This window comes from Dipodomys merriami, unplaced genomic scaffold, assembly GCF_024711535.1.
Source record: "Dipodomys merriami isolate MVZ:Mamm:240054 unplaced genomic scaffold, mDipMer1.0.p SCAF_22, whole genome shotgun sequence".
NCBI classification, from domain to species: Eukaryota; Metazoa; Chordata; class Mammalia; order Rodentia; family Heteromyidae; genus Dipodomys; species Dipodomys merriami.
In genome coordinates this window covers 27,018,164-27,090,252 of record NW_027203604.1, presented here as the reverse complement: position 1 = coordinate 27,090,252, position 72,089 = coordinate 27,018,164, and positions in this window count along the sequence as shown.

Genomic DNA, 72,089 nt, shown 5'->3' with positions numbered 1-72,089 from the left:
CGCAATTGTGCAGCAAGGCAAACTGCATAACCTGGCCAAATTTCACGGGTGTACAAGAAACCACGGGGGATCTACAAGGTGATGTTCACCCGGAACAGCCGGAGGCCTGCCGGCAGCAAGATTCCGGAATTCTTCCTAAGAAGCCTTGAAAGCAGTGAAACGCTCCTATGTTGCAATAACTCTGAACCTCATTCTGAGTGTTTCCGGCAGAGGTCATACGGCTGAACACAACCGTGGACTAATTAGAGCCAGATGTAGGCAATGCCGTCCATAGTGCTGGATGGACAGTGGTGGCGTGCCAAACAACTGAGCTCTATTTCTCAACACTTTCACAAAGTGCCATAAGTTGAGGTGCAACTTACTGCTCCGGTTGAGTAGAGTGCAGCCGTCAAAGCTGGAATCAGTAGCACTCAGGTGAGAAGAACAGGAAGCAGATATACGCAGTCCGCTGGCAATGTCTTACGGGGACCAGCCTATCTGGCTGCCAAAGCTCAATGTTTGCAACCGAGTCAGAGCTAGGCAGGCGCAATTGTGCAGCAATGCAAACTGCATAACCTGGCCAAATTTCACGGGTGTACAAGAAACCACGGGGGTTTTACAGGGAGATGTTCACCCGGAACAGCCGGAGGCCTGCCGGCAGCAAGATTCCGGAATTCTTCCTGAGAAGCCTTGAAAGCAGTGAAACGTTCCTATGTTGCAATAAGTCAGAACCTCATTCTGAGTGTTCCCGGCAGAGGTCATTGGGCTGAACACAACCGTGGACTAATTAGAGCCAGATGTAGGCAATGCCGTCCATAGTGCTGGATGGACAGTGGTGGCGTGCCAAACAACTGAGCTCTAGTTCTCAACACTTTCACAAAGTGCCATAAGTTGAGGTTCAACTTACTGCTCCGATTGAGCAAAGTGTAGCCGTTAAAGCTGGAACCAGTAGCACTCTGGTGAGAAGAACCGGAAGCAGATGTACCCAGTCCGCTGGCAGTGTCCTTCGGGGACCTGCCTATCTGGCTGCCACGCCTGAATGTTTGCAACCGCGGCAGAGCTAGGCAGGCGCAATTGTGCAGCAATGCAAACTGCATAACCTAGCCAAATTTCACGGGTGTACAAGAAACCACTGGGGATTTACAAGGAGATGTTCATCCGGAACAGCGGGACGCCTGCCCGAAGCAAGATTCCGGAATTCTTCCTGAGAAGCATTGAAAGCAGTGAAACGCTCCTATGTTGCAATAACTCAGATCCTCATTCTGAGTGTTCCCGGCGGAGGTCATTGGGCTGAACACAACCATGGACTAATTAGAGCCAGATGTAGGCAATGCCGTCCATAGTGCTGGATGGACAGTGGTGGCGTGCCAAACAACTGAGCTCTAGTTCTCAACACTTTCACAAAGTGCCATCAGTTGAGGTTCAACTTCCTGCTCCGGTTGAGTAGAGTGTAGCCGTCAAAGCTGGAATCAGTAGCACTCACGTGAGAAGAACAGGAAGCAGATATACCTAGTCCGCAGGAAGTGTCCTACGGGGAACAGCCTATCTGGCTGTCAAGCCTCAATGTTTGCAACCGCGGCAGAGCTAGGCAGGCGCAATTGTGCAGCAATGCAAACTGCATAACCTGGCCAAATTTCACGGGTGTACAAGAAACCACTAGGGATTTACAAGGAGATGTTCACCCGGAACAGCCGGAGGCCTGCCGGCAGCAAGATTCCGGAATTCTTCCTGAGAAGCCTTGAAAGCAGTGAAACGCTCCTATGTTTCAATAACTCAGATCCTCATTCTGAGTGTTCCCGGCAGAGATCATTGGGCTGAACACAACCGTGGACTAATTAGAGCCAGATGTAGGCAATGCCGTCCATAGTCCTGGATGGACAGTGGTGACGTGCCAAACAACTGAGCTCTAGTTCCCAACACTTTCACAAAGTGCCATAAGTTGAGGTTCAACTTACTGCGACGGTTGAGTAGAGTGTAGCCGTCAAAGCTGGAATCAGTAGCACTCAGGTGAGAAGAACGGGAAGCAGATATACCCAGTCGGCTGGCAGTGTAGCTTCGGGGACCAGCCTATCTGGCTGCCACGCCTCATGTTTGCAACCGAGTCAGAGCTAGGCAGGCGCAATTGTGCAGCAATGCAAACTGCATAACCTGGCCAAATTTCACGGGTGTACAAAAAATCAAGGGGGATGTACAGGGACATGTTCACCCGGAACAGCAGGAGGCATGCCGGCAGCAAGATTCCGGAATTCTTCCTGAATAGCCTTGAAAGCAGTGATACGCTCCTATGTTGCAATAAATCTGAACCTCATTCTGAGTGTTCCCGACAGTGGTCATTGGGCTGGACACAACCGTGGACAAATTAGAAGCAGATGTAGGCAGTGCTGTTCATAGTGCTGGATGGACAGTGGTGACGTGCCAAACAACTGAGCTCTAGTTCTCCACACTTTCACAAAGTGCCATACGTTGAGGTTCAACTTACTGCTCCGGTTGAGTAGAGTGTAGCCGTCAAAGCTGGAATCAGTAGCACTCAGGTGAGAAGAACAGGAAGAAGATATACCCAGTCCCCTTGCAGTGTCCTACGGGGACCAGCCTATCTGGATGCCACGCCTCAATGTTTGCAATCGAGTCAGAGCTAGGCAGGTGCAATTGTGCAGCAATGAACACTGCATAACTTGGCCAAATTTCACGGGTGTACAAGAAACCACGGGGGATGTACAAGGAGATGTTCAGCCAGAACAGCAGGAGGCCTGCCGGCAGCAAGATTCCGGAATTCTTCCTGACAAACCTTGAAAGCAGTGAAACGTTCCTATGTTAAAATAACTCAGAACCTCATTATGAGTGTTCCCGGCAGAGGTTATTCGGCTGAACACAACAGTGGACTAATTAGAGCCAGATGTAGGCAATGCCGTCCATAGTGCTGGATGGTCAGTGGTGGAGTGCCAAACAACTGAGCTCTAGTTCTCAACACTTTCACAAAGTGCCATAAGTTGAGGTTCAACTTACTGCTCCGGTTGAGTAGAGTGTAGCCGACAAAGCTGGAATCAGTAGCACTCAGGTGAGAAGAAGGGGAAGCAGATATACCCAGTCCGCTGGCAGTGTCCTACGGGGACCTGCCTATCTGGCAGCCACGCCTGAATGTTTGCAACCGCGGCAGAGCTAGGCAGGCGCAATTGTGCAGCAATGCAAACTGCATAACCTGGCCAAATTTCACGGGTGTACAAGAAACCACGGGGGATTTACAAGGAGATGTTCACCCGGAACAGCCGGAGGCCTGAGGGCAGCAAGTTTCCGGAATTATTCCTAAAAAGCCTTGAAAGCAGTGAAACGCTCCTATGTTGCAATAACTCAGAACCTCATTCTGAGTGTTCCCGGCAGAGGTCATTCGGCTGAACACAACCGTGGACTAATTAGAGCCAGATGTATGCAGTGCCATCCATAGTGCTGGATGGACTGTGGTGGCGTGTCAAACAACTGAGCTCTCGTTCTCAACACTTTCACAAAGTGCCATAAGTTGAGGTGCAACTTATTGCTCAGGTTGAGTAGAGTGTAGGCGTCAAAGCTGGAATCAGTAGCACTCAGGTGAGAAGAACGGGAAGCAGAAATACCCAGTCCGCTGGCAGTGTCCTACGGGAACCTGCCTATCTGGCTGCCACGCCTGAATGTTTGCCACCGCGGCAGAGCTAGGCAGGCGCAATTGTGCAGCAATGCAAACTGCATAACCTGGCCAAATTTCAGGGGTGTACAAGAAACCACGGGGGATTTACAAGGAGATGTTCACCTGGAACAGCCGGAGGCCTGGCGGCAGCAAGATTCCGGAATTCTTCCTAAGAAGGCTTGAAAGCAGTGAAACGCTCCTATGTTGCAATAACTCAGAACCTCATTCTGAGTGTTCCAGACAGTGGTCATTGGGCTGGACACAACCGTGGACTAATTAGAGCCAGATGTAGGCAGTGCCGTTCATAGTGCTGGATGGACAGTGGTGGCGTGCCAAACAACTGAGCTCTCGTTCTCAACACTTTCACAGTGCCATAAGTTGAGGTGCACCTTACTGCTTCTGTTGAGTAGAGTGTAGCCGTCAAAGCTGAAATCAGTAGCACTCAGGTGAGAAGGACGGGAAGGAGATGTACCCAGTCCGCTGGCAGTGTCCTACGGGGACCTGCCTATCTGGCTGCCAAGCCTGAATATTTGCAACCGCGACAGAGCTAGTCAGGCGCAATTGTGCAGCATTGCAAACTGCATAACCTGGCCAAATTTCAGGGGTGTACACGAAACCACGGGGGATTTACAAGGAGATGATCACACGGAACAGCCGGAGATATGCGGGCAGCAAGATTCCGTAATTCTTCCTGACAAACCTTGAAAACAGTGAAACGCTCCTATGTTGCAATAACTCAGAAGCTCATTCTGAGTGTTCTCGGCAGAGGTCATTGGGCTGGACACAACCGTGGACTAATTAGAGCCAGATGTAGGCAGTGCACTAATAGAGCTGGATGGAGAGTGGTGGCGTGCAAACAACTGAGCTCTAGTTCTCAACACTTTCACAAAGTGCCATAAGTTGAGATGCAACTTATTGCTCAGGTTGAGTAGAGTGTAACCGACAAAGCTGGAATCAGTAGCACTCAGGTGAGAAGAACGGGAAGCAGATATACCCAGTCCGCTGGCAGTGTCCTATGGGGACCTGTCTATCTGGCTGCCACGCCTGAATGTTTGCAACCGCGGCAGAGCTAGGCAGGCGTAACTGTGCAGCAATGCAAACTGCATAACCTGGCCAAATTTCACGGGTGTACAAGAAACCAAGGGGGATCTAGAAGGAGATGTTCACCCGGAACAGCCGGAGGCCTGCCGGCAGCAAGATTCCGGAATTCTTCCTGAGAAGCCTTGAAAGCAGTGAAACGCTCCTATGTTAAAATAACTCAGAACCTCATTCTGAGTGTTCCCGGCAGAGGTCATTGGGCTGAACACACCCGTGGACTAATTAGAGCCAGATGTAGGCAATGCCGTCCATCGTGCTGGATGGACAGTGGTGGCGTGCCAAACAACTGAGCTCTAGTTCTCGACACTTTCACAAAGTGCCATCAGTTATGGTTCAACTTACTGCTCCGGTTGAGTAGAGTGTAGCCGTCAAAGCTGGATTCAGTAGCACTCAGGTGAGAAGAACGGGAAGCAGATATACCCAGTCCCCTGGCAGTGTCCTACGGGGACCTGCCTATCTGGCTGCCATGCCTGAATGTTTGCAAGCGAGGTAGAGCTAGGCAGGTGCAATTGTGCAGCAATGAACACTGCATAACCTGGCCAAATTTCACGGGTGTACAGGAAACCACGGGGGATGTACAAGGAGATGTTCACCCGGAACAGCCGGAGGCCTGCCGGCAGCAAGATTCCGGAATTCTTCCTGACAAACCTTGAAAGCAGTGAAACGTTCTTATGTTGCAATAACTCAGAACCTCATTATGAGTGTTCCCGGCAGAGGTTATTCGGCTGAACACAACCGTGGACTAATTAGAGCCAGATGTAGGCAATGCCGTCCATAGTGCTGGATGGTCAGTGATGGAGTGCCAAACAACTGAGCTCTAGTTCTCAACACTTTCACAAAGTGCCATAAGTTGAGGTTCAACTTCCTGCTCCGGTTGAGTAGAGTGTAGCCGTCAAAGCTGGAATCAGTAGCACTCAGGTGAGAAGAAGGGGAAGCAGATATAACCAGTCCGCTGGCAGTGTCCTATGGGGACCTGCCTATCTGGCTGCCACGCCTGAATGTTTGCAACCGCGGCAGAGCTAGGCAGGCGCAATTGTGCAGCAATGCAAACTGCATAACCTGGCCAAATTTCACGGGTTTACAAGAAACCACGGGGGATTTACAAGGAGATGTTCACCCGGAACAGCCGGAGGCCTGCCGGCAGCAAGTTTCCGGAATTATTCCTAAAAAGCCTTGAAAGCAGTGAAACGCTCCTATGTTGCAATAACTCAGAACCTGATTCTGAGTGTTCCCGGCAGAGGTCATTGGGCTGAACACAACCGTGGACTAATTAGAGCCAGATGTAGGCAGTGCCGTCCATAGTGCTGGATGGACATGGTGGCGTGCCAAACAACTGAGCTCTAGTTCTCTACCCTTTCACAAAGTGCCATAAGTTGAGGTTCAACTTACTGCTCCGGTTGAGTAGAGTGTAGCCGTCAAAGCTGGAATCAGTAATACTCAGGTGAAAAGAACGGGAAGCAGAAATACCCAGTCCGCTGGCAGGGTCCTACGGGGACCTGCCTATCTTGCTGCCACGCCTGAATGTTTGCAACCGCGGCAGAGCTAGGCAGGCGCAATTGTGCAGCAATGCAAACTGCATAACACGGCCAAATTTCACGGGTGTACAAGAAACCACGGGGGATTTACAAGGAGATGTTCACCCGGAACAGCCGGAGGCCTGCCGGCAGCAAGATTCCGGAATTCTTCCTGAGAAGCATTGAAAGCAGTGAAACGGTCCTATGATGCAATAACTCAGAACCTCCTTCTGAGTGTTCCAGGCAGAGGTCATGGGCTGAACAAAACCGTGGGCTAATTAGAGCTAGATGTAGGCAATGCCGTCCATAGTGCCGGATGGACAGTGGTGGCGTGCCAAACAATTGTGTTCTAGTTCTCAACACTTTCACAAAGTGCCATAAGTTGAGGTGCAACTTACTGCTTCGGTTGAGTAGAGTGTAGCCGTCAAAGCTGAAATCAGTAGCACTCAGGTGAGAAGGACGGGAAGGAGATGTACCCAGTCCGCTGGCAGTGTCCTACGGGGACCTGCCTATCTGGCTGCCAAGCCTGAATATTTGCAACCGCGACAGAGCTAGTCAGGCGCAATTGTGCAGCATTGCAAACTGCATAACCTGGCCAAATTTCAGGGGTGTACAAGAAACCACGGGGGATTTACAAGGAGATGTTCACACGGAACAGCCGGAGATATGCGGGCAGCAAGATTCCGTAATTCTTCCTGACAAACCTTGAAAACAGTGAAACGCTCCTATGTTGCAATAACTCCGAACCTCATTCTGAGTGTTCTCGGCAGAGGTCATTGGGCTGGACACAACCGTGGACTAATTAGAGCCAGATGTAGGCAGTGCACTAATAGAGCTGGATGGAGAGTGGTGGCGTGCAAACAACTGAGCTCTAGTTCTCAACACTTTCACAAAGTGCCATAAGTTGAGATGCAACTTATTGCTCAGGTTGAGTAGAGTGTAACCGTCAAAGCTGGAATCAGTAGCACTCAGGTGAGAAGAACGGGAAGCAGATATACCCAGTCCGCTGGCAGTGTCCTACGGGGACCTGTCTATCTGGCTGCCACGCCTGAATGTTTGCAACCGCGGCAGAGCTAGGCAGGCGTAACTGTGCAGCAATGCAAACTGCATAACCTGGCCAAATTTCACGGGTGTACAAGAAACCAAGGGGGATCTAGAAGGAGATGTTCACCCGGAAGAGCCGGAGGCCTGCCGGCAGCAAGATTCCGGAATTCTTCCTGAGAAGCCTTGAAAGCAGTGAAACGCTCCTATGTTAAAATAACTCAGAACCTCATTCTGAGTCTTCCCGGCAGAGGTCATTGGGCTGAACACACCCGTGGACTAATTAGAGCCAGATGTAGGCAATGCCGTCCATAGTGCTGGATGGACAGTGGTGGCGTGCCAAACAACTGAGCTCTAGTTCTCAACACTTTCACAAAGTGCCATCAGTTATGGTTCAACTTACTGCTCCGGTTGAGTAGAGTGTAGCCGTCAAAGCTGGATTAAGTAGCACTCAGGTGAGAAGAACGGGAAGTAGATATACCCAGTCCCCTGGCAGTGTCCTACGGGGACCTGCCTATCTGGCTGCCATGCCTGAATGTTTGCAAGCGAGGCAGAGCTAAGCAGGCGCAATTGTGCAGCAATGAACACTGCATAACCTGGACAAATTTCACGGGTGTACAAGAAACCAAGGGGGATGTACAAGGAGATGTTCACCCGGAAGAGCCGGAGGCCTGCCGGCAGCAAGATTCCGGAATTCTTCCTGACAAACCTTGAAAGCAGTGAAACGTTCTTATGTTGCAATAACTCAGAACCTCATTCTGAGTGTTCCCGGCAGAGGTCATTGGGCTGAACACAACCGTGGACTAATTAGAGCCAGATGTAGGCAGTGCCGTCCATAGTGCTGGATGGACATGGTGGCGTGCCAAACAACTGAGCTCTAGTTCTCTACCCTTTCACAAAGTGCCATAAGTTGAGGTTCAACTTACTGCTCCGGTTGAGTAGAGTGTAGCCGTCAAAGCTGGAATCAGTAATACTCAGGTGAAAAGAACGGGAAGCAGAAATACCCAGTCCGCTGGCAGTGTCCTACGGGGACCTGCCTATCTGGCTGCCACGCCTGAATGTTTGCAACCGCGGCAGAGCTAGGCAGGCGCAATTGTGCAGCAATGCAAACTGCATAACCTGGCCAAATTTCACGGGTGTACAAAAAACCACGGGGGATTTACAAGGAGATGTTCACCCGGAACAGCCGGAGGCCTGCCGGCAGCAAGATTCCGGAATTCTTCCTGAGAAGCATTGAAAGCAGTGAAACGGTCCTATGATGCAATAACTCAGAACCTCCTTCTGAGTGTTCCAGGCAGAGGTCATTGGGCTGAACAAAACCGTGGGCTAATTAGAGCCAGATGTAGGCAATGCCGTCCATAGTGCCGGATGGACAGTGGTGGCGTGCCAAACAATTGTGTTCTAGTTCTCAACACTTTCACAAAGTGCCATAAGTTGAAGTTCAACTTACTGCTCCGGTTGAGTAGAGTGTAGCCGTCAAAGCTGGAATCAGTAGCACTCAGGTGAGAAGAACGGGAAGCAGAAATACCCAGTCCGCTGGCAGTGTCCTACGGGGACCTGCCTATCTGGCAGCCACTCCTGAATGTTTGCAACCGCGGCAGAGCTAGACAGGCGCAATTGTGCAGCAATGCAAACTGCATAACCTGGCCAAATTTCACGGGAGTACAAGAAACCACGGGGGATTTACAAGAAATGTTCACGCTGAACAGCCGGAGGCCTGCCGGCAGCAAGTTTCCGGAATTATTCCTAAGAAGCCTTGAAAGCAGTGAAACGCTCCTATGTTGCAATAACTCAGAACCTCATTCTGAGTGTTCTTGGCAGAGGTCCTTGGGCTGAACACACCCGTGGACTAATTAGAGACAGATGTAGGCAATGCCGTCCATAGTGCTGGATGGACAGTGGTGGCGTGCCAAACAACTGAGCTCTAGTTCTAAACACTTTCACAAAGTGCCATAAGTTATGGTTCAACTTACTGCTCCGCTTGAGTAGAGTGTAGCCGTCAAAGCTGGAATCAGTAGCACTCAGGTGAAAAGAACGGGAAGCAGATATACCCAGTCCGCTGGCAGTGTCCTTCGGGGACCTGCCTATCTGGCTGCCACGCCTGAATGTTTGCAACCGAGGCACAGCTAGGCAGGCGCAATTGTGCAGCAATGCAAACTGCATAACCTGGCCAAATTTCAGGGGTGTACAAGAAACCACAGGGGATTTACAAGGAATTGTTACCCCGGAACAGCCGGAGGCCTGCCGGCAGCAAGATTCCGGAATTCTTCCTAAGAAGCCTTGAAAGCAGTGATACGTTCCTATGTTGCAATAACTCAGAACTTCATTCTGAGTGTTCCCGGTAGAGGTCATTCGGCTGAACACAACCGTGGACTAATTAGAGCCAGATGTAGGCAGTGCCGTCCATAGTGCTGGAAGGACTGTGGTGGCGTGTCAAACAACTGAGCTCTCGTTCTCAACACTTTCACAAAGTGCCATAAGTTGAGGTTCAACTTACTGCTCCGGTTGAATAGAGTGTAGCCGTCAAAGCTGGAATCAGTAGCAATCAGGTGAGAAGAACTGGAAGAAGATGTACCCAGTCCGCTGGCAGTGTCCTACGGGGACCTGCCTATCTGGCTGCCACGCCTGAATGTTTGCAACCGCGGCAGAGCTAGGCAGGCGCAATTGTGCAGCAATGCAAACTGGATAACCTGGCCAAATTTCACGGGTGTACAAGAAACCACGTGGGATTTACGAGGAGATGTTCACCCGGAACAGCCGGAGACCTGCCGGCAGGAAGATTCCGGAATTTTTCCTAAGTAGCCTTGAAAGCAGTGAAACGTTCCTATGTTGCAATAACTCAGAACCTCATGCTGAGTGTTCCCGACAGTGGTCATTAGGCTGGACACAACCGTGGACTAATTAGAGCCAGGTGTAGGCAGTACCGTTCATAGTGCTGGATGGACAGTGGTGGCGAGCCAAATAACTGAGCTTTCGTTCTCAACACTTTCACAAAGTGCCATAAGTTGAGGTTCAACTTACTGCTCCGGTTGAGTAGAGTGTAGCCGTCAAAGCTGGAATCAGTAGCACTCAGGTGAGAAAAAAAGGAAGCAGATATACCCAGTCCGCAGGCAGTGTCCTACGGGGACCAGCCTATCTGGCTGCCACGCCTGAATGTTTGCAACCGCGGCAGATCTAAGCAGGCGCAATTGTGCAGCAAGGCAAACTGCATAACCTGGCCAAATTTCACGGGTGTACAAGAAACCACGGGGGATCTACAAGGTGATGTTCACCCGGAACAGCCGAAGGCCTGCCGGCAGCAAGATTCCGGAATTCTTCCTAAGAAGCCTTGAAAGCAGTGAAACGCTCCTATGTTGCAATAACTCTGAACCTCATTCTGAGTGTTTCCGGCAGAGGTCATACGGCTGAACACAACCGTGGACTAATTAGAGCCAGATGTAGGCAATGCCGTCCATAGTGCTGGATGGACAGTGGTGGCGTGCCAAACAACTGAGCTCTATTTCTCAACACTTTCACAAAGTGCCATAAGTTGAGGTTCAACTTACTGCTCCGGTTGAGTAGAGTGTAGCCGTCAAAGCTGGAATCAGTAGCACTCAGGTGAGAAGAACAGGAAGCAGATATACGCAGTCCGCTGGCAGTGTCTTACGGGGACTAGCCTATCTGGCTGCCAAACCTCAATGTTTGCAACCGAGTAAGAGCTAGGCAGGCGCAATTGTGCAGCAATGCAAACTGCATAACCTGGCCAAATTTCACGGGTGTACAAGAAACCACGGGGTTTTACAGGGAGATGTTCACCCGGAACAGCCGGAGGCCTGCTGGCAGCAAGATTCCGGAATTCTTCCTGAGAAGCCTTGAAAGCAGTGAAAAGCTCCTATGTTGCAATAAGTCAGAAGCTCATTCTGAGTGTTCCCGGCAGAGTTCATTGGGCTGAACACAACCGTGGACTAATTAGAGCCAGATGTAGGCAATGCCGTCCATAGTGCTGGATGGACAGTGGTGGCGTGCCAAACAACTGAGCTCTAGTTCTCAACACTTTCACAAAGTGCCATAAGTTGAGGTTCAACTTACTGCCCCGATTGAGCAAAGTGTAGCCGTTAAAGCTGGAACCAGTAGCACTCTGGTGAGAAGAACCGGAAGCAGATGTACCCAGTCCGCTGGCAGTGTCCTACGGGGACCTGCCTATCTGGCTGCCACGCCTGAATGTTTGCAACCGCGGCAGAGCTAGGCAGGCGCAATTGTGCAGCAATGCAAACTGCATAACCTAGCCAAATTTCACGGGTGTACAAGAAACTACGGGGGATTTACAAGGAGATGTCCACCCGGAAAAGCCGGAGGCCTGCCGGCAACAGGATACCGGAATTCTTCCAAGAAGCCTTGAAAGCAGTGAAACGCTCCTATGTTGCCATAACTCAGAACCTCATTCTGAGTGTTCCCGGCAGAGGTCATTTGGCTGAACACAACCGTGGACTAATTAGAGCCAGATGTAGGCAATGCCGTCCATAGTGCTGGATGGACAGTGGTGGCGTGCCAAACAACTGAGCTCTAGTTCTCAACACTTTAACAAAGTGCCATAAGTTGAGGTTCAACTTACTGCTCCGGTTGAGTAGAGTGTAGCCGTCAAAGCTGGAATCAGTAGCACTCACGTGAGAAGAACAGGAAGCAGATATACCTAGTCCGCAGGCAGTGTCCTACGGGGAACAGCCTATCTGGCTGTCAAGCCTCAATGTTTGCAACCGCGGCAGAGCTAGGCAGGCGCAATTGTGCAGCAATGCAAACTGCATAACCTGGCCAAATTTCACGGGTGTACAAGAAACCACTAGGGATTTACAAGGAGATGTTCACCCGGAACAGCCGGAGACACGGCCAGCAGACTGGGTATATCTGTTTCTCGTTCTTCTCACCTGAATGCTACTGATTCCAGCTTTGACAACTACACTCTACTCAATCGGAGCAGTAACTGAACCTCAACTTATGGCACTTTGTGAAAGTATTGAGAACTAGAGCTAAGTTGTTGGGCACGCCACCAGTGTCCATCCAGCACTATGGACGGCACTGCCTACATCTGGCTCTAATTAGTCCACGGTTGTTTTCAGCCGAATGACCTCTGTCGGGAACACCCAGAATGAGGTTCTGAGTTATTGCAACATAGGAGCGTTTCACTGCTTTCAAGGCTTCTTAGGAAGAATTCCGGAATCTTGCTGCCGGCAGGCCTCCGGCGGTTCCGGGTGAACATCTGCTTGTAAATCCCCCGTGGTTTCTTGTACACCCGTGAAATTTGGCCAGGTTATGCAGTTTGCATTGCTGCACAATTGCGCCTGCCTAGCTCTGCCGCGGTTGCAAACATTCAGTTGTGGCAGCCAGATAGGCTGATCCACGGAAGACACGGCCAGCGGACTGGGTATATCTGCTTCTCGTTCTTCTCACCTGAGTGCTACTGATTCCAGCTTTGACAGCTACACTCTACTCAACCGGAGCAGTAAGCTGAACCTCAACTTATGGCACTTTGTGAAAGTGTTGAGAACTAGAGCTCAGTTGTTGGGCACGCCACAACTGTCCATCCAGCCCTATGGACGGCACTGCCTACATCTGGCTCTTATTAGTCCACGGTTGTGTTCAGCTGAATGACCTCTGCTGGAAACACTCAGAATGAGGTTCTGAGTTATTGCTACATAGGAGCTTTTCACTTCTTTCAAGGCTTCTTAGGAAGAATTCCGGAATCTTGCTGCCGGCAAGGACTCCGGCGGTTCCGGGTGAACATCTGCTTGTAAATCCCCCGTGGTTTCTTGTACACCCGTGAAATTTGGCCAGGTTATGCAGTTTGCATTGCTGCACAATTGCGCCTGCCTAGCTCTGTCGCGGCTGCAAACATTCAGGCGTGGCAGCCAAATAGGCTGGTCCCTGGAAGACACGGCCAGCGGACTGGGTATATCTGCTTCTCGTTCTTCTCACCTCAGTGCTACTTATTCCAGTTTTGACAGCTACACTCTACTCAACCGGAGCAGTAAGCTGAACCTCAACTTATGACACTTTGTGAAAGTGTTGAGAACTAGAGGTCAGTTGTTGGGCACGCCACCACTGTCCATCCAGCATTATGGACGACACTGCATATATCTTGATCTAATTAGTCCACTGTTGTGTTCAGCTGAATGACCTCTGCCGGGAACACTCAGAAAGAGGTTCTGAGTTATTGCAACATGGGAGCGTTTCATTGCTTTCAAGGCTTCTTAGGAAGAATTCCGGAATCTTGCTGCCGACAGGCCTCCGGCGGTTCCGGGTGAACATCTCCTTGTAAATCCCCCGTGGTTTCTTGTACACCCGTGAAATTTGGCCAGGTTATGCAGTTTGCATTGCTGCACAATTGCGCCTGCCTAGCTCTGCCGCGGTTGCAAACATTCAGGCGTGGCAGCCAGATAGGCTGGTCCCCGGAAGACACGGCCCTCGGACTGGGTATATCTGCTTCTCGTTCTTCTCACCTGAGTGTTACTGATTCCAGCTTTGACAGCCACACTCTACTCAACCGGAGCAGTAAGCTGAACCTCAACTTGTGGCACTTTGTGAAAGTGTTGAGAACTAGAGCTCAGTTGTTGGGCACGCCACCACTGTCCATCCAGCACTATGGACGGCACTGCCTACATCTGGCTCTAATGAGTCCACGGTTGTGTTCAGCAGAATGACTTCTGCCGGGAACACTCAGAATGAGGTTCTGAGGTATTGCAGCATAGGAGCGATTCACTGCTTTCAAGCCATCTTAGGAAGAATTCCGGAATCTTGGTGCGGGCAGTCCTCCGGCTGTTCCGGGTGAACATCTCCTTGTAAATCCCCCGTGGTTTCTTGTACACCCGTGAAATTTGACCAGGTTATGCAGTTTGCATTGCTGCACAATTGCGCCTGCCTAGCTCTGCCGTGGTTGCAAACATTCAGGCATGGCAGCCAGATAGGCTGGTCCCCGTAGAACACGGCCAGTGGACTGTTTATATCTGCTTCTCGTTCTTCTCACCTGAGTGCTACTGATTCCAGCTTTGACAGCTACACTCTACTGAACCGGAGCAGTAAGCTGAACCTCAACTTATGGCACTTTTTGAAAGTGTTGAGAACTAGAGCTCAGTTGTTGGGCACGCCAGCACTGTCCATCCAGCCCTATGGACGGCACTGCCTACATCTGGCTCTAATTAGTCCACGGTTGTGTTCAGCTGAATGACCTCTGCTGGGAACACTCAGAATGAGGTTCTGAGTTATTGCAACATAGGAGCGTTTCACTGCTTTCAAGGCTTCTTAGGAAGAATTCCGGAATCTTGCTGCCGACAGGCCTCCGGCGGTTCCGGGTGAACATCTGCTTGTAAATCCCCCGTGGTTTCTTGTACACCCGTGAAATTTGGCCAGGTTATGCAGTTTGCATTGCTGCACAATTGCGCCTGCCTAGCTCTGCCGCGGTTGCAAACATTCAGGCGTGGAAGCCAGATAGGCTGGTCCACGGAAGACATGGCCAGCGGACTGGGTATATCTGCTTCTCGTTCTTCTCACCTGAGTGCTACTGATTCCAGCTTTGACAGCTACACTCTACTCAACCGGAGCAGTAAGCTGAACCTCAACTTATGGCACATTGTGAAAGTGTTGAGAACTAGAGCTCAGTTGTTGGGCACGCCACCACTGTCCATCCAGCCCTATGGACGGCACTGCCTACATCTGGCTCTAATTAGTCCACGGTTGTGTTCAGCTGAACGACCTCTGCTGGGAACACTCAGAATGAGGTTCTGAGTTATTGCTACATAGGAGCGTTTCACTTCTTTCAAGGCTTCTTAGGAAGAATTCCGGAATCTTGCTGGCGGCAAGGCCTCCCGCGGTTCCGTGTAAACATCTGCTTGTAAATCCCCCGTGGTTTCTTGTACACCCGTGAAATTTGGCCAGGTTATGCAGTTTGCATTGCTGCACAATTGCGCCTGCCTAGCCATGCCGCGGCTGCAACCATTCAGGCGTGGCAGCCAGATAGGCTGGTCCCCGGAAGACACGGCCAGCGGACTGGGTATATCTGCTTCTCGTTCTTCTCACCTGAGTGTTACTGATTCCAGCTTTGACAGCCACACTCTACTCAACCGGAGCAGTAAGCTGAACCTCAACTTGTGGCACTTTGTGAAAGTGTTGAGAACTAGAGCTCAGTTGTTGGGCACGCCACAACTGTCCATCCAGCACTATGGACGGCACTGCCTACATCTGGCTCTAATGAGTCCACGGTTGTGTTCAGCAGAATGACTTCTGCCGGGAACACTCAGAATGAGGTTCTGAGGTATTGCAGCATAGGAGCGATTCACTGCTTTCAAGGCATCTTAGGAAGAATTCCGGAATCTTGGTGCGGGCAGTCCTCCGGCTGTTCCGGGTGAACATCTCCTTGTAAATCCCCCGTGGTTTCCTGTACACCCGTGAAATTTGGCCAGGTTATGCAGTTTGCATTGCTGCACAATTGCGCCTGCCTAGCTCTGCCGTGGTTGCAAACATTCAGGCATGGCAGCCAGATAGGCTGGTCCCCGTAGAACACGGCCAGCGGACTGTTTATATCTGCTTCTCGTTCTTCTCACCTGAGTGCTACTGATTCCAGCTTTGATAGCTACACTCTACTCTACCGGAAGAGTAAGCTGAACCTCAACTTATGGCACTTTGTGAAAGTGTTGAGAACTAGAGCTCAGTTGTTGGGCACGCCACCACTGTCCATCCAGCACTATGGACGGCACTGCCTACATCTGGCACTAATTAGTCCACGGTTGTTTTCAGCCGAATGACCTCTGCCGGGAACACTCAGAATGAGGTTCTGAGGTATTGCAACATAGGAGCGTTTCAGTGCTTTTAAGGCTTCTTAGGAAGAATTCCGGAATCTTGCTGCCGGCAGTCCTCCGGCTTTTCCGGGTGAACATCTGCTTGTAAATCCCCCGTGGTTTCTTGTACACCCGTGAAATTTGGCCAGGTTATGCAGTTTGCATTGCTGCACAATTGCGCCTGCCTAGCTCTGCCGCGGTTGCAAACATTCAAGCATGTCAGCCAGATAGGCTGGTCCCCGTAGGACACGGCCAGCGGACTGGGTATATCTGCTTCTCGTTCTTCTCACCTGAGTGCTACTGATTCCAGCTTTGACAGCTACACTCTACTCAACCGGAGCAGTAAGCTGAACCTCAACTTATGGCACTTTGTGAAAGTGTTGAGAACTAGAGCTCAGTTGTTGGGCACGCCACCACTGTCCATCCAGCACTATGGACGGCACTGCCTACATCTGGCTCTAATTAGTCCACGGTTGTGTTCAGCCGAATGACCTTGTCGGGAACACTCAGAATGAGGTTCTGAGTTATTGCAACATAGGAGCGTTTCACTGCTTTCAAGGCTTCTTAGGAAGAATTCAGGAATCTTGCTGCCGGCAGGCCTCCGGCGGTTCCGGGTGAACATCTGCTTGTAAATCCCCCGTGGTTTCTTGTACACCCGTGAAATTTGGCCAGGTTATGCAGTTTGCATTGCTGCACAATTGCGCCTGCCTAGCTCTGCCGCGGCTGCAAACATTCAGGCGTGGCAGCCAAATAGGCTGGTCCCCGGAAGACACGGCCAGCGGAATGGGTATATCTGCTTCTCGTTCTTCTCACCTGAGTGCTACTGATTCCAGCTTTGACAGCTACACTCTATTCAACCGGAGCAGTAAGCTGTACCTCAACATATGGCACTTTGTGAAAGTGTTGAGAACTAGAGCTCAGTTGTTGGGCACGCCACCACTATCCATCCAGCCCTATGGACGGCACTGCCTACATCTGGCTCTAATTAGTCCACGGTTGTGTTCAGCTGAATGACCTCTGCTGGGAACACTCAGAATGAGGTTCTGAGTTATTGCTACATAGGGGCGTGTCACTTCTTTCAAGGCTACTTCGGAAGAATTCTGGAATCTTGCTGCCGGCAAGGCCTCTGGCGGTTCCGGGTAAAGATCTGCTTGTAAATCCCCCGTGATTTCTTGTACACCCGTGAAATTTGGCCAGGTTATGCAGTTTGCATTGATGCACAATTGCGCCTGCCTAGCTCTGCCGCGGCTGCAAACATTGAGGCGTGGCAGCCAAATAGGCTGGTCCACGGAAGACACGGCCAGCGGACTGGGTATATCTGCTTCTCGTTATTCTCATCTGAGTGCTACTGATTCCAGCTTTGACAGCTACACTCTATTCAACCGGAGCAGTAAGCTGAACCTCAACTTATGGCACATTGTGAAAGTGTTGAGAACTAGAGCTCAGTTGTTGGGCACGCCACCACTGTCCATCCAGCACTATGGACGGCACTGCCTACATCTGGCTCTAATTAGTCCACGGTTGTGTTCAGCTGAATGACCTCTGCTGGGAACACTCAGAATGAGGTTCTGAGTTATTGCTACTTAGGAGCGTTTCACTTCTTTCAAGGCTTCTTAGGAAGAATTCCAGAATCTTGCTGGCGGCAAGGCCTCCGGCGGTTCCGGGTAAACATCTGCTTGTAAATCCCCCGTGGTTTCTTGTACACCCGTGAAATTTGGCCAGGTTATGTAGTTTGCATTGATGCACAATTGCGCCTGCCTAGCTCTGCCGCGGCTGCAACCATTCAGGCGTGGCAGCCAAATAGGCTGGTTCCCGGAAGACACGGCCAGCTGACTGGGTATATCTGCTTCTCGTTCTCCTCACCTGAGTGCTACTGATTCCAGCTTTGACAGCTACACTCTACTCAACCGGAGCAGTAAGCTGAACCTCAACTTATGGCACTTTGTGAAAGTGTTGAGAACTAGAGCTCAGTTGTTGGGCACGCCACCACTGTCCATCCAGCACTATGGACGGCACTGCCTACATCTGGCTCTAATTAGTCCACGGTTGTGTTCAGCTGAATGACCTCTGCCGGGAACACTCAGAATAAGGTTCTGAGTTATTGCAACATAGGAGCTTTTCACTGCTTTCAAGGCTTCTTTGGAAGTATTCCGGAATCTTGCTGCCGGCAGGCCTCCGGCGATTCCGGGTGAACATCTGCTTGTCAATCCCCCGTTGTTTCTTGTACACTCGTGAAATTTGTTCAGGTTATGCAGTTTGCATTGCTGCACAATTGCGCCTGCCTAGCTCTGCCGCGGTTGCAAACATTCAGGCGTGGCAGCCAGATAGGCTGGTCCCCGGAAGATACAGCCAGCGGACTGGGTATATCTGCTTCTCGTTCTTTCACCTGAGTGCTACTGATTCCAGCTTTGACAGCTACACTCTACTCAACCGGAGAAGTAAGCTGAACCTCAACTTATGACACTTTGTGAAAGTGTTGAGAACTAGAGCTCAGTTGTTGGGCACGCCACCACTGTCGATCCAGCACTATGGACGGCACTGCCAATATCTTGATCTAATTAGTCCACGGTTGTGTTCAGCTGAATGACCTCTGCCGGGAACACTCAGAAAGAGGTTCTGAGTTATTGCAACATGGGAGCGTTTCATTGCTTTCAAGGCTTCTTAGGAAGAATTCCGGAATCTTGCTGTCGACAGGCCTCCGGCTGTTTCGGGTGAACATCTCCTTGTAAATCCCCCGTGGTTTCTTGTACACCCGTGAAATTTGGCCAGGTTATGCAGTTTGCATTGCTGCACAATTGCGCCTGCCTAGCTCTGCCGCGGTTGCAAACATTCAGGCGTGGCAGCCAGATAGGCTGGTCCCTGGAAGACACGGCCAGCGGACTGGGTATATCTGCTTCTCGTTCTTCTCACCTGAGTGCTACTGATTCCAGCTTTGACAGCCACACTCTACTCAACCGGAGCAGTAAGCTGAACCTCAACTTGTGGCACTTTGTGAAAGTGTTGAGAACTAGAGCTCAGTTGTTTGGCACGCCACCACTGTCCATCCAGCACTATGGACGGCACTGCTTACATCTGGCTCTAATTAGTCCACGGTTGTGTTCAGCTGAATGACCTCTGCCGGGAACACTCAGAATAAGGTTCTGAGTTATTGCAACATAGGAGCTTTTGACTGCTTTCAAGGCTTCTTTGCAAGTATTCCGGAATCTTGCTGCCGGCAGGCCTCCGGCGATTCCGGGTGAACATCTGCTTGTTGATCCCCCGTTGTTTCTTGTACACCCGTGAAATTTGGTCAGGTTATGCAGTTTGCATTGCTGCACAATTGCGACTGCCTAGCTCTTCCGCGGTTGCAAACATTCAGGCGTGGCAGCCAGATAGGCTGGTCTCCGGAAGATACGGCCAGCGGACTGGGTATATCTGCTTCTCGTTCTTCTCACCTGAGTGCTACTGATTCCAGCTTTGACAGCCACACTCTACTCAACCGGAGCAGTAAGCTGAACCTCAACTTGTGGCACTTTGTGAAAGTGTTGAGAACTAGAGCTCAGTTGTTGGGCACGCCACCACTGTCCATCCAGCACTATGGACGGCACTGCCTACATCTGGCTCTAATGAGTCCACGGTTGTGTTCAGCAGAATGACTTCTGCCGGGAACACTCAGAATGAGGTTCTGAGGTATTGCAGCATAGGAGCGATTCACTGCTTTCAAGGCATCTTAGGAAGAATTCCGGAATCTTGGTGCGGGCAGTCCTCCGGCTGTTTCGGGTGAACATCTGCTTGTAAATCCCCCGTGGTTTCTTGTACACCTGTGAAATTAGGCCAGGTTATGCAGTTTGCATTGCTGCACGATTGCGCCTGCCTAGCTCTGCCGCGGTTGCAAACATTCAGGCTTGGCAGCCAGATAGGCTGGTCCCCGTAGGACACGGCCAGAGGATTGGGTATATCTGCTTCTCGTTCTTCTCACCTGAGTGCTACTGATTCCAGCTTTGACAGCTACACTCTACTCAACCGGAGCAGTGAGCTGAACCTCAACTTATGGCACTTTGTGAAAGTGTTGAGAACTAGAGCTCAGTTGTTGGGCACGCCACCACTGTCCATCCAGCACTATGGACGGCACTGCCTACATCTGGCTCTAATTAGTCCACGGTTGTGTTCCCCCGAATGACCTCTGCCGGGAACACTCAGAATGAGGTTCTGAGGTATTGCAACATAGGAGCGTTTCACTGCTTTCAAGGCTTTTTAGGAAGAATTCCGGAATCTTGCTGCCGTAGGCCTCCGGCGGTTCCGGGTGAACATCTGCTTGTAAATCCCCCGTGGTTTCTTGTACACCCGTGAAATTTGGCCAGGTTATGCAGTTTGCATTGCTGCACAATTGCGCCTGCATAGCTCTGCCGCAGTTGCAAACATTCAGGCGTGGCAGCCAGATAGGCTGGTCCACGGAAGACACGGCCAGCGGACTGGGTATATCTGCTTCTCGTTCTTCTCACCTGAGTGCTACTGATTCCAGCTTTGACACCTACACTATACTCAACCGGAGCAGTAAGCTGAACCTCAACTTATGGCACTTTGTGAAAGTGTTGAGAACTAGAGCTCAGTTGTTGGGCACGCCACCACTGTCCATCCAGCACTATGGACGGCACTGCCTACATCTGGCTCTAATTAGTCCACGGTTGTGTTCAGCCGAATGACCTCTGCCGGGAACACTCAGAATGAGGTTCTGAGTTATTGCAACATAGGAGCGTTTCACTGCTTTCAAGGCTTCTTTGGAAGAATTCCGGAATCTTGCTGCCGGCAGGCCTCCGGCTGTTCCGGGTGAACATCTCCTTGTAAATCCCCCGTGGTTTCCTGTACACCCGTGAAATTTGGCCAGGTTATGCAGTTTGCATTGCTGCCCGATTGCGCCTGCCTAGCTCCGCCGCGGTTGCAAACATTCAGGCGTGGCAGCCAGATAGGCTGGTCCCGGAAGACACGACCAGCGGACTGGGTATATCTGCTTCTCGTTCTTCTCACCTGAGTGCTACTGATTCGAGCTTTGACAGCTACACTCTACTCAACTAGCTCTGCCGCGGTTGCAAACATTCAGGCGTGGCAGCCAGATAGGCTGGTCCTCGGAAGACACGGCCAGCGGACTGGGTATATCTGCTTCTCGTTCTTCTCACCTGAGTGCTACTGATTCCAGCTTTGACAGCTACACTCTACTCAACCGGAGCAGTAAGCTGAACCTCAACTTATGGCACTTTGTGAAAGTGTTGAGAACTAGAGCTCAGTTGTTGGGCACGCCACCACTGTCCATCCAGCCCTATGGACGGCACTGCCTACATCTGGCTCTAATTAGTCCACGGTTGTGTTCAGCTGAATGACCTCTGCTGGGAACACTCAGAATAAGGTTCTGAGTTATATGCAACATAGGAGCTTTTCACTGCTTTCAAGGCTTCTTTGGAAGTATTACGGAATCTTGCTGCCGGCAAGGCCTCTGGCGGTTCCGGGTGAACATCTGCTTGTAAATCCCCCGTTGTTTCTTGTACACCCGTGAAATTTGGTCAGGTTATGCAGTTTGCATTGCTGCACAATTGCACCTGCCTAGCTCTGTCGCGGTGGCAAACATTCAGGCGTGGCAGCCAGATAGGCTGGTCCACGGAACACACGGCCAGCGGACTGGGTATATATGCTTCTCGTTCTTCTCACCTGAGTGCTACTGATTCCAGCTTTGACAGCTACACTCTACTCAACTAGCTCTGCCGAGGTTGCAAACATTCAGGCGTGGCAGCCAGATAGGCTGGTCCACGGAAGACACGGCCAGCCGACTGGGTATATGTGCTTCTCGTTCTTCTCACCTGAGTGCTACTGATTACAGCTTTGACAGCTACACTCTACTGAACCGGAGCAGTAAGCTGAACCTCAACTTATGGCACTTTGTGAAAGTGTTGAGAACTAGAGCTCAGTTGTTGGGCACGCCACCACTGTCCATCCAGCAGTATTGACGGCACTGCCTACATCTGGCTCTACTTAGTCCACGGTCGTGTTCAGCCGAATGACCTCTGCCAGAACAGTCAGAATGAGGTTCTGAGTTATTGCAACATCGGAGCGTTTCACTGGTTTCAAGGTTTCTTAGGAAGAATTCCGGAATCTTGCTGCCGGCAGGCCTCCGGCTGTTCCGGGTGAACATCTCCTTGTAAATCCCCCGTGGTTTCTTGTACACCCGTGAAATTTGGCCAGGTTATGCAGTTTGCGTTGCTGCACAATTGCCCCTGCCTAGCTCTGCCGCGGTTGCAAACATTCAGGCGTGGCAGCCAGATAGGCTGGTCCCCTTAGGACACGGCCAGCGGACTGGGTATATCTCCTTCCCCTTCCTCTCACCTGAGTGCTACTGATTCCAGCTCTGACGGCTACACTCTACTCAACCGGAGCAGTAAACTGAACCTCAACTTATGGCACTTTGTGAAAGTGTTGAGAACTAGAGCTCAGTTGTTGGGCACGGCACCACTGTCCATCCAGCACTATGGACGGCACTGCCTACATCTGGCTCTAATTAGTCCACGGTTGTGTTCAGCTGAATGACCTCTGCCGGGAACACTCAGAAAGAGGTTCTGTGTTATTGCAACACAGGAGCTTTTCACTGCTTTCAAGGCTTCTTAGGAAGAATTCCGGAATCTTGCTGACGGCAGTCCTCCGGCTGTTCCGGGTGAACATCTCCTTGTAAATCCCCCGTGGTTTTTTGTACACAAGTGAAATTTGGCCAGGTTATGCAGTTTGCATTGCTGCACAATTGCGCCTGCCTAGCTCTGCCACGGTTGCAAACATTCAGGCGTGGCAGCCAGATAGGCTGGTCCCCGGAAGACACGGCCAGCAGACTGGATATATCTGCTTCTCGTTCTTCACACCTGAGTGCTACTGATTCCAGCTTTGAAAGCTACACTCTACTCAACCGGAGCAGTAAGCTGAACCTCAACTTATGGCACTTTGTGAACGTGTTGAGAACTAGAGCTCAGTTGTTGGGCACGCCACCACTGTCCATCCAGCACTATGGACGGCACTGCCTACATCTGGCTCTAATAAGTCCAGGATTGTGTTCAGCTGAATGACCTCTGACGGGAACACTCAGAATGAGGTTCTGAGTTATAGCAACATGGGAGGGTATCACTGCTTTCAAGGCTTCTTAGGAAGAATTCCGGAATCTTGCTGCCGGCAGTGCTCCGGATTTTCCGGGTGAACATCTGCTTGTAAATCCCCCGTGGTTTCTTGTACACCCGTGAAATTTGGCCAGGTTATGCAGTTTGCATTGCTGCACAATTGCGCCTGCCTAGCTCTGCCGCGGTTGCAAACATTCAGGCATGGCAGCCAGATAGGTTGGTCCCCGTAGGACACGGCCAGCGGACTGGGTATATCTGCTTCTCGTTCTTCTCACCTGAGTGCTACTGATTCCAGCTTTGACAGCTACACTCTACTCAACCGGAGCAGTAAGCTGAACCTCAACTTATTGCACTTTGTGAAAGTGTTGAGAACTAGAGCTCAGTTGTTGGGCACGCCACCACTGTCCATCCAGCACTATGGACGATACTGCCTATATCTTGATCTAATTAGTCCACGGTTGTGTTCAGCTGAATGACCTCTGCCGGGATGACTCAGAAAGAGGTTCTGAGTTATTGCAACATAGGAGCTTTTCACTGCTTTCAAGGCTTCTTAGATAGAATTCCGGAATCTTGTTGCCGACAGGCCTCCGGCGGTTCCGGGTTAACATCTGCTTGTAAATCCCCCGTGGTTTCTTGTACACCCGTGAAATTTGGCCAGGTTATGCAGTTTGCATTGCTGCACAATTGCGCCTGCCTAGCTCTGCCGCGGTTGCAAACATTGAGGCGTGGCAGCCAGATAGGCTGGTCCCCGTAGGACTCGGCCAGCGGACTGGGTATATCTGCTTCCACTTCTTCTCACCTGAGTGCTACTGATTCCAGGTTTCAGAGCTACACTCTTCTCAACCGGAGCAGTAAGCTGAACCTCAACTTATGGCACTTTGTGAAAGTGTTGAGAACTAGAGCTCAGTTGTTGGGAACGCCACCACTGTCCATCCATCACTATGGACGGAACTGCCTACATCTGGCTCTAATTAGTCCACGGTTGGGTTCAGCCGAATGACCTCTGCCGGGAACACTCAGAATGAGGTTCTGAGGTATTGCAACATAGGAGGGTTTCACTGCTTTCAAGGCTTTTTAGGAAGAATTCCGGAATCTTGCTGCCGGCAGGCCTCCGGCGGTTCCGGGGGAACATCTGCGTGTAAATCCCCCGTGCTTTCTTGTACACCCGTGAAATTAAGCCAGGTTATGCAGTTTGCATTGCTGCACAATTGCGCCTGCCTAGCTCTGCCGCAGTTGCAAACATTCAGGCGTGGCAGCCAGATAGGCTGGTCCACGGAAGACACGGCCAGCAGACTGGGTATATCTGCTTCTCGTTCTTCTCACCTGAATGCTACTGATTCCAGCTTTGACAACTACACTCTACTCAATCGGAGCAGTAACTGAACCTCAACTTATGGCACTTTGTGAAAGTGTTGAGAACTAGAGCTAAGTTGTTGGGCACGCCACCAGTGTCCATCCAGCACTATGGACGGCACTGCCTACATCTGGCTCTAATTAGTCCACGGTTGTGTTCAGCCGAATGACCTCTGTCGGGAACACCCAGAATGAGGTTCTGAGTTATTGCAACATAGGAGCGTTTCACTGCTTTCAAGGCTTCTTAGGAAGAATTCCGGAATCTTGCTGCCGGCAGGCCTCCGGCGGTTCCGGGTGAATATCTGCTTGTAAATCCCCCGAGCTTTCTTGTACACCCGGGAAATTTGGCCAGGTTATGCAGTTTGCATTGCTGCACAATTGCGCCTGCCTAGCTCTGCCGCGGTTGCAAACATTCAGGCGTGGCAGCCAGATAGGCTGATCCACGGAAGACACGGCCAGCGGACTGGCTATATCTGCTTCTCGTTCTTCTCACCTGAGTGCTACTGATTCCAGCTTTGACAGCTACACTCTACTCAACCGGAGCAGTAAGCTGAACCTCAACTTATGGCACTTTGTGAAAGTGTTGAGAACTAGAGCTCAGTTGTTGGGCACGCCACAACTGTCCATCCAGCCCTATGGACGGCACTGCCTACATCTGGCTCTAATTAGTCCACGGTTGTGTTCAGCTGAATGACCTCTGCTGGAAACACTCAGAATGAGGTTCTGAGTTATTGCTACATAGGAGCTTTTCACTTCTTTCAAGGCTTCTTAGGAAGAATTCCGGAATCTTGCTGCCGGCAAGGCCTCCGGCGGTTCCGGGTGAACATCTGCTTGTAAATCCCCCGTGGGTTCTTGTACACCCGTGAAATTTGGCCAGGTTATGCAGTTTGCATTGCTGCACAATTGCGCCTGCTTAGTTCTGCCGCGGCTGCAAACATTCAGGCGTGGCAGCCAAATAGGCTGGTCCCTGGAAGACACGGCCAGCGGACTGGGTATATCTGCTTCTCGTTCTTCTCACCTCAGTGCTACTTATTCCAGTTTTGACAGCTACACTCTACTGAACCGGAGCAGTACGCTGAACCTCAACTTATGACACTTTCTGAAAGTGTTGAGAACTAGAGGTCAGTTGTTGGGCACGCCACCACTGTCCATCCAACACTATGGACGGCACTGAATACATCTGGCTCTAATTAGTCCACGGTTGTGTTCAGCTGAATGACCTCTGCTGGGAACACTCAGAATGAGGTTCTGAGTTATTGCTACATAGGAGCGTTTCACTTCTTTCAAGGCTACTTCGGAAGAATTCCGGAATCTTGCTGCCGGCAGGCCTCCGGCGATTCCGGGTGAACATCTGCTTGTGAATCCCCCGTTGTTTCTTGTACACCCGTGAAATTTTGTCAGGTTATGCAGTTTGCATTGCTGCACAATTGCGCCTGCCTAGCTCTGCTGCGGTTGCAAACATTCAGGCGTGGCAGCCAGATAGGCTGGTCCCCGGAAGATACGGCCAGCGGACTGGGTATATCTGCTTCTCGTTCTTTCACCTGAGTGCTACTGATTCCAGCTTTGACAGCTACACTCTACTCAACCGGAGCAGTAAGCTGAACCTCAACTTGTGGCACTTTGTGAAAGTGTTGAGAACTAGAGCTCAGTTGTTGGGCATGCCACCACTGTCCATCCAGCACTATGGACGGCACTGCCTACATCTGGCTCTAATGAGTCCACGGTTGTGTTCAGCAGAATGACTTCTACCGGGAACACTCAGAATGAGGTTCTGAGGTATTGCAGCATAGGAGCGATTCACTGCTTTCAAGCCATCTTAGGAAGAATTCCGGAATCTTGGTGCGGGCAGTCCTCCGGCTGTTCCGGGTGAACATCTCCTTGTAAATCCCCCGTGGTTTCTTGTACACCCGTGAAATTTGGCCAGGTTATGCAGTTTGCATTGCTGCACAATTGCGCCTGCCTAGCTCTGCCGTGGTTGCAAACATTCAGGCATGGCAGCCAGATAGGCTGGTCCCCGTAGAACACGGCCAGTGGACTGTTTATATCTGCTTCTCGTTCTTCTCACCTGAGTGCTACTGATTCCAGCTTTGAAAGCTACACTCTACTCAACCGGAACAGTAAGCTGAACCTCAACTTATGGCACTTTGTGAAAGTGTTGAGAACTAGAGCTCAGTTGTTGGGCACGCCACCACTGTCCATCCAGCACTATGGACGGCACTGCCTACATCTGGCACTAATTAGTCCACGGTTGTTTTCAGCCGAAAGACCTCTGCCGGGAACACTCAGAATGAGGTTCTGAGGTATTGCAACATAGGAGCGTTTCAGTGCTTTCAAGGCTTCTTAGGAAGAATTCCGGAATTTTGCTGCCGGCAGTCCTACGGCTTTTCCGGGTGAACATCTGCTTGTAAATCCCCCGTGGTTTCTTGTACACCCCTGAAATTTGGCCAGGTTATGCAGTTTGCATTGCTGCACAATTGCGCCTGCCTAGCTCTGCCGCGGTTGCAAACATTCAGGCATGGCAGCCAGATAGGCTGGTCCCCGTAGGACACGGCCAGCAGACTGGGTATATCTGCTTCCACTTCTTCTCACCTGAGTGCTACTGATTCCAGGTTTGAGAGCTACACTCATCTCAACCGGAGCAGTAAGCTGAACCTCAACTTATGGCACTTTGTGAAAGTGTTGAGAACTAGAGCTCAGTTGTTGGGCACGCCACAACTGTCCATCCAGCCCTATGGACGGCACTGCCTACATCTGGCTCTAATTAGTCCACGGTTGTGTTCAGCTGAATGACCTCTGCTGGGAACACTCAGAATGAGGTTCTGAGTTATTGCTACATAGGAGCTTTTCACTTCTTTCAAGGCTTCTTAGGAAGAATTCCGGAATCTTGCTGCCGGCAAGGCCTCCGGCGGTTCCGGGTGAAGATCTGCTTGTAAATCCCCCGTGGTTTATTGTACACCCGTGAAATTTGGCCAGGTTATGCAGTTTGCATTGCTGCACAATTGCGCCTGCCTAGCTCTGCCGCGGCTACAAACATTCAGGCGTGGCAGCCAAATAGGCTGGTCCCCGGAAGACACGGCCAGCGGACTGGGTATATCTGCTTCTCGTTCTTCTCACCTGAGTGCTACTGATTCCAGCTTTGACAGCTACACTCTACTGAACCGGAGCAGTAAGCTGAACCTCAACTTATGGCACTTTGTGAAAGTGTTGAGAACTAGAGCTCAGTTGTTGGGCACGCCACCACTCTCCATCCAGCCCTTTGGACGGCACTGCCTACATCTGGCTCTAATTAGTCCACGGTTGTGTTCAGCTGAATGACCTCTGCTGGGAACACTCAGAATGAGGTTCTGAGTTATTGCTACATAGGAGCGTTTCACTTCTTTCAAGGCTACTTCGGCAGAATTCCGGAATCTTGCTGCCGGCAAGGCCTCTGGCGGTTCCGGGTAAATATCTGCTTGTAAATCCCCCGTGATTTCTTGTACACCCGTGAAATTTGGCGAAGTTATGCAGTTTGCATTGATGCACAATTGCGCCTGCCTAGCTCTGCCGCGGCTGCAAACATTCAGGCGTGGCAGCCAAATAGGCTGGTCCCCGGAAGACACGGCCAGTGGACTGGGTATATCTGCTTCTCGTTCTTCTCACCTGAGTGCTACTGATTCCAGCTTTGACAGCTACACTCTACTGAACCGGAGCAGTAAGCTGAACCTCAACTTATGGCACTTTTTGAAAGTGTTGAGAACTAGAGCTCAGTTGTTGGGCACGCCAGCACTGTCCATCCAGCACTATGGGCGGCAGTGCCTACATCTGGCACTAATTAGTCCACGGTTGTGTTCAGCCGAATGACCTTTGTCGGGAACACTCAGAATGAGGTTCTGAGTTATTGCAACATAGGAGCTTTTCACTGCTTTCAAGGTTTCTTTGGAAGTATTCCGGACTCTTGCTGCCGGCAGGCCTCCGGCGATTCCGGGTGAACATCTCCTTGTAAATCCCCCGTGGTTTCTTGTACACCCGTGAAATTTGGCCAGGTTATGCAGTTTGCATTGCTGCACAATTGCGCCTGCCTAGCTCTGCCGCGGTTGCAAACATTCAGGCGTGGCAGCCAGATAGGCTGGTCCCCGGAAGACACGGCCAGCGGACTGGGTATATCTGCTTCTCGTTCTTCTCACCTGAGTGTTACTGATTCCAGCTTTGACAGCCACACTCTACTCAACCGGAGCAGTAAGCTGAACCTCAACTTGTGGCACTTTGTGAAAGTGTTGAGAACTAGAGCTCAGTTGTTGGGCACGCCACAACTGTCCATCCAGCACTATGGACGGCACTGCCTACATCTGGCTCTAATGAGTCCACGGTTGTGTTCAGCAGAATGACTTCTCCCGGGAACACTCAGAATGAGGTTCTGAGGTATTGCAGCATAGGAGCGATTCACTGCTTTCAAGGCATCTTAGGAAGAATTCCGGAATCTTGGTGCGGGCAGTCCTCCGGCTGTTCCGGGTGAACATCTCCTTGTAAATCCCCCGTGGTTTCCTGTACACCCGTGAAATTTGGCCAGGTTATGCAGTTTGCATTGCTGCACAATTGCGCCTGCCTAGCTCTGCCGTGGTTGCAAATATTCAGGCATGGCAGCCAGATAGGCTGGTCCCCGTAGAACACGGCCAGCGGACTGTTTATATCTGCTTCTCGTTCTTCTCACCTGAGTGCTACTGATTCCAGCTTTGACAGCTACACTCTACTCTACCGGAAGAGTAAGCTGAACCTCAACTTATGGCACTTTGTGAAAGTGTTGAGAACTAGAGCTCAGTTGTTGGGCACGCCACCACTGTCCATCCAGCACTATGGACGGCACTGCCTACATCTGGCACTAATTAGTCCACGGTTGTTTTCAGCCGAATCACCTCTGCCGGGAACACTCAGAATGAGGTTCTGAGGTATTGCAACATAGGAGCGTTTCAGTGCTTTTAAGGCTTCTTAGGAAGAATTCCGGAATCTTGCTGCCGGCAGTCCTCCGGCTTTTCCGGGTGAACATCTGCTTGTAAATCCCCCGTGGTTTCTTGTACACCCGTGAAATTTGGCCAGGTTATGCAGTTTGCATTGCTGCACAATTGCGCCTGCCTAGCTCTGCCGCGGTTGCCAACATTCAGGCATGGCAGCCAGATAGGCTGGTCCCCGTAGGACACGCCCAGCGGACTGGGTATATCTGCTTCTCGTTCTTCTCACCTGAGTGCTACTGATTCCAGCTTTGACAGCTACACTCTACTCAACTGGAGCAGTAAGCTGAACCTCAACTTATGGCACTTTGTGAAAGTGTTGAGAACTAGAGCTCAGTTGTTGGGCACGCCACCACTGTCCATCCAGCACTATGGACGGCACTGCCTACATCTGGCTCTAATTAGTCCACGGTTGTGTTCAGCCGAATGACCTTGTCGGGAACACTCAGAATGAGGTTCTGAGTTATTGCAACATAGGAGCGTTTCACTGCTTTCAAGGCTTCTTAGGAAGAATTCCGGAATCTTGCTGCCGGCAGGCCTCCGGCGGTTCCGGGTGAACATCTGCTTGTAAATCCCCCGTGGTTTCTTTTACACCCGTGAAATTTGGCCAGGTTATGCAGTTTGCATTGCTGCACAATTGCGCCTGCCTAGCTCTGCCGCGGTTGCAAACATTCATGCGTGGCAGCCAGAAAGGCTTATCCACGGAAGACACGGCCAGCGGACTGGGTATATCTGCTTCTCGTTCTTCTCACCTGAGTGCTACTGATTCCAGCTTTGACAGCTACACTCTACTCAACCGGAGCAGTAAGCTGAACCTCAACTTATGGCACTTTGTGAAAGTGTTGAGAACTAGAGCTCAGTTGTTGGGCACGCCACAACTGTCCATCCAGCCCTATGGACGGCACTGCCTACATCTGGCTCTAATTAGTCCACGGTTGTGTTCAGCTGAATGACCTCTGCTGGGAACACTCAGAATGAGGTTCTGAGTTATTGCTACATAGGAGCTTTTCACTTCTTTCAAGGCTTCTTAGGAAGAATTCCGGAATCTTGCTGCCGGCAAGGCCTCCGGCGGTTCCGGGTGAACATGTGCTTGTAAATCCCCCGTGGTTTCTTGTACACCCGTGAAATTTGGCCAGGTTATGCAGTTTGCATTGCTGCACAATTGCACCTGCCTAGCTCTGCCGCGGCTGCAAACATTCAGGCGTGGCAGCCAAATAGGCTGGTCCCCGGAAGACACGGCCAGCGGACTGGGTATATCTGCTTCTCGTTCTTCTCACCTGAGTGCTACTGATTCCAGCTTTGACAGCTACACTCTATTCAACCGGAGCAGTAAGCTGTACCTCAACATATGGCACTTTGTGAAAGTGTTGAGAACTAGAGCTCAGTTGTTGGGCACGCCACCACTGTCCATCCAGCCCTATGGACGGCACTGCCTACATCTGGCTCTAATTAGTCCACGGTTGTGTTCAGCTGAATGACCTCTGCTGGGAACACTCAGAATGAGGTTCTGAGTTATTGCTACATAGGAGCGTTTCACTTCTTTCAAGGCTACTTCGGAAGAATTCTGGAATCTTGCTGCCGGCAAGGCCTCTGGCGGTTCCGGGTAAAGATCTGCTTGTAAATCCCCCGTGATTTCTTGTACACCCGTGAAATTTGGCCAGGTTATGCAGTTTGCATTGATGCACAATTGCGCCTGCCTAGCTCTGCCGCGGCTGCAAACATTCAGGCGTGGCAGCCAAATAGGCTGGTCCACGGAAGACACGGCCAGCGGACTGGGTATATCTGCTTCTCGTTCTTCTCACCTGAGTGCTACTGATTCCAGCTTTGACAGCTACACTCTACTCTACCGGAGCAGTAAGCTGAACCTCAACTTATGGCACATTGTGAAAGTGTTGAGAACTAGAGCTCAGTTGATGGGCACGCCACCACTGTCCATCCAGCCCTATGGACGGCACTGCCTACATCTGGCTCTAATTAGTCCACGGTTGTGTTCAGCTGAATGACCTCTGGTGGGAACACTCAGAATGAGGTTCTGAGTTATTGCTACTTAGGAGCGTTTCACTTCTTTCAAGGCTTCTTAGGAAGAATTCCAGAATCTTGCTGGCGGCAAGGCCTCCGGTGGTTCCGGGTAAACATCTGCTTTTAAATCCCCCGTGGTTTCTTGTACACCCGTGAAATTTGGCCAGGTTATGCAGTTTGCATTGTTGCACAACTGCGCCTGCCTAGCTCTGCCGCGGCTGCAACCATTCAGGCGTGGCAGCCAAATAGGCTGGTTCCCGGAAGACACGGCCAGCGGACTGGGTATATCTGCTTCTCGTTCTCCTCACCTGAGTGCTACTGATTCCAGCTTTGACAGCTACACTCTACTCAACCGGAGCAGTAAGCTGAACCTCAACTTATGGCACTTTGTGAAAGTGTTGAGAACTAGAGCTCAGTTGTTGGGCACGCCACCACTGTCCATCCAGCACTATGGACGGCACTGCCTACATCTGGCTCTAATTAGTCCACGGTTGTTTTCAGCTGAATGACCTCTGCCGGGAACACTCAGAATAAGGTTCTGAGTTATTGCAACATAGGAGCTTTTGACTGCTTTCAAGGCTTCTTTGGAAGTATTCCGGAATCTTGCTGCCGGCAGGCCTCCGGCGATTCCGGGTGAACATCTGCTTGTCAATCCCCCGTTGTTTCTTTTACACTCGTGAAATTTGGTCAGGTTATGCAGTTTGCATTGCTGCACAATTGCGACTGCCTAGCTCTTCCTTGGTTGCAAACATTCAGGCGTGGCAGCCAGATAGGCTGGTCTCCGGAAGATACGGCCAGCGGACTGGGTATATCTGCTTCTCGTTCTTCTCACCTGAGTGCTACTGATTCTAGCTTTGACAGCCACACTCTACTCAACCGGAGCAGTAAGCTGAACCTCAACTTGTGGCACTTTGTGAAAGTGTTGAGAACTAGAGCTCAGTTGTTTTGCACGCCACCACTGTCCATCCAGCACTATGGACGGCACTGCCTACATCTGGCTCTAATGAGTCCACGGTTGTGTTCAGCAGAATGACTTCTGCCGGGAACACTCAGAATGAGGTTCTGAGGTATTGCAGCATAGGAGCGATTCACTGCTTTCAAGGCATCTTAGGAAGAATTCCGGAATCTTGGTGCGGGCAGTCCTCCGGCTGTTTCGGGTGAACATCTGCTTGTAAATCCCCCGTGGTTTCTTGTACACCTGTGAAATTAGGCCAGGTTATGCAGTTTGCATTGCTGCACGATTGCGCCTGCCTAGCTCTGCCGCGGTTGCAAACATTCAGGCTTGGCAGCCAGATAGGCTGGTCCCCGTAGGACACGGCCAGAGGACTGGGTATATCTGCTTCTCGTTCTTCTCACCTGAGTGCTACTGATTCCAGCTTTGACAGCTACACTCTACTCAACCGGAGCAGTGAGCTGAACCTCAACTTATGGCACTTTGTGAAAGTGTTGAGAACTAGAGCTCAGTTGTTGGGCACGCCACCACTGTCCATCCAGCACTATGGACGGCACTGCCTACATCTGGCTCTAATTAGTCCACGGTTGTGTTCCCCCGAATGACCTCTGCCGGGAACACTCAGAATGAGGTTCTGAGGTATTGCAACATAGGAGCGTTTCACTGCTTTCAAGGCTTTTTAGGAAGAATTCCGGAATCTTGCTGCCGGCAGGCCTCCGGCTGTTCCGGGTGAACATCTGCTTGTAAATCCCCCGTGGTTTCTTGTACACCCGTGAAATTTGGCCAGGTTATGCAGTTTGCATTGCTGCACAATTGCGCCTGCATAGCTCTGCCGCAGTTGCAAACATTCAGGCGTGGCAGCCAGATAGGCTGGTCCCCGTAGGACACGGCCAGCGGACTGGGTATATCTGCTTCTCGTCCTTCTCACCTGAGTGCTACTGATTCCAGCTTTGACAGCTACACTCTACTCAACCAGAGCAGTAAGCTGAACCTCAACTTATGGCACTTTGTGAAAGTGTTGAGAACTAGAGCTCAGTTGTTGGGCACGCCACCACTGTCGATCCAGCACTATGGACGGCACTGCCTACATCTAGCTCTAATTAGTCCACGGTTGTGTTCAGCCGAATGACCTCTGCCGGGAACCGTCAGAATGAGGTTCTGAGGTATTGCAACATAGGATCGTTTCACTGCTTTCAAGGATTTTTAGGAAGAATTCCGGAATCTTGCTGCCGGCAGGCCTCCGGCTGTTCCGGGTGAACATCTGCTTGTAAATCCCCCGTGGTTTCTTGTACACCGGTGAAATTTGGCCAGGTTATGCAGTTTGCATTGCTGCACAATTGCGCCTGCCTAGCTCTGCCACGGTTGCAAACATTCAGGCGTGGCAGCCAGATAGGCTGGTCCCCGGAAGACACGGCCAGCGGACTGGGTATATCTGCTTTTCGTTCTTCTCACCTGAGTGCTACTGATTCCAGCTTTGACAGCTACACTCTACTCAACCGGAGCAGTAAGCTGAACCTCAACTTATGGCACTTTGTGAAAGTGTTGAGAACTAGAGCTCAGTTGTTGGGCACGCCACCACTGTCCATCCAGCACTATGGACGGCACTGCCTACATCTGGCTCTAATTAGTCCACGGTTGTGTTCCCCCGAATGACCTCTGCCGGGAACACTCAGAATGAGGTTCTGAGGTATTGCACCATAGGAGCGTTTCACTGCTTTCAAGGCTTTTTAGGAAGAATTCCGGAATCTTGCTGCCGGCAGGCCTCCGGCGGTTCCGGGTGAACATCTGCTTGTAAATCCCCCGTGGTTTCTTGTACACCCGTGAAATTTGGCCAGGTTATGCAGTTTGCATTGCTGCACAATTGCGCCTGCCTAGCTCTGCTGCAGTTGAAAACATTCAGGCGTGGCAGCCAGATAGGCTGGTCCCCGTAGGACACGGCCAGCTGACTGGGTATATCTGCTTCTCGTTCTTCTCACCTGAGTGCTACTGATTCCAGCTTTGACAGCTACACTCTACTCAACCGGAGCAGTAAGCTGAACCTCAACTTATGGCACTTTGTGAAAGTGTTGAGAACTAGAGCTCAGTTGTTGGGCACGCCACCACTGTCGATCCAGCACTATGGACGGCACTGCCTACATCTGGCACTAATTAGTCCACGGATGTTTTCAGCCGAATGACCTCTGCCGGGAACACTCAGAATGAGGTTCTGAGGTATTGCAACATAGGAGCGTTTCAGTGCTTTCAAGGCTTCTTAGGAAGAATTCCGGAATCTTGCTGCCGGCAGGCCTCCGGCTGTTTCGGGTGAACATCTGCTTGTAAATCCCCCGTGGTTTCTTGTACACCTGTGAAATTTGGCCAGGTTATGCAGTTTGCATTGCTGCACGATTGCGCCTGCCTAGCTCTGCCGCGGTTGCAAACATTCAGGCTTGGCAGCCAGATAGGCTGGTCCCCGTAGGACACGGCCAGCGGACTGGGTATATCTGCTTCTCGTTCTTCTCACCTGAGTGCTACTGATTCCAGCTTTGACAGCTACACTCTACTCAACCGGAGCAGTGAGCTGAACCTCAACTTATGGCATTTTGTGAAAGTGTTGAGAACTAGAGCTCAGTTGTTGGGCACGCCACCACTGTCCATCCAGCACTATGGACGGCAATGCCTACATCTGGCTCTAATTAGTCCACGGTTGTGTTCAGCTGAATGACCTCTGCCGGGAACACTCAGAATGAGGTTCTGAGGTATTGCAACATAGGATCGTTTCACTGCTTTCAAGGCTTTTTAGGAAGAATTCCGGAATCTTGCTGCCGGCAGGCCTCCGGCGGTTCCGGGTGAACATCTGCTTGTAAATCCCCCGTGGTTTCTTGTACACCCGTGAAATTTGGCCAGGTTATGCAGTTTGCATTGCTGCACAATTGCGCCTGCCTAGCTCTGCCGCAGTTGCAAACATTCAGGCGTGGCAGCCAGATAGGCTGGTCCCCGGAAGACACGGCCAGCGGACTGGGTATATCTGCTTTTCGTTCTTCTCACCTGAGTGCTACTGATTCCAGCTTTGACAGCTACACTCTACTCAACCGGAGCAGTAAGCTGAATCTCAACTTATGGCACTTTGTGAAAGTGTTGAGAACTAGAGCTCAGTTGTTGGGCACGCCACCACTGTCCATCCAGCATTATGGACGGCACTGCCTACATCTGGCTCTAATTAGTCCACGGTTGTGTTCAGCTGAATGACCTCTTCCGGGAACACTCAGAATGAGGTTCTGAGTTATTGCAACATGGGAGCGTTTCATTGCTTTCAAGGCTTCTTAGGAAGAATTCCGGAATCTTGCTGCCGGCGGGCCTCCGGCGGTTCCGGGTGAACATCTCCTTGTAAATCCCCCGTGGTTTCTTGTACACCCGTGAAATTTAGCCAGGTTATGCAGTTTGCATTGCTGCACAATTGCGCCTGCCTAGCTCTGCCACGGTTGCAAACATTCAGGCGTGGCAGCCAGATAGGCTGGTCCCCGGAAGACAGGGCCAGCGGACTGGGTATATCTGCTTCTCGTTCTTCTCACCTGAGTGCTACTGATTCCAGCTTTGACAGCTACACTCTACTCAACCGGAGCAGTAAGCTGAACCTCAACTTATGGCACTTTGTGAAAGTGATGAGAACTAGAGCTCAGTTGTTGGGCACGCCACCACTGTCCATCCAGCACTATGGACGGCACTGCCTATATCTTGATCTAATTAGTCCACGGTTGTGTTCAGCTGAATGACCTCTGCCGGGAACACTCAGAAAGAGGTTCTGAGTTATTGCAACATGGGAGCGTTTCATTGCTTTCAAGGCTTCTTAGGAAGAATTCCGGAATCTTGCTGCCGACCGGCCTCCGGCGGTTCCGGGTGAACATCTGCTTGTAAATCCCCCGTGGTTTCTTGTACACCGGTGAAATTTGGCCAGGTTATGCAGTTTGCATTGCTGCACAATTGCGCCTGCCTAGCTCTGCCATGGTTGCAAACATTCAGGCGTGGCAGCCAGATAGGCTGGTCCCCGGAAGACACGGCCAGCAGACTGGGTATATCTGCTTCTCGTTCTTCTCACCTGAGTGCTACTGATTCCCGCTTTGACAGCTACACTCTACTCAACCGCAGCAGTAAGCTGAACCTCAACTTATGGCACTTTGTGAAAGTGTTGAGAACTAGAGCTCAGTTGTTGGGCACGCCACCACTGTCCATCCAGCACTATGGACGGCACTGCCTACATCTGGCACTAATTAGTCCACGATTGTTTTCAGCCGAATGACCTCTGCCGGGAACACTCAGAATGAGGTTCTGAGGTATTGCAACATAGGAGCGTTTCAGTGCTTTCAAGGCTTCTTATGAAGAATTCCGGAATCTTGCTGCCGGCAGGCCTCCGGCTGCTTCGGGTGAACATCTGCTTGTAAATCCCCCGTGGTTTCTTGTACACCTGTGAAATTTGGCCAGGTTATGCAGTTTGCATTGCTGCACGATTGCGCCTGCCTAGCTCTGCCGCGGTTGCAAACATTCAGGCTTGGCAGCCAGATAGGCTGGTCCCCGTAGGACACAGCCAGCGGACTGGGTATATCTGCTTCTCGTTCTTCTCACCTGAGTGCTACTGATTCCAGCTTTGACAGCTACACTCTACTCAACCGGAGCAGTGAGCTGAACCTCAACTTATGGCACTTTGTGAAAGTGTTGAGAACTACAGCTCAGTTGTTGGGTACGCCACCACTGTCCATCCAGCACTATGGACGGCACTGCCTACATCTGGCTCTAATTAGTCCACGGTTGTGTTCCCCCGAATGACCTCTGCCGGGAACACTCAGAATGAGGTTCTGAGGTATTGCACCATAGGAGCGTTTCACTGCTTTCAAGGCTTTTTAGGAAGAATTCCGGAATCTTGCTGCCGGCAGGCCTCCGGCGGTTCCGGGTGAACATCTGCTTGTAAATCCCCCGTGGTTTCTTGTACACCCGTGAAATTTGGCCAGGTTATGCAGTTTGCATTGCTGCACAATTGCGCCTGCCTAGCTCTGCCGCAGTTGCAAATATTCAGGCGTGGCAGCCAGATAGGCTGGTCCCCGTAGGATACGGCCAGCGGACTGGGTATATCTGCTTCTCGTTCTTCTCACCTGAGTGCTACTGATTCCAGCTTTGACAGCTACACTCTACTCAACCGGAGCAGTAAGCTGAACCTCAACTTATGGCACTTTGTGAAAGTGTTGAGAACTAGAGCTCAGTTGTTGGGCACGCCACCACTGTCGATCCAGCTCTATGGACGGCACTGCCTACATCTAGCTCTAATTAGTCCACGGTTGTGTTCAGCCGAATGACCTCTGCCAGGAACAGTCAGAATGAGGTTCTGAGGTATTGCAACATAGGATCGTTTCACTGCTTTCAAGGCTTTTTAGGAAGAATTCCGGAATCTTGCTGCCGGCAGGCCTCCGGCGGTTCCGAGTGAACATCTGCTTGTAAATCCCCCGTGGTTTCTTGTACACCCGGGAAATTTGGCCAGGTTATGCAGTTTGCATTGCTGCACAATTGCGCCTGCCTAGCTCTGCCACAGTTGCAAACATTCAGGCGTGGCAGCCAGATAGGCTGGTCCCCAGAAGACACGGCCAGCGGACTGGCTATATCTGCTTCTCGTTCTTCTCACCTGAGTGCTACTGATTCCAGCTTTGACAGCTACACTCTACTCAACCGGAGCAGTAAGCTGAACCTCAACTTATGGCACTTTGTGAAAGTGTTGAGAACTAGAGCTCAGTTGTTGGGCACGCCACAACTGTCCATCCAGCACTATGGACGGCACTGCCTACATCTGGCTCTAATTAGTCCACGGTTGTGTTCCCCCGAATGACCTCTGCCAGGAACACTCAGAATGAGGTTCTGAGTTATTGCACCATAGGAGCGTTTCACTGCTTTCAAGGCTTTTTAGGAAGAATTCCAGAATCTTGCTGCCGGCAGGCCTCCGGCGGTTCCGGGTGAACATCTGCTTGTAAATCCCCCGTGGTTTCTTGTACACCCGTGAAATTTGGCCAGGTTATGCAGTTTGCATTGCTGCACAATTGCGCCTGCCTAGCTCTGCCACAGTTGCAAACATTCAGGCGTGGCAGCCAGATAGGCTGGTCCCCAGAAGACACGGCCAGCGGACTGGGTATATCTGCTTCTCGTTCTTCTCACCTGAGTGCTACTGATTCCAGCTTTGACAGCTACACTCTACTCAACCGGAGCAGTAAGCTGAACCTCAACTTATGGCACTTTGTGAAAGTGTTGAGAACTAGAGCTCAGTTGTTGGGCACGCCACCACTGTCGATCCAGCACTATGGACGTCACTGCCTACATCTAGCTCTAATTAGTCCACGGTTGAGTTCAGCCGAATGACCTCTGCCGGGAACAGTCAGAATGAGGTTCTGAGGTATTGCAACATAGGATCGTTTCACTGCTTTCAAGGCTTTTTAGGAAGAATTCCGGAATCTTGCTGCCGGCAGGCCTCCGGCTGTTCTGGGTGAACATCTCCTTGTAAATCCCCCGAGGTTTCTTGTACACCCGTGAAATTTGGCCAGGTTATGCAGTTTGCATTGCTGCACAATTGCGCCTGCCTAGCTCTGCCACGGTTGCAAACATTCAGGCGTGGCAGCCAGATAGGCTGGTCCCCGGAAGACACGGCCAGCGGACTGGGTATATCTGCTTTTCGTTCTTCTCACCTGAGTGCTACTGATTCCAGCTTTGACAGCTACACTCTACTCAACCGGAGCAGTAAGCGGAACCTCAAATTATGGCATTTTGTGAAAGTGTTGAGAACTAGAGCTCAGTTGTTGGGCATGCCACCACTGTCCATCCAGCACTATGGACGGCACTGCCTACATCTGGCTCTAATTAGTCCACGGTTGTGTTCAGCTGAATGACCTCTTCCGGGAACACTCAGAATAAGGTTCTGAGTTATTGCAACATAGGAGCTTTTCACTGCTTTCAAGGCTTCTTTGGAAGAATTCCGGAATCTTGCTGCCGGCAGGCCTCCGGCTGTTCTGGGTGAACATCTGCTTGTAAATCCCCTGTGGTTCCTTGTACACCCGTGAAATTTGGCCAGGTTATGCAGTTTGCATTGCTGCACAATTGCGCCTGCCTAGTTCTGCCACGGTTGCAAACATTCAGGCGTGGCAGCCAGATAGGCTGGTAGCCGTAGGACACGGCCAGCGGACTGGGTATATCTGCTTCTCGTTCTTCTCACCTGAGTGCTACTGATTCCAGCTTTGACAGCTACACTCTACTCAACCGGAGCAGTAAGCTGAACCTCAAATTATGGCACTTTGTGAAAGTGTTGAGAACTAGAGCTCAGTTGTTGGGCACGCCACCACTGTCCATCCAGCACTATGGACGGCACTGCTTACATCTGGCTCTAATTAGTCCACGGTTCTGTTCAGCTGAATGACTTCTGCCGGGAACACTCAGAATGAGGTTCCGAGTTATTGCAACATAGGAGCGTTTCACTGCTTTCAAGGCTTCTTAGGAAGAATTCCGGAATCTTGCTGCCGGCGGGCATCCGGCGGTTCCGGGTGAACATCTCCTTGTAAATCCCCCGAGGTTTCTTGTACACCCGTGAAATTTGGCCAGGTTATGCAGTTTGCATTGCTGCACAATTGCACCTGCCTAGCTCTGCCACGGTTGCAAACATTCAGGCGTGGCAGCCAGATAGGCTGTTCCCCGGAAGACAGGGCCAGCGGACTGGGTATATCTGCTTCTCGTTCTTCTCACCTGAGTGCTACTGATTCCAGCTTTGACAGCTACACTCTACTCAACCGGAGCAGTAAGCTGAACCTCAACTTATGGCACTTTGTGAAAGTGTTGAGAACTAGGGCTCAGTTGTTGGGCACGCCACCACTGTCCATCCAGCACTATGGACGGCACTGCCTATATCTTGATCTAATTAGTCCACGGTTGTGTTCAGCTGAATGACCTCTGCCGGGAACACTCAGAAAGAGGTTCTGAGTTACTGCAACACGGGAGCGTTTCATTGCTTTCAAGGCTTCTTAGGAAGAATTCCGGAATCTTGCTGCCGACCGGCCTCCGGCGGTTCCGGGTGAACATCTCCTTGTAAATCCCCCGTGGTTTCTTGTACACCCGTGAAATTTGGCCAGGTTATGCAGTTTGCATTGCTGCACAATTGCGCCTGCCTAGCTCTGCCGCAGTTGCAAACATTCTGGCGTGGCAGCCAGATAGGCTGGTCCCCGTAGGACACGGCCAGCGGACTGGCTATATCTGCTTCTCGTTCTTCTCACCTGAGTGCTACTGATTCCAGCTTTGACAGCTACACTCTACTCAACCGGAGCAGTAAGCTGAACCTCAACTTATGGCACTTTGTGAAAGTGTTGAGAACTAGAGCTCAGTTGTTGGGCACGCCACCACTGTCGATCCAGCACTATGGACGGCACTGCCTACATCTAGCTCTAATTAGTCCACGGTTGTGTTCAGCCGAATGACCTCTGCCGGGAACAGTCAGAATGAGGTTCTGAGGTATTGCAACATAGGATCGTTTCACTGCTTTCAAGGCTTTTTAGGAAGAATTCCGGAATCTTGCTGCCGGCAGGCCTCCGGCTGTTCCGGGTGAACATCTGCTTGTAAATCCCCCGTGGTTTCTTGTACACCGGTGAAATTTGGCCAGGTTATGCAGTTTGCATTGCTGCACAATTGCGCCTGCCTAGCTCTGCCACGGTTGCAAACATTCAGGCGTGGCAGCCAGATAGGCTGGTCCCCGGAAGACACGGCCAGCGGACTGGGTATATCTGCTTTTCGTTCTTCTCAACTGAGTGCTACTGATTCCAGCTTTGACAGCTACACTCTACTCAACTGGAGCAGTAAGCTGAACCTCAACTTATGGCACTTTGTGAAAGTGTTGAGAACTAGAGCTCAGTTGTTGGGCACGCCACAACTGTCCATCCAGCACTATGGACGGCACTGCCTACATCTGGCTCTAATTAGTCCACGGTTATGTTCAGCTGAATGACCTCTTCCGGGAACACTCAGAATAAGGTTCTGAGTTATTGCAACATAGGAGCTTTTCACTGCTTTCAAGGCTTCTTTGGAAGAATTCCGGAATCTTGCTGCCGGCAGGCCTCCGGCTGTTCTGGGTGAACATCTGCTTGTAAATCCCCTGTGGTTCCTTGTACACCCGTGAAATTTGGCCAGGTTATGCAGTTTGCATTGCTGCACAATTGCGCCTGCCTAGTTCTGCCACGGTTGCAAACATTCAGGCGTGGCAGCCAGATAGGCTGGTAGCCGTAGGACACGGCCAGCGGACTGGGTATATCTGCTTCTCGTTCTTCTCACCTGAGTGCTACTGATTCCAGCTTTGACAGCTACACTCTACTCAACCGGAGCAGTAAGCTGAACCTCAAATTATGGCACTTTGTGAAAGTGTTGAGAACTAGAGCTCAGTTGTTGGGCACGCCACCACTGTCCATCCAGCACTATGGACGGCACTGCTTACATCTGGCTCTAATTAGTCCACGGTTCTGTTCAGCTGAATGACTTCTGCCGGGAACACTCAGAATGAGGTTCCGAGTTATTGCAACATAGGAGCGTTTCACTGCTTTCAAGGCTTCTTAGGAAGAATTCCGGAATCTTGCTGCCGGCGGGCATCCGGCGGTTCCGGGTGAACATCTCCTTGTAAATCCCCCGAGGTTTCTTGTACACCCGTGAAATTTGGCCAGGTTATGCAGTTTGCATTGCTGCACAATTGCACCTGCCTAGCTCTGCCACGGTTGCAAACATTCAGGCGTGGCAGCCAGATAGGCTGTTCCCCGGAAGACAGGGCCAGCGGACTGGGTATATCTGCTTCTCGTTCTTCTCACCTGAGTGCTACTGATTCCAGCTTTGACAGCTACACTCTACTCAACCGGAGCAGTAAGCTGAACCTCAACTTATGGCACTTTGTGAAAGTGTTGAGAACTAGGGCTCAGTTGTTGGGCACGCCACCACTGTCCATCCAGCACTATGGACGGCACTGCCTATATCTTGATCTAATTAGTCCACGGTTGTGTTCAGCTGAATGACCTCTGCCGGGAACACTCAGAAAGAGGTTCTGAGTTACTGCAACACGGGAGCGTTTCATTGCTTTCAAGGCTTCTTAGGAAGAATTCCGGAATCTTGCTGCCGACCGGCCTCCGGCGGTTCCGGGTGAACATCTCCTTGTAAATCCCCCGTGGTTTCTTGTACACCCGTGAAATTTGGCCAGGTTATGCAGTTTGCATTGCTGCACAATTGCGCCTGCCTAGCTCTGCCGCAGTTGCAAACATTCTGGCGTGGCAGCCAGATAGGCTGGTCCCCGTAGGACACGGCCAGCGGACTGGCTATATCTGCTTCTCGTTCTTCTCACCTGAGTGCTACTGATTCCAGCTTTGACAGCTACACTCTACTCAACCGGAGCAGTAAGCTGAACCTCAACTTATGGCACTTTGTGAAAGTGTTGAGAACTAGAGCTCAGTTGTTGGGCACGCCACCACTGTCGATCCAGCACTATGGACGGCACTGCCTACATCTAGCTCTAATTAGTCCACGGTTGTGTTCAGCCGAATGACCTCTGCCGGGAACAGTCAGAATGAGGTTCTGAGGTATTGCAACATAGGATCGTTTCACTGCTTTCAAGGCTTTTTAGGAAGAATTCCGGAATCTTGCTGCCGGCAGGCCTCCGGCTGTTCCGGGTGAACATCTGCTTGTAAATCCCCCGTGGTTTCTTGTACACCGGTGAAATTTGGCCAGGTTATGCAGTTTGCATTGCTGCACAATTGCGCCTGCCTAGCTCTGCCACGGTTGCAAACATTCAGGCGTGGCAGCCAGATAGGCTGGTCCCCGGAAGACACGGCCAGCGGACTGGGTATATCTGCTTTTCGTTCTTCTCAACTGAGTGCTACTGATTCCAGCTTTGACAGCTACACTCTACTCAACTGGAGCAGTAAGCTGAACCTCAACTTATGGCACTTTGTGAAAGTGTTGAGAACTAGAGCTCAGTTGTTGGGCACGCCACAACTGTCCATCCAGCACTATGGACGGCACTGCCTACATCTGGCTCTAATTAGTCCACGGTTGTGTTCCCCCGAATGACCTCTGCCGGGAACACTCAGAATGAGGTTCTGAGGTATTGCACCATAGGAGCGTTTCACTGTTTTCAAGGCTTTTTAGGAAGAATTCCGGAATCTTGCTGCCGGCAGGCCTCCGGCGGTTCCGGATGAACATCTGCTTGTAAATCCCCCGTGGTTTCTTGTACACCCGTGAAATTTGGCCAGGTTATGCAGTTTGCATTGCTGCACAATTGCGCCTGCCTAGCTCTGCCACAGTTGCAAACATTCAGGCGTGGCAGCCAGATAGGCTGGTCCCCAGAAGACACGGCCAGCGGACTGGGTATATCTGCTTCTCGTTCTTCTCACCTGAGTGCTACTGATTCCAGCTTTGACAGCTACACTCTACTCAACCGGAGCAGTAAGCTGAACCTCAACTTATGGCACTTTGTGAAAGTGTTGAGAACTAGAGCTCAGTTGTTGGGCACGCCACCACTGTCGATCCAGCACTATGGACGGCACTGCCTACATCTAGCTCTAATTAGTCCACCGTTGAGTTCAGCCGAATGACCTCTGCCGGGAACAGTCAGAATGAGGTTCTGAGGTATTGCAACATAGGATCGTTTGACTGCTTTCAAGGCTTTTTAGGAAGAATTCCGGAATCTTGCTGCCGGCAGGCCTCCGGCTGTTCCGGGTGAACATCTCCTTGTAAATCCCCCGTGGTTTCTTGTACACCGGTGAAATTTGGCCAGGTTATGCAGTTTGCATTGCTGCACAATTGCGCCTGCCTAGCTCTGCCGCAGTTGCAAACATTCTGGCGTGGCAGCCAGATAGGCTGGTCCCCGTAGGACACGGCCAGCGGACTGGCTATATCTGCTTCTCGTTCTTCTCACCTGAGTGCTACTGATTCCAGCTTTGACAGCTACACTCTACTCAACCGGAGCAGTAAGCTGAACCTCAACTTATGGCACTTTGTGAAAGTGTTGAGAACTAGAGCTCAGTTGTTGGGCACGCCACCACTGTCGATCCAGCACTATGGACGGCACTGCCTACATCTAGCTCTAATTAGTCCACGGTTGTGTTCAGCCGAATGACCTCTGCCGGGAACAGTCAGAATGAGGTTCTGAGGTATTGCAACATAGGATCGTTTCACTGCTTTCAAGGCTTTTTAGGAAGAATTCCGGAATCTTGCTGCCGGCAGGCCTCCGGCTGTTCCGGGTGAACATCTGCTTGTAAATCCCCCGTGGTTTCTTGTACACCGGTGAAATTTGGCCAGGTTATGCAGTTTGCATTGCTGCACAATTGCGCCTGCCTAGCTCTGCCACGGTTGCAAACATTCAGGCGTGGCAGCCAGATAGGCTGGTCCCCGGAAGACACGGCCAGCGGACTGGGTATATCTGCTTTTCGTTCTTCTCAACTGAGTGCTACTGATTCCAGCTTTGACAGCTACACTCTACTCAACTGGAGCAGTAAGCTGAACCTCAACTTATGGCACTTTGTGAAAGTGTTGAGAACTAGAGCTCAGTTGTTGGGCACGCCACAACTGTCCATCCAGCACTATGGACGGCACTGCCTACATCTGGCTCTAATTAGTCCACGGTTGTGTTCAGCTGAATGACCTCTTCCGGGAACACTCAGAATAAGGTTCTGAGTTATTGCAACATAGGAGCTTTTCACTGCTTTCAAGGCTTCTTTGGAAGAATTCCGGAATCTTGCTGCCGGCAGGCCTCCGGCTGTTCTGGGTGAACATCTGCTTGTAAATCCCCTGTGGTTCCTTGTACACCCGTGAAATTTGGCCAGGTTATGCAGTTTGCATTGCTGCACAATTGCGCCTGCCTAGTTCTGCCACGGTTGCAAACATTCAGGCGTGGCAGCCAGATAGGCTGGTAGCCGTAGGACACGGCCAGCGGACTGGGTATATCTGCTTCTCGTTCTTCTCACCTGAGTGCTACTGATTCCAGCTTTGACAGCTACACTCTACTCAACCGGAGCAGTAAGCTGAACCTCAAATTATGGCACTTTGTGAAAGTGTTGAGAACTAGAGCTCAGTTGTTGGGCACGCCACCACTGTCCATCCAGCACTATGGACGGCACTGCTTACATCTGGCTCTAATTAGTCCACGGTTCTGTTCAGCTGAATGACTTCTGCCGGGAACACTCAGAATGAGGTTCCGAGTTATTGCAACATAGGAGCGTTTCACTGCTTTCAAGGCTTCTTAGGAAGAATTCCGGAATCTTGCTGCCGGCGGGCATCCGGCGGTTCCGGGTGAACATCTCCTTGTAAATCCCCCGAGGTTTCTTGTACACCCGTGAAATTTGGCCAGGTTATGCAGTTTGCATTGCTGCACAATTGCACCTGCCTAGCTCTGCCACGGTTGCAAACATTCAGGCGTGGCAGCCAGATAGGCTGTTCCCCGGAAGACAGGGCCAGCGGACTGGGTATATCTGCTTCTCGTTCTTCTCACCTGAGTGCTACTGATTCCAGCTTTGACAGCTACACTCTACTCAACCGGAGCAGTAAGCTGAACCTCAACTTATGGCACTTTGTGAAAGTGTTGAGAACTAGGGCTCAGTTGTTGGGCACGCCACCACTGTCCATCCAGCACTATGGACGGCACTGCCTATATCTTGATCTAATTAGTCCACGGTTGTGTTCAGCTGAATGACCTCTGCCGGGAACACTCAGAAAGAGGTTCTGAGTTACTGCAACACGGGAGCGTTTCATTGCTTTCAAGGCTTCTTAGGAAGAATTCCGGAATCTTGCTGCCGACCGGCCTCCGGCGGTTCCGGGTGAACATCTCCTTGTAAATCCCCCGTGGTTTCTTGTACACCCGTGAAATTTGGCCAGGTTATGCAGTTTGCATTGCTGCACAATTGCGCCTGCCTAGCTCTGCCGCAGTTGCAAACATTCTGGCGTGGCAGCCAGATAGGCTGGTCCCCGTAGGACACGGCCAGCGGACTGGCTATATCTGCTTCTCGTTCTTCTCACCTGAGTGCTACTGATTCCAGCTTTGACAGCTACACTCTACTCAACCGGAGCAGTAAGCTGAACCTCAACTTATGGCACTTTGTGAAAGTGTTGAGAACTAGAGCTCAGTTGTTGGGCACGCCACCACTGTCGATCCAGCACTATGGACGGCACTGCCTACATCTAGCTCTAATTAGTCCACGGTTGTGTTCAGCCGAATGACCTCTGCCGGGAACAGTCAGAATGAGGTTCTGAGGTATTGCAACATAGGATCGTTTCACTGCTTTCAAGGCTTTTTAGGAAGAATTCCGGAATCTTGCTGCCGGCAGGCCTCCGGCTGTTCCGGGTGAACATCTGCTTGTAAATCCCCCGTGGTTTCTTGTACACCGGTGAAATTTGGCCAGGTTATGCAGTTTGCATTGCTGCACAATTGCGCCTGCCTAGCTCTGCCACGGTTGCAAACATTCAGGCGTGGCAGCCAGATAGGCTGGTCCCCGGAAGACACGGCCAGCGGACTGGGTATATCTGCTTTTCGTTCTTCTCAACTGAGTGCTACTGATTCCAGCTTTGACAGCTACACTCTACTCAACTGGAGCAGTAAGCTGAACCTCAACTTATGGCACTTTGTGAAAGTGTTGAGAACTAGAGCTCAGTTGTTGGGCACGCCACAACTGTCCATCCAGCACTATGGACGGCACTGCCTACATCTGGCTCTAATTAGTCCACGGTTGTGTTCCCCCGAATGACCTCTGCCGGGAACACTCAGAATGAGGTTCTGAGGTATTGCACCATAGGAGCGTTTCACTGTTTTCAAGGCTTTTTAGGAAGAATTCCGGAATCTTGCTGCCGGCAGGCCTCCGGCGGTTCCGGATGAACATCTGCTTGTAAATCCCCCGTGGTTTCTTGTACACCCGTGAAATTTGGCCAGGTTATGCAGTTTGCATTGCTGCACAATTGCGCCTGCCTAGCTCTGCCACAGTTGCAAACATTCAGGCGTGGCAGCCAGATAGGCTGGTCCCCAGAAGACACGGCCAGCGGACTGGGTATATCTGCTTCTCGTTCTTCTCACCTGAGTGCTACTGATTCCAGCTTTGACAGCTACACTCTACTCAACCGGAGCAGTAAGCTGAACCTCAACTTATGGCACTTTGTGAAAGTGTTGAGAACTAGAGCTCAGTTGTTGGGCACGCCACCACTGTCGATCCAGCACTATGGACGGCACTGCCTACATCTAGCTCTAATTAGTCCACCGTTGAGTTCAGCCGAATGACCTCTGCCGGGAACAGTCAGAATGAGGTTCTGAGGTATTGCAACATAGGATCGTTTGACTGCTTTCAAGGCTTTTTAGGAAGAATTCCGGAATCTTGCTGCCGGCAGGCCTCCGGCTGTTCCGGGTGAACATCTCCTTGTAAATCCCCCGTGGTTTCTTGTACACCGGTGAAATTTGGCCAGGTTATGCAGTTTGCATTGCTGCACAATTGCGCCTGCCTAGCTCTGCCACGGTTGCAAACATTCAGGCGTGGCAGCCAGATAGGCTGGTCCCCGGAAGACACGGCCAGCGGACTGGGTATATCTGCTTTTCGTTCTTCTCACCTGAGTGCTACTGATTCCAGCTTTGACAGCTACACTCTACTCAACCGGAGCAGTAAGCTGAACCTCAACTTATGGCACTTTGTGAAAGTGTTGAGAACTAGAGCTCAGTTGTTGGGCACGCCACCACTGTCCATCCAGCACTATGGACGGCACTGCTTACATCTGGCTCTAATTAGTCCACGGTTCTGTTCAGCTGAATGACTTCTGCCGGGAACACTCAGAATGAGGTTCCGAGTTATTGCCACATAGGAGCGTTTCACTGCTTTCAAGGCTTCTTACGAAGAATTCCGGAAACTTGTTGCCGGCAAGGCCTCCGGCGGTTCCGGGTGAACATCTGCTTGTAAATCCCCCATGGTTTATTGTACACCCGTGAAATTTGGCCAGGTTATGCAGTTTGCATTGCTGCACAATTGCGCCTGCCTAGCTCTGCCATGGTTGCAAACATTCAGGCGTGGCAGCCAGATAGGCTGGTCCCCGGAAGACAGGGCCAGCGGACTGGGTATATCTGCTTCTCGTTCTTCTTACCTGAGTGCTACTGATTCCAGCTTTGACAGCTACACTCTACTCAACTGGAGCAGTAAGCTGAACCTCAACTTATGGCACTTTGTGAAAGTGTTGAGAACTAGAGCTCAGTTGTTGGGCACGCCACCACTGTCCATCCAGCACTATGGACGGCACTGCCTACATCTGGCTCTAATTAGTCCACGGTTGTGTTCAGCTGAATGACCTCTGCCGGGAACAGTCAGAATGAGGTTCTGAGTTACTGCAACATAGGAGCTTTTCACTGCTTTCAAGGCTTCTTAGGAAGAATTCCGGAATCTTGCTGCCGGCGGGCCTCCGGCGGTTCCGGGTGAACATCTCCTTGTAAATCCCCCGAGGTTTCTTGTACACCCGTGAAATTTGGCCAGGTTATGCAGTTTGCATTGCTGCACAATTGGACCTGCCTAGCTCTGCCACGGTTGCAAACATTCAGGCGTGGCAGCCAGATAGGCTGTTCCCCGGAAGACAGGGCCAGCGGACTGGGTATATCTGCTTCTCGTTCTTCTCACCTGAGTGCTACTGATTCCAGCTTTGACAGCTACACTCTACTCAACCGGAGCAGTAAGCTGAACCTCAACTTATGACACTTTGTGAAAGTGTTGAGAACTAGAGCTCAGTTGTTGGGCACGCCACCACTGTCCATCCAGCACTATGGACGGCAATGCCTACATCTGGCTCTAATTAGTCCAAGGTTGTGTTCAGCTGAATGACCTCTGCCGGGAACAGTCAGAATGAGGTTCTGAGGTATTGCAACATAGGAGCGTTTCACTGCTTTCAAGGCTTCTTTGGAAGTATTCCGGAATCTTGCTGCCGGCAGGCCTCGGGCTGTTCTGGGTGAACATCTGCTTGTAAATCCCCCGTGGTTTCTTGTACACCGGTGAAATTTGGCCAGCTTATGCAGTTTGCATTGCTGCACAATTTCGCCTGCCTAGCTCTGCCGCGGTTGCAAACATTCAGGCGTGGCAGCCAGATAGACTGGTCCCCGTAGGACACGGCCAGCGGACTGGGTATATCTGCTTCTCGTTCTTCTCAACTGAGTGCTACTGATTCCACATTTGACAGCTACACTCTACTCAACCGGAGCAGTAAGCTGAACCTCAACTTATGGCACTTCGTGAAAGTGTTGAGAACTAGAGCTCAGTTGTTGGGCATGCCACCACTGTCCATCCAGCACTATGGACGGCACTGCCTACATCTGGCTCTAATTAGTCCACGGTTGTGTTCAGCTGAATGACCTCTGCCGGGAACACTAAGAATAAGGTTCTGAGTTATTGGAACATAGGAGCTTTTCACTGCTTTCAAGGCTTCTTTGGGAGAATTCCGGAATCTTGCTGCCGGCAGGCCTCCGGCTGTTCTGGGTGAACATCTGCTTGTAAATCCCCGTTGGTTCCTTGTACACCTGTAAAATTTGGCCAGGTTATGCAATTTGCATTGCTGCACAATTGCGCCTGCCTAGCTCTGCCGTGGTTCCAAACATTCAGGCGTGGCAGCCAGATAGGCTGGTCCCCGTAGAACACGGCCAGCGGACTGGCTATATCTGCTTCTCGTTCTCACCTGAGTGCTACTGATTCCAGCTTTGACAGCTACACTCTACTCAACCGGAGCAGTAAGCGGAACCTCAAATTATGGCACTTTGTGAAAGTGTTGAGAACTAGAGCTCAGTTGTTGGGCACGCCACCACAGTCCATCCAGCACTATGGACGGCACTGCTTACATCTGGCTCTAATTAGTCCACGGTTGTGTTCAGCTGAATGACCTCTGCCGGAAACACTCAGAATGAGGTTCTGAGTTATTGCAACATAGGAGCGTTTCACTGCTTTCAAGGCTTCTTAGGAAGAATTCCGGAATCTTGCTGCCAGCAAGGCCTCCGGCGGTTCCGGGTGAACATCTGCTTGTAAATCCCCCGTGGTTTCTTGTACACCCGTGAAATTTGGCCAGGTTATGCAGTTTGCATTGCTGCACAATTGCGCCTGCCTAGCTCTGCCTTGGTTGCAAACATTCAGGCGTGGCAGCCAGGTAGGCTGGTCCCCGGAAGACACGGCCAGCGGACTGGGTATATCTGCTTCTCGTTCTTCTCACCTGAGTGCTACTGATTCCAGCTTTGACAGCTACACTCTACTCAACCGGAGCACTAAGCTGAACCTCAACTTATGGCATTTTGTGAAAGTGTTGAGAACTAGAGCTCAGTTGTTGGGCACGCCACCACTGTCCATACAGCACTATGGACGGCACTGCCTACATCTGGCTCTAATTAGTCCACGGTTGTGTTCAGCTGATGACCTCTGCCGGGAACACTCAGAATGAGGTTCTGAGTTATTGCAACATAGGAGCGTTTCACTGCTTTCAAGGCTTCTTAGGAAGAATTCCAGAAACTTGCTGCCGGCAAGGCCTCCGGCGGTTCCGGGTGAACATCTGCTTGTAAATCCCCCGTGGTTTCTTGTACACCGGTGAAATTTGGCCAGGTTATGAAGTTTGCGTTGCTGGACAATTGCGCCTGCCTAGCTCTGCCATGGTTGCCAACATTCAGGCGTGGCAGCCAGGTAGGCTGGTCCCCGGAAGACACGGCCAGCAGACTGGGTATATCTGCTTCTCGTTCTTCTCACCTGAGTGCTACTGATTCCAGCTTTGACAGCTACACTCTACTCAACCGGAGCAGTAAGCTGAACCTCAACTTATGGCACTTTGTGAAAGTGTTGAGAACTAGAGCTCAGTTGTTGGGCACGCCACCACTGTCCATCCAGCACTATGGACGGCACTGCCTACATCTGGCTCTAATTAGTCCACGGTTGTGTTCAGCTGAATGACCTCTGCCGGGAACACTCAGAATGAGGTTCTGAGGTATTGCACCATAGGAGCGTTTCACTGCTTTCAAGGCTTTTTAGGAAGAATTCCAGAATCTTGCTGCCGGCAGGCCTCCGGCGGTTCCGGGTGAACATCTGCTTGTAAATCCCCCGTGGTTTCTTGTACACCGGTGAAATTTGGCCAGGTTATGCAGTTTGCATTGCTGCACAATTGCGCCTGCCTAGCTCTGCCGCAGTTGCAAACATTCAGGCGTGGCAGCCAGATAGGCTGGTCCCCGGAAGACACGGCCAGCAGACTGGGTATATCTGCTTCTCGTTCTTCTCACCTGAGTGCTACTGATTCCAGCTTTGACAGCTACACTCTACTCAACCGGAGCAGTAAGCTGAACCTCAACTTATGGCACTTTGTGAAAGTGTTGAGAACTAGAGCTCAGTTGTTGGGCACGCCACCACTGTCCATCCAGCACTATGGACGGCACTGCCTACATCTGGCTCTAATTAGTCCACGGTTGTGTTCCCCCGAATGACCTCTGCCGGGAACACTCAGAATGAGGTTCTGAGGTATTGCACCATAGGAGCGTTTCACTGCTTTCAAGGCTTTTTAGGAAGAATTCCGGAATCTTGCTGCCGGCAGGCCTCCGGCGGTTCCGGGTGAACATCTCCTTATAAATCCCCCGTCGTTTCTTGTGCACCCGTGAAATTTGGCCAGGTTATGCAGTTTGCATTGCTGCACAATTGCGCCTGCCTAGCTCTGCCGCAGTTGCAAACATTCAGGCGTGGCAGCCAGATAGGCTGGTCCCCGTAGGACACGGCCAGCGGTCTGGGTATATCTGCTTCTCGTTCTTCTCACCTGAGTGCTACTGATTCCAGCTTTGACAGCTACACTCTACTCAACCGGAGCAGTAAGCTGAACCTCAACTTATGGCACTTTGTGAAAGTGTTGAGAACTAGAGCTCAGTTGTTGGGCACGCCACCACTGTCGATCCAGCACTATGGACGGCACTGCCTACATCTGGCTCTAATTAGTCCACGGTTGTGTTCCCCAGAATGACCTCTGCCGGGAACACTCAGAATGAGGTTCTGAGGTATTGCACCATAGGAGCGTTTCACTGCTTTCAAGGCTTTTTAGGAAGAATTCCGGAATCTTGCTGCCGGCAGGCCTCCGGCGGTTCCGGGTGAACATCTGCTTGTAAATCCCCCGTGGTTTCTTGTACACCCGTGAAATTTGGCCAGGTTATGCAGTTTGCATTGCTGCACAATTGCGCCTGCCTAGCTCTGCCGCAGTTGCAAACATTCTGGCGTGGCAGCCAGATAGGCTGGTCCCCGTAGGACACGGCCAGCGGACTGGGTATATCTGCTTCTCGTTCTTCTCACCTGAGTGCTACTGATTCCAGCTTTGACAGCTACACTCTACTCAACCGGAGCAGTAAGCTGAACCTCAACTTATGGCACTTTGTGAAAGTGTTGAGAACTAGAGCTCAGTTGTTGGGCACGCCACCACTGTCGATCCAGCACTATGGACGGCACTGCCTACATCTAGCTCTAATTAGTCCACGGTTGTGTTCAGCCGAATGACCTCTGCCGGGAACAGTCAGAATGAGGTTCTGAGGTACTGCAACATAGGATCGTTTCACTGCTTTCAAGGCTTTTTAGGAAGAATTCCGGAATCTTGCTGCCGGCAGGCTTCCGGCTGTTCCGGGTGAACATCTGCTTGTAAATCCCCCGTGGTTTCTTGTACACCGGTGAAATTTGGCCAGGTTATGCAGTTTGCATTGCTGCACAATTGCGCCTGCCTAGCTCTGCCACGGTTGCAAACATTCAGGCGTGGCAGCCAGATAGGCTGGTCCCCGGAAGACACGGCCAGCGGACTGGGTATATCTGCTTTTCGTTCTTCTCACCTGAGTGCTACTGATTCCAGCTTTGACAGCTACACTCTACTCAACCGGAGCAGTAAGCTGAACCTCAACTTATGGCACTTTGTGAAAGTGTTGAGAACTAGAGCTCAGTTGTTGGGCACGCCACAACTGTCCATCCAGCACTATGGACGGCACTGCCTACATCTGGCTCTAATTAGTCCACGGTTGTGTTCCCCCGAATGACCTCTGCCGGGAACACTCAGAATGAGGTTCTGAGGTATTGCACCATAGGAGCGTTTCACTGCTTTCAAGGCTTTTTAGGAAGAATTCCGGAATCTTGCTGCCGGTTGGCCTCCGGCGGTTCCGGGTGAACATCTGCTTGTAAATCCCCCGTGGTTTCTTGTACACCCGTGAAATTTGGCCAGGTTATGCAGTTTGCATTGCTGCACAATTGCGCCTGCCTAGCTCTGCCACAGTTGCAAACATTCAGGCGTGGCAGCCAGATAGGCTGGTCCCCAGAAGACACGGCCAGCGGACTGGGTATATCTGCTTCTCGTTCTTCTCACCTGAGTGCTACTGATTCCAGCTTTGACAGCTACACTCTACTCAACCGGAGCAGTAAGCTGAACCTCAACTTATGGCACTTTGTGAAAGTGTTGAGAACTAGAGCTCAGTTGTTGGGCACGCCACCACTGTCGATCCAGCACTATGGACGGCGCTGCCTACATCTAGCTCTAATTAGTCCACGGTTGAGTTCAGCCGAATGACCTCTGCCGGGAACAGTCAGAATGAGGTTCTGAGGTATTGCAACATAGGATCGTTTCACTGCTTTCAAGGCTTTTTAGGAAGAATTCCGGAATCTTGCTGCCGGCAGGCCTCCGGCTGTTCCGGGTGAACATCTCCTTGTAAATCCCCCGTGGTTTCTTGTACACCCGTGAAATTTGGCCAGGTTATGCAGTTTGCATTGCTGCACAATTGCGCCTGCCTAGCTCTGCCACGGTTGCAAACATTCAGGCGTGGCAGCCAGATAGGCTGGTCCCCGGAAGACACGGCCAGCGGACTGGGTATATCTGCTTTTCGTTCTTCTCACCTGAGTGCTACTGATTCCAGCTTTGACAGCTTCACTCTACTCAACCGGAGCAGTAAGTGGAACCTCAAATTATGGCACTTTGTGAAAGTGTTGAGAACTAGAGCTCAGTTGTTGGGCACGCCACCGCTGTCCATCCAGCACTATGGACGGCACTGCCTACATCTGGCTCTAATTAGTCCACGGTTGTGTTCAGCTGAATGACCTCTTCCGGGAACACTCAGAATAAGGTTCTGAGTTATTGCAACATAGGAGCTTTTCACTGCTTTCAAGGCTTCTTTGGAAGAATTCCGGAATCTTGCTGCCGGCAGGCCTCCGGCTGTTCTGGGTGAACATCTGCTTGTAAATCCCCTGTGGTTCCTTGTACACCCGTGAAATTTGGCCAGGTTATGCAGTTTGCATTGCTGCACAATTGCGCCTGCCTAGCTCTGCCGCGGTTGCAAACATTCAGGCGTGGCAGCCAGATAGGCTGGTCCCCTTAGGACACGGCCAGCGGACTGGGTATATCTGCTTCTCGTTCTTCTCACCTGAGTGCTACTGATTCCAGCTTTGACAGCTACACTCTACTCAACCGGAGCAGTAAGCTGAACCTCAACTTATGGCACTTTGTGAAAGTGTTGAGAACTAGAGCTCAGTTGTTGGGCACGCCACCACTGTCCATCCAGCACTATGGACGGCACTGCTTACATCTGGCTCTAATTAGTCCACGGTTCTGTTCAGCTGAATGACTTCTGCCGGGAACACTCAGAATGAGGTTCCGAGTTATTGCAACATAGGAGCGTTTCACTGCTTTCAAGGCTTCTTAGGAAGAATTCCGGAAACTTGCTGCCGGCAAGGCCTCCGGCGGTTCCGGGTGAACATCTGTTTGTAAATCCCCCATGGTTTATTGTACACCCGTGAAATTTGGCCAGGTTATGCAGTTTGCATTGCTGCACAATTGCGCCTGCCTAGCTCTGCCATGGTTGCAAACATTCAGGCGTGGCAGCCAGATAGGCTGTTCCCCGGAAGACAGAGCCAGCGGACTGGGTATATCTGCTTCTCGTTCTTCTCACCTGAGTGCTACTGATTCCAGCTTTGACAGCTACACTCTACTCAACCGGAGCAGTAAGCTGAACCTCAACTTATGGCACTTTGTGAAAGTGTTGAGAACTAGAGCTCAGTTGTTGGGCACGCCACCACTGTCCATCCAGCACTATGGACGGCACTGCGTATATCTTGATCTAATTAGTCCACGGTTGTGTTCAGCTGAATGACCTCTGCCGGGAACACTCAGAATGAGGTTCTGAGTTATTGCAACACGGGAGCGTTTCATTGCTTTCAAGGCTTCTTAGGAAGAATTCCGGAATCTTGCTGCCGACCGGCCTCCGGCGGTTCCGGGTGAACATCTCCATGTAAATCCCCCGAGTTTTCTTGTACACCCGTGAAATTTGGCCAGGTTATGCAGTTTGCATTGCTGCACAATTGCGCCTGCCTAGCTCTGCCGCGGTTGCAAACATTCAGGCGTGGCAGCCAGATAGGCTGGTCCCCGGAAGACACGTCCAGCAGACTGGGTATATCTGCTTCTCGTTCTTCTCACCTGAATGCTACTGATTCCAGCTTTGAAAGCTACACTCTACTCAATCGGAGCAGTAAGCTGAACCTCAACTTATGGCACTTTGTGAAAGTGTTGAGAACTAGAGCTCAGTTGTTGGTCACGCCACCACTGTCCATCCAGCACTATGGACGGCAATGCCTACATCTGGGTCTAATTAGTCCAAGGTTGTGTTCAGCTGAATGACCTCTGCCGGGAACAGTCAGAATGAGGTTCTGAGGTATTGCAACATTGGAGCGTTTCACTGCTTTCAAGGCTTCTTTGGAAGTATTCCGGAATCTTGCTGCCGGCAGGCCTCGGGCTGTTCTGGGTGAACATCTGCTTGTAAATCCCCCGTGGTTTCTTGTACACCGGTGAAATTTGGCAAGGTTATGCAGTTTGCATTGCTGCACAATTGCGCCTGCCTAGCTCTGCCGCGGTTGCAAACATTCAGGCGTGGCAGCCAGATAGACTGGTCCCCGTAGGACACGGCCAGCGGACTGGGTATATCTGCTTCTCGTTCTTCTCACCTGAGTGCTACTGATTCCACCTTTGACAGCTACACTCTACTCAACCGGAGCAGTAAGCGGAACCTCAAATTATGGCACTTTGTGAAAGTGTTGAGAACTAGAGCTCAGTTGTTGGCCACGCCACCACAGTCCATCCAGCACTATGGACGGCACTGCTTACATCTGGCTCTAATTAGTCCACGGTTGTGTTCAGCTGAATGACCTCTGCCGGAATCACTCAGAATGAGGTTCTGAGTTATTGCAACATAGGAGCGTTTCACTGCTTTCAAGGCTTCTTAGGAAGAATTCCGGAATCTTGCTGCCGGCAAGGCCTCCGGCGGTTCCGGGTGAACATCTGCTTGTAAATCCCCCGTGGTTTCTTGTACACCGGTGAAATTTGGCCAGGTTATGCAGTTTCCATTGCTGCACAATTGCGCCTGCCTAGCTCTGCCATGGTTGCCAACATTCAGGCGTGGCAGCCAAGTAGGCTGGTCCCCGGAAGACACGGCCAGCAGACTGGGTATATCTGCTTCTCGTTCTTCTCACCTGAGTGCTACTGATTCCAGCTTTGACAGCTACACTCTACTCAACCGGAGCAGTAAGCTGAACCTCAACTTATGGCACTTTGTGAAAGTGTTGAGAACTAGAGCTCAGTTGTTGGGCACGCCACCACTGTCCATCCAGCAGTATGGACGGCACTGCTTACATCTGGCTCTAATTAGTCCACGGTTCTGTTCAGCTGAATGACCTTTGCCGGGAACACTCAGAATGAGGTTCCGAGTTATTGCAACATAGGAGCGTTTCACTGCTTTCAAGGCTTCTTAGGAAGAATTCCGGAAACTTGCTGCCGGCAAGGCCTCTGGCGGTTCCGGGTGAACATCTGCTTGTAAATCCCCCATGGTTTCTTGTACACCCGTGAAATTTGGCCAGGTTATGCAGTTTGCATTGCTGCACAATTGCGCCTGCCTAGCTCTGCCATGGTTGCAAACATTCAGGCGTGGCAGCCAGATAGGCTGGTCCCCGGAAGACACGGCCAGCGGACTGGGTATATCTGCTTCTCGTTCTTCTCACCTGAGTGCTACTGATTCCAGCTTTGACAGCTACACTCTACTAAACCGGAGCAGTAAGCTGAACCTCAACTTATGGCACTTTGTGAAAGTGTTGAGAACTAGAGCTCAGTTGTTGGGCACGCCACCACTGTCCATCCAGCACTATGGACGGCACTGCCTACATCTGGCTCTAATTAGTCCACGGTTGTGTTCAGCTGAATGACCTCTGCCGGGAACAGTAAGAATGAGGTTCTGAGTTACTGCAACATAGGAGCGTTTCACTGCTTTCAAGGCTTCTTAGGAAGAATTCCGGAACCTTGCTGCCGGCGGGCCTCCGGCGGTTCCGCGTGAACATCTGCTTGTAAATCCCCCGCGGTTTCTTGTACACCCGTGAAATTTGGCCAGGTTATGCAGTTTGCATTGCTGCACAATTGCGCCTGCCTAGCTCTGCCACAGTTGCAAACATTCAGGCGTGGCAGCCAGATAGGCTGGTCCCCGGAAGACAGGGCCAGCGGACTGGGTATATCTGCTTCTCGTTCTTCTCACCTGAGTGCTACTGATTCCAGCTTTGACAGCTACACTCTACTCAACCGGAGCAGTAAGCTGAACCTCAACTTATGGCACTTTGTGACAGTGTTGAGAACTAGAGCTCAGTTGTTGGGCACGCCACCACTGTCCATCCAGCACTATGGAGGGCACTGCCTACATCTGGATCTAATTAGTCCACGGTTGTGTTCAGCCGAATGACCTCTGCCGGGAACAGTCAGAATGAGGTTCTGAGTTATTGCAACATAGGAGCGTTTCACTGCTTTCAAGGCTTCTTAGGAAGAATTCCGGAATCTTGCTGCCGGCAGGCCTCCAGCTGTTCCGGGTGAACATCTGCTTGTAAATCCCCCGTGGTTTCTTGTACACCCGTGAAATTTGGCCAGGTTATGCAGTTTGCATTGCTGCACGATTGCGCCTGCCTAGCTCTGCCGCGGTTGCAAACATTCAGGCTTGGCAGCCAGATACGCTGGTCCCCGTAGGACAGGGCCAGTGGACTGGGTATATCTGCTTCTCGTTCTTCTCACCTGAGTGCTTCTGATTCCAGCTTTGACAGCTACACTCTACTCAACCGGAGCAGTAAGCTGAACCTCAACTTATGGCACTTTGTGAAAGTGTTGAGAACTAGAGCTCAATGTTGTGCACGCCACCACTGTCCATCCAGCACTATGGACGGCACTGCCTACATCTGCCTCTAATTAGTCCACGGTTGTGTTCAGCTGAATGACCTCTGCCGGGAACAGTCAGAATGAGGTTCTCAGTTATTGCAACATAGGAGGGTTTCACTGCTTTCAAGGCTTCTTAGGAAGAATTCCCGGAATCTTGCTGCCGGCAGGCGTCCGGCGGTACCGGGTGAACATCTCCTTTTAAATCCTCCGTGGTTCCTTGTACACTGTGAAATTTGGCCAGGTTATGCAGTTTGCATTGCTGCACAATTGCGCCTGCCTAGCTCTGCCTTGGTTGCAAACATTCAGGCGTGGCAGCCAGATAGGCTGGTCCACGGAAGACACGGCCAGCGGACTGGGTATATCTTCTTCTCGTTCTTCTCACCTGAGTGCTACTGATTCCAGCTTTGACAGCTACACTCTACTCAACCGGAGCAGTAAGCTGAACCTCAACTTATGGCACTTTGTGAAAGTGTTGAGAACTAGAGCTCAGTTGTTTGGCACGCCACCACTGTCCATCCAGCAGTATGGACGGCACTGCTTACATCTGGCTCTAATTAGTCCACGGTTCTGTTCAGCTGAATGACCTTTGCCAGGAACACTCAGAATGAGGTTCCGAGTTATTGCAACATAGGAGCGTTTCACTGCTTTCAAGGCTTCTTAGGAAGAATTCCGGAAACTTGCTGCCGGCAAGGCCTCTGGCGGTTCCGGGTGAACATCTGCTTGTAAATCCCCCATGGTTTCTTGTACACCCGTGAAATTTGGCCAGGTTATGCAGTTTGCATTGCTGCACAATTGCGCCTGCCTAGCTCTGCCATGGTTGCAAACATTCAGGCGTGGCAGCCAGATAGGCTGGTCCCCGGAAGACACGGCCAGCGGACTGGGTATATCTGCTTCTCGTTCTTCTTACCTGAGTGCTACTGATTCCAGCTTTGACAGCTACACTCTACTCAACCGGAGCAGTAAGCTGAACCTCAACTTATGGCACTTTGTGAAAGTGTTGAGAACTAGAGCTCAGTTGTTGGGCACGCCACCACTGTCCATCCAGCACTATGGACGGCACTGCCTACATCTGGCTCTAATTAGTCCACGGTTGTGTTCAGCTGAATGACCTCTGCCGGGAACAGTCAGAATGAGGTTCTGAGTTACTGCAACATAGGAGCGTTTCACTGCTTTAAGGCTTCTTAGGAAGAATTCCGGAATCTTGCTGCCGGCGGGCCTCCGGCGGTTCCGCGTGAACATCTGCTTGTAAATCCCCCGTGGTTTCTTGTACACCCGTGAAATTTGGCCAGGTTATGCAGTTTGCATTGCTGCACAATTGCGCCTGCCTAGCTCTGCCACAGTTGCAAACATTCAGGCGTGGCAGCCAGATAGGCTGGTCCCCGGAAGACAGGGACAGCGGACTGGGTATATCTGCTTCTCGTTCTTCTCACCTGAGTGCTACTGATTCCAGCTTTGACAGCTACACTCTACTCAACCGGAGCAGTAAGCTGAACCTCAACTTATGGCACTTTGTGAAAGTGTTGAGAACTAGAGCTCAGTTGTTGGGCACGCCACCACTGTCCATCCAGCACTATGGACGGCACTGCCTACGTCTGGCTCTAATTAGTCCACGGTTGTGTTCAGCTGAATGACCTCTGCCGGGAACACTCAGAAAGATGTTCTGAGTTATTGCAACATGGGAGCGTTTCATTGCTTTCAAGGCTTCTTAGGAAGAATTCTGTAATCTTGCTGCCCAGAGGCCTCCGTCGCTTCCGGGTGAACATCTGCTTGTAAATCCCCCGTGGTTTCTTTTACACCCGTGAAATTTGGCCAGGTTACGCAGTTTGCATTGCTGCACAATTGCGCCTGCCTATCTCTGCCATGGTTGCAAACATTCAGGCGTGGCAGCCAGATAGGCTGGTCCCCGGAAGACACGGCCAGCGGACTGGGTATATCTGCTTCTCGTTCTTCTCACCTGAGTGCTACTGATTCCAGCTTTGACAGCTACACTCTACTCAACCGGAGCAGTAAGCTGAACCTCAACTTATGGCACTTTGTGACAGTGTTGAGAACTAGAGCTCAGTTGTTGGGCACGCCACCACTGTCCATCCAGCACTATGGAGGGCACTGCCTACATCTGGATCTAATTAGTCCACGGTTGTGTTCAGCCGAATGACCTCTGCCGGGAACAGTCAGAATGAGGTTCTGAGTTATTGCAACATAGGAGCGTTTCACTGCTTTCAAGGCTTCTTAGGAAGAATTCCGGAATCTTGCTGCCGGCAGGCCTCCAGCTGTTCCGGGTGAACATCTGCTTGTAAATCCCCCGTGGTTTCTTGTACACCCGTGAAATTTGGCCAGGTTATGCAGTTTGCATTGCTGCACGATTGCGCCTGCCTAGCTCTGCCGCGGTTGCAAACATTCAGGCTTGGCAGCCAGATACGCTGGTCCCCGTAGGACAGGGCCAGTGGACTGGGTATATCTGCTTCTCGTTCTTCTCACCTGAGTGCTTCTGATTCCAGCTTTGACAGCTACACTCTACTCAACCGGAGCAGTAAGCTGAACCTCAACTTATGGCACTTTGTGAAAGTGTTGAGAACTAGAGCTCAATGTTGTGCACGCCACCACTGTCCATCCAGCACTATGGACGGCACTGCCTACATCTGCCTCTAATTAGTCCACGGTTGTGTTCAGCTGAATGACCTCTGCCGGGAACAGTCAGAATGAGGTTCTCAGTTATTGCAACATAGGAGGGTTTCACTGCTTTCAAGGCTTCTTAGGAAGAATTCCCGGAATCTTGCTGCCGGCAGGCCTCCGGCGGTACCGGGTGAACATCTCCTTTTAAATCCTCCGTGGTTCCTTGTACACCCGTGAAATTTGGCCAGGTTATGCAGTTTGCATTGCTGCACAATTGCGCCTGCCTAGCTCTGCCTTGGTTGCAAACATTCAGGCGTGGCAGCCAGATAGGCTGGTCCACGGAAGACACGGCCAGCGGACTGGGTATATCTTCTTCTCGTTCTTCTCACCTGAGTGCTACTGATTCCAGCTTTGACAGCTACACTCTACTCAACCGGAGCAGTAAGCTGAACCTCAACTTATGGCACTTTGTGAAAGTGTTGAGAACTAGAGCTCAGTTGTTGGGCACGCCACCACTGTCCATCCAGCACTATGGACGGCACTGCCTATATATTGATCTACTTAGTCCATGGTTGTGTTCAGCTGAATGACCTCTGCCGGGAACACTCAGAAAGAGGTTCTGAGTTATTGCAACATGGGAGCGTTTCATTGCTTTCAAGGCTTCTTAGGAAGGATTCCGGAATCTTGCTGCCGAACGGCCTCCGGCGGTTCCGGTTGAACATCTCCTTGTAAATCCCCCGAGGTTTCTTGTACACCAGTGAAATTTGGCCAGGTTATGCAGTTTGCATTGCTGCACAATTGCGCCTGCCTAGCTATGCCGCCGTTGCAAACATTCAGTCGTGGCAGCCAGATAGGCTGGTCCCCGTAGGACACGGACAGCGGTCTGGGTATATCTCCTTCCCCTTCTTCTCACCTGAGTGCTACTGATTCCAGCTCTGAAGGCTACACTCTACAAAACCGGAGCAGTAAACTGAACCTCAACTTATGGCACTTTATGAAAGTGTTGAGAACTAGAGCTCAGTTGTTGGGCACGCCACCACTGTCGATCCAGCACTATGGAAGGCACTGCCTACATCTGGCTCTAATTAGTCCACGGTTGTGTTCAGCTGAATGACCTCTGCCGGAAACACTCAGAATAAGGTTCTGAATTACTGCAACATAGGAGCTTTTCACTGCTTTCAAGGCTTCCTTGGAACAATTCCGGAATCTTGCTGCCGGAAGGCCTCCGGCTGTTCCGGGTGAACATCTCCTTGTAAATCCCCCGTGGTTTCTTGTACACCCGTGAAATTTGGCCAGGTTATGCAGTTTGCATTGCTGCACAATTGCACCTGCCTAGCTCTGCCATGGTTACAAACATTCAGGCGTGGCAGCCAGATAGGCTTGTCCCCGGAAGACACGGCCAGCAGACTGGTTATATCTGCTTCTCGTTCTTCTCACCTGAGTGCTACTGATTCCAGCTTTGACAGCTACACTCTACTCAACCGGAGCAGTAAGCTGAACCTCAACTTGTGGCACTTTGTGAAAGTGTTGAGAACTAGAGCTCAGTTGTTGGGCACGCCACCACTGTCCATCCAGCAGTATGGACGGCACTGCTTACATCTGGCTCTAATTAGTCCACGGTTCTGTTCAGCTGAATGACTTCTGCCGGGAACACTCAGAATGAGGTTCCGAGTTATTGCAACATAGGAGCGTTTCACTGCTTTCAAGGCTTCTTAGGAAGAATTCCGGAAACTTGCTGCCGGCAAGGCCTCCGGCGGTTCCGGGTGAACATCTGCTTGTAAATCCCCCGAGGTTTCTTGTACACCCGTGAAATTTGGCCAGGTTATGCAGTTTGCATTGCTGCACAATTGCGCCTGCCTAGCTCTGCCGCGGTTGCAAACATTCAGGCGTGGCAGCCAGATAGGCTGGTCCCCGGAAGACACGGCCAGCAGACTGGGTATATCTGCTTCTCGTTCTTCTCACCTGAGTGCTACTGATTCCAGCTTTGAAAGCTACACTCTACTCAACCGGAGCAGTAAGCTGAACCTCAACTTATGGCACTTTGTGAAAGTGTTGAGAACTAGAGCTCAGTTGTTGGGCACGCCACCACTGTCCATCCAGCACTATGGACGGCACTGCCTACATCTGGCTCTAATTAGTCCACGGTTGTGTTCAGCTGAATGACCTCTGCCGGGAACACTCAGAATGAGGTTCTGAGGTATTGCAACATAGGAGCGTTTCACTGCTTTCAAGGCTTTTTAGGAAGAATTCCGGAATCTTGCTGCCCGGAGGCCTCCGTCGGTTCCGGGTGAACATCTGCTTGTAAATCCCCCGTGGTTTCTTGTACACCCGTGAAATTTGGCCAGGTTATGCAGTTTGCATTTCTGCACAATTGCGCCTGCCTAGCTCTGCCGCGGTTGCAAACATGCAGGCGTGGCAGCCAGATAGGCTGGTCCCCGGAAGACACGGCCAGCGGACTGGGTATATCTGCTTCTCGTTGTTCTCACCTGAGTGCTACTGATTCCAGCTTTGACAGCTACACTCTACTCAACCGGAGCAGTAAGCTGAACCTCAACTTATGGCACTTTGTGACAGTGTTGAGAACTAGAGCTCAGTTGTTGGGCACGCCACCACTGTCCATCCAGCACTATGGACAGCACTGCCTACATCTGGATCTAATTAGTCCACGGTTGTGTTCAGCCGAATGACCTCTGCCGGGAACAGTCAGAATGAGGTTCTGAGTTATTGCAACATAGGAGCGTTTCACTGCTTTCAAGGCTTCTTAGGAAGAATTCCGGAATCTTGCTGCCGGCAGGCCTCCAGCTGTTCCGGGTGAACATCTGCTTGTAAATCCCCCGTGGTTTCTTGTACACCCGTGAAATTTGGCCAGGTTATGCAGTTTGCATTGCTGCACGATTGCGCCTGCCTAGCTCTGCCGCGGTTGCAAAAATTCAGGCTTGGCAGCCAGATAGGCTGGTCCCCGTAGGACAGGGCCAGTGGACTAGGTATATCTGCTTCTCGTTCTTCTCACCTGAGTGCTTCTGATTCCAGCTTTGACAGCTACACTCTACTCAACCGGAGCAGTAAGCTGAACCTCAACTTATGGCACTTTGTGAAAGTGTTGAGAACTAGAGCTCAGTTGTTGGGCACGCCACCACTCTCCATCCAGCACTATGGACGGCACTGCCTACATCTGGCTCTAATTAGTCCACGGTTGTGTTCAGCTGAATGACCTCTGCCGGGAACACTCAGAATGAGGTTCTGAGTTATTGCAACATAGGAGCGTTTCATTGCTTTCAAGGCTTCTTAGGAAGAATTCCGGAATCTTGCTGCCGGCGGGTCTCCAGCGGTTCCGGGTGAACATCTCCTTGTAAATCCCCCGTGGTTTCTTGTACACCCGTGAAATTTGGCCAGGTTATGCAGTTTGCATTGTTGCACAATTGCGCCTGCCTAGCTCTGCCACGGTTGCAAACATTCAGGCGTGGCAGCCAGATAGGCTGGTCCCCGGAAGACAGGGCCAGCGGACTGGGTATATCTGCTTCTCGTTCTTCTCACCTGAGTGCTACTGATTCCAACTTTGACAGCTACACTCTACTCAACCGGAGCAGTAAGCTGAACCTCAACTTATGGCACTTTGTGAAAGTGTTGAGAACTAGAGCTCAGTTTTTGGGCACGCCACCACTGTCCATCCAGCACTATGGACGGCACTGCCTACATCTGGCTCTAATTAGTCCACGGTTGTGTTCAGCTGAACGACCTCTGCCGGGAACAGTCAGTATGAGGTTCTGAGGTATTGCAACATAGGAGCGTTTCACTGCTTTCAAGGCTTCTTTAGAAGTATTCCGGAATCTTGCTGCCGACCGGCCTCCGGCGGTTCCGGGTGAACATCTCCTTGTAAATCCCCCGAGGTTTCTTGTACACCCGTGAAATTGGGCCAGGTTATGCAGTTTGCATTGCTGCACAATTGCGCCTGCCTAGCTCTGCCGCTGTTGCAAACATTCAGGCGTGGCAGCCAGATAGGCTGGTCCCCGTAGGACACGGCCAGCGGACTGGGTATATCTGCTTCTCGTTCTTCTCACCTGAGTGCTACTGATTCCAGCTTTGACAGCTACACTCTACTCAACCGGAGCAGTAAGCGGAACCTCAAATTATGGCACTTTGTGAAAGTGTTGAGAACCAGAGCTCAGTTGTTGGGCACGCCACCACAGTCCATCCAGCACTATGGACGGCACTGCTTACATCTGGCTCTAATTAGTCCACGGTTGTGTTCAGCTGAATGACCTCTGCCGGAATCACTCAGAAAGAGGTTCTGAGTTATTGCAACATAGGAGCGTTTCACTGCTTTCAAGGCTTCTTAGGAAGAATTCCGGAATCTTGCTGCCGGCAAGGCCTCCGGCGGTTCCGGGTGAACATCTGCTTGTAAATCCCCCGTGGTTTCTTGTACACCCGTGAAATTTGGCCAGGTTATGCAGTTTGCATTGCTGCACAATTGCGCCTGCCTAGCTCTGCCATGGTTGCAAACATTCAGGCGTGGCAGCCAGATAGGCTGGTTCCCGGAAGACAAGGCCAGCGGACTGGGTATATCTGCTTCTCGTTCTTCTCACCTGAGTGCTACTGATTCCAGCTTTGACAGCTACACTCTACTCAACCGGAGCAGTAAGCTGAACCTCAACTTATGGCACTTTGTGAAAGTGTTGAGAACTAGAGCTCAGTTGTTGGGCACGCCACCACTGTCCATCCAGCACTATGGACGGCACTGCCTACATCTGGCTCTAAATTGTCCACGGTTGTGTTCAGCTGAATGACCTCTGCCGGGAACAGTCAGAATGAGGTTCTGAGGTATTGCAACATAGGATCGTTTCACTGCTTTCAAGGCTTCTTTAGAAGTATTCCGGAATCTTGCTGCCGGCAGGCCTCCGGCTGTTCTGGGTGAACATCTGCTTGTAAATCCCCCGTGGTTTCTTGTACACCCGTGAAATTTGGCCAGGTTATGCAGTTTGCAATTCTGCACAATTGCGCCTGCCTAGCTCTGCCGCTGTTGCAAATATTCAGGCGTGGCAGCCAGATAGGCTGGTCCCCGGAAGACAGGGCCAGCGGACTGGGTATATCTGCTTCTCGTTCTTCTCACCTGAGTGCTACTGATTCCAGCTTTGACAGCTACACTCTACTCAACTGGAGCACTAAGCGGAACCTCAACTGATGGCACTTTGTGAAAGTGTTGAGAACTAGAGCTCAGTTGTTGGGCACGCCACCACTGTCCATCCAGCACTATGGACGGCACTGCCTATATCTGGCTCTAATTAGTCCACGGTTGTGTTCAGCTGAATGACCTCTGCCGGGAACACTCAGAATGAGGTTCCGAGTTATTGCAACATAGGAGCGTTTCACTGCTTTCAAGGCTTCTTAGGAAGAATTCCGGAAACTTGCTGCCGGCAAGGCCTCCGGCGGTTCCGGGTGAACATCTGCTTGTAAATCCCCCATGGTTTATTGTACACCCGTGAAATTTGGCCAGGTTATGCAGTTTGCATTGCTGCACAATTGCGCCTGCCTAGCTCTGCCATGGTTGCAAACATTCAGGCGTGGCAGCCAGATAGGCTGGTCCCCGGAAGACAGGGCCAGCGGACTGGGTATATCTGCTTCTCGTTCTTCTCACCTGAGTGCTACTGATTCCTGCTTTGACAGCTACACTCTACTCAACCGGAGCAGTAAGCTGAACCTCAACTTATGGCACTTTGTGAAAGTGTTGAGAACTAGAGCTCAGTTGTTGGGCACGCCACCACTGTTCATCCAGCACTATGGACGGCACTGCTTACATCTGCCTCTAATTAGTCCACGGTTGTGTTCAGCTGAATGACCTCTGCCGGGAACAGTCAGAATGAGGTTCTGAGTTACTGCAACATAGGAGCGTTTCACTGCTTTCAAGGCTTCTTAGGAAGAATTCCGGAATCTTGCTGCCGGCGGGCCTCCGGCGGTTCCGGGTGAACATCTGCTTGTAAATCCCCCGTGGTTTCTTGTACACCGGTGAAATTTGGCCAGGGTATGAAGTTTGCGTTGCTGGACAATTGCGCCTGCCTAGCTCTGCCATGGTTGCCAACATTCAGGCGTGGCAGCCAGGTAGGCTGGTCCCCGGAAGACACGGCCAGCAGACTGGGTATATCTGCTTCTCGTTCTTCTCACCTGAGTGCTACTGATTCCAGCTTTGACAGCTACACTCTACTCAACCGGAGCAGTAAGCTGAACCTCAACTTATGGCACTTTGTGAAAGTGTTGAGAACTAGAGCTCAGTTGTTTGGCACGCCACCACTGTCCATCCAGCAGTATGGACGGCACTGCTTACATCTGGCTCTAATTAGTCCACGGTTCTGTTCAGCTGAATGACCTTTGCCGGGAACACTCAGAATGAGGTTCCGAGTTATTGCAACATAGGAGCGTTTCACTGCTTTCAAGGCTTCTTAGGAAGAATTCCGGAAACTTGCTGCCGGCAAGGCCTCTGGCGGTTCCGGGTGAACATCTGCTTGTAAATCCCCCATGGTTTCTTGTACACCCGTGAAATTTGGCCAGGTTATGCAGTTTGCATTGCTGCACAATTGCGCCTGCCTAGCTCTGCCATGGTTGCAAACATTCAGGCGTGGCAGCCAGATGGGCTGGTCCCCGGAAGACACGGCCAGCGGACTGGGTATATCTGCTTCTCGTTCTTCTTACCTGAGTGCTACTGATTCCAGCTTTGACAGCTACACTCTACTCAACCGGAGCAGTAAGCTGAACCTCAAATTATGGCACTTTGTGAAAGTGTTGAGAACTAGAGCTCAGTTGTTGGGCACGCCACCACTGTCCATCCAGCACTATGGACGGCACTGCCTACATCTGGCTCTAATTAGTCCACGGTTGTGTTCAGCTGAATGACCTCTGACGGGAACAGTAAGAATGAGGTTCTGAGTTACTGCAACATGGGAGCGTTTCATTGCTTTCAAGGCTTCTTAGGAAGAATTCCGGAATCTTGCTGCCGACCGGCCTCTGGCGGTTCCGGGTGAACATCTCCTTGTAAATCCCCCGAGGTTTCTTGTACACCCGTGAAATTTGGCCAGGTTATGTAGTTTGCATTGCTGCACAATTGCGCCTGCCTAGGTCTGCCGCGGTTGCAAACATTCAGGCGTGGCAGCCAGATAGGCTGGTCCCCGGAAGACACGGCCAGCAGACTGGGTATATCTGCTTCTCGTTCTTCTCACCTGAGTGCTACTGATTCCAGCTTTGACAGCTACACTCTACTCACCCGGAGCAGTAAGCTGAACCTCAACTTATGTCACTTTGTGAAAGTGTTGAGAACTAGAGCTCAGTTGTTGGGCACTCCACCACTGTCCATCCAGCACTATGGACGGCACTGCCTACATCTGGCTCTAATTAGTCCACGGTTGTGTTCAGCTGAATGACCTCTGCCGAGAACACTCAGAATGAGGTTCTGAGGTATTGCAACATAGGAGCGTTTCACTGCTTTCAAGGCTTTTTAGGAAGAATTCCGGAATCTTGCTGCCCGGAGGCCTCCGGCGGTTCCGGGTGAACATCTGCTTGTAAATCCCCCGTGGTTTCTTGTACACCCGTGAAATTTGGCCAGGTTATGCAATTTGCATTGCTGCACAATTGCGCCTGCCTAGCTCTGCCGCGGTTGCAAACATTCAGGCGTGGCAGCAAGATAGGCTGGTCCCCGGAAGACACGGCCAGCGGACTGGGTATATCTGCTTCTCGTTCTTCTCACCTGAGTGCTACTGATTCCAGCTTTGACAGCTACACTCTACTCAACCGGAGCAGCAAGCTGAACCTCAACTTATGGCACTTTGTGACAGTGTTGAGAACTAGAGCTCAGTTGTTGGGCACGCCACCACTGTCCATCCAGCACTATGGACGGCACTGCCTACATCTGGATCTAATTAGTCCACGGTTGTGTTCAGCCGAATGACCTCTGCCGGGAACAGTCAGAATGAGGTTCTGAGTTATTGCAACATAGGAGCGTTTCACTGCTTTCAAGGCTTCTTAGGAAGAATTCCGGAATCTTGCTGCCGGCAGGCCTCCAGCTGTTCCGGGTGCACATCTGCTTGTAAATCCCCCGTGGTTTCTTGTACACCCGTGAAATTTGGCCAGGTTATGCAGTTTGCATTGCTGCACGATTGCGCCTGCCTAGCTCTGCCGCGGTTGCAAACATTCAGGCTTGGCAGCCAGATAGGCTGGTCCCGGTAGGACAGGGCCAGTGGACTGGGTATATCTGCTTCTCGTTCTTCTCACCTGAGTGCTTCTGATTCCAGCTTTGACAGCTACACTCTACTCAACCGGAGCAGTAAGCTGAACCTCAACTTATGGCACTTTGTGAAAGTGTTGAGAACTAGAGCTCAATGTTGTGCACGCCACCACTGTCCATCCAGCACTATGGACGGCACTGCCTACATCTGCCTCTAATTAGTCCACGGTTGTGTTCAGCTGAATGACCTCTGCCGGGAACAGTCAGAATGAGGTTCTCAGTTATTGCAACATAGGAGGGTTTCACTGCTTTCAAGGCTTCTTAGGAAGAATTCCCGGAATCTTGCTGCCGGCAGGCCTCCGGCGGTACCGGGTGAACATCTCCTTGTAAATCCCCCGTGGTTCCTTGTACACCCGAGAAATTTGGCCAGGTTATGCAGTTTGCATTGCTGCACAATTGCGCCTGCCTAGCTCTGCCTTGGTTGCAAACATTCAGGCGTGGCAGCCAGATAGGCTGGTCCACGGAAGACACGGCCAGCGGACTGGGTATATCTGCTTCTCGTTCTTCTCACCTGAGTGCTACTGATTCCAGCTTTGACAGCTAAACTCTACTCAACCGGAGCAGTAAGCTGAACCTCAACTTATGGCACTTTGTGAAAGTGTTGAGAACTAGAGCTCAGTTGTTCGGCACGCCACCACTGTCCATCCAGCACTATGGACGGCACTGCCTATATATTGATCTAATTAGTCCACGGTTGTGTTCAGCTGAATGACCTCTGCCGGGAACACTCAGAAAGAGGTTCTGAGTTATTGCAACATGGGAGCGTTTCATTGCTTTCAAGGCTTCTTAGGAAGGATTCCGGAATCTTGCTGCCGAACGGCCTCCGGCGGTTCCGGTTGAACATCTCCTTGTAAATCCCCCGAGGTTTCTTGTACACCCGTGAAATTTGGCCAGGTTATGCAGTTTGCATTGCTGCACAATTGCGCCTGCCTAGCTATGCCGCCGTTGCAAACATTCAGTCGTGGCAGCCAGATAGGCTGGTCCCCGTAGGACACGGACAGCGGTCTGGGTATATCTCCTTCCCCTTCTTCTCACCTGAGTGCTACTGATTCCAGCTCTGAAGGCTACACTCTACAAAACCGGAGCAGTAAACTGAACCTCAACTTATGGCACTTTATGAAAGTGTTGAGAACTAGAGCTCAGTTGTTGGGCACGCCACCACTCTCGATCCAGCACTATGGACGGCACTGCCTACATCTGGCTCTAATTAGTCCACGGTTGTGTTCAGCTGAATGACCTCTGCCGGGAACACTCAGAATAAGGTTCTGAGTTCCTGCAACATAGGAGCTTTTCACTGCTTTCAAGGCTTCCTTGGAACAATTCCGGAATCTTGCTGCCGGCGGGCCTCCGGCGGTTCCGCGTGAACATCTGCTTGTAAATCCCCCGTGGTTTCTTGTACACCCGTGAAATTTGGCCAGGTTATGCAGTTTGCATTGCTGCACAATTGCGCCTGCCTAGCTCTGCCGCTGTTGCAAACATTCAGGCGTGGAAGCCAGATAGGCTGGTCCCCGGAAGACACGGCCAGCAGACTGGGTATATCTGCTTCTCGTTCTTCTCACCTGAGTGCTACTGATTCCAGCTTTGACAGCTACACTCTACTCAACCGGAGCAGTAAGCTGAACCTCAACTTATGGCACTTTGTGACAGTGTTGAGAACTAGAGCTCAGTTGTTGGGCACGCCACCACTGTCCATCCAGCACTATGGACAGCACTACCTACATCTGGATCTAATTAGTCCACGGTTGTGTTCAGCCGAATGACCTCTGCCGGGAACAGTCAGAATGAGGTTCTGAGTTATTGCAACATAGGAGCGTTTCACTGCTTTCAAGGCTTCTTAGGAAGAATTCCGGAATCTTGCTGCCGGCAGGCCTCCAGCTGTTCCGGGTGAACATCTGCTTGTAAATCCCCCGTGGTTTCTTGTACACCCGTGAAATTTGGCCAGGTTATGCAGTTTGCATTGCTGCACGATTGCGCTTGCCTAGCTCTGCCGCGGTTGCAAACATTCAGGCGTGGCAGCCAGATAGGCTGGTCCCCGTAGGACACGGCCAGCGGACTGGGTATATCTGCTTCTCGTTCTTCTCACCTGAGTGCTACTGATTCCAGCTTTGACAGCTACACTCTACTCAACCGGAGCAGTAAGCGGAACCTCAAATTATGGCACTTTGTGAAAGTGTTGAGAACTAGAGCTCAGTTGTTGGGCACGCCACCACAGTCCATCCAGCACTATGGACGGCACTGCTTACATCTGGCTCTAATTAGTCCACGGTTGTGTTCAGCTGAATGACCTCTGCCGGAATCACTCAGAATGAGGTTCTGAGTTATTGCAACATAGGAGCGTTTCACTGCTTTCAAGGCTTCTTAGGAAGAATTCCGGAATCTTGCTGCCGGCAAGGCCTCCGGCGGTTCCGGGTGAACATCTGCTTGTAAATCCCCCGTGGTTTCTTGTACACCCGTGAAATTTGGCCA